General features: G+C 38.5%; 3 protein-coding genes across 4 annotated transcripts; 1 reads left to right on the top strand and 2 right to left on the bottom strand.

Annotated features, from left to right (window-relative positions):
- Positions 1–23677: 23677 nt before the first annotated feature.
- On the bottom strand, positions 23678–38627 carry LOC134663472 (uncharacterized). The gene is made up of 3 exons (XM_063519842.1): positions 38493–38627; positions 28554–29160; positions 23678–23691 (listed from the first exon to the last, which is right to left on the bottom strand). Exons 1-3 carry the CDS (start codon positions 38625–38627, stop codon positions 23678–23680), a joined length of 756 nt encoding a protein of 251 aa, XP_063375912.1.
- A 7013-nt stretch (positions 38628–45640) lies between these two features.
- LOC134663572 (uncharacterized) lies at positions 45641–50803 on the bottom strand. Its single transcript, XM_063519976.1, has 4 exons — positions 50675–50803; positions 48433–48597; positions 47646–47775; positions 45641–45774 (listed from the first exon to the last, which is right to left on the bottom strand). Exons 1-4 carry the CDS (start codon positions 50753–50755, stop codon positions 45641–45643), a joined length of 510 nt encoding a protein of 169 aa, XP_063376046.1. The 5' UTR covers positions 50756–50803.
- Positions 50804–53529: 2726 nt separating this feature from the next.
- Positions 53530–60684, top strand: LOC134663554 (prohibitin 1). 2 transcript variants are annotated; one of them, XM_063519948.1, is made up of 5 exons: positions 53530–53612; positions 57432–57521; positions 57881–58042; positions 58785–58966; positions 59744–60684. In XM_063519948.1, exons 2-5 carry the CDS (start codon positions 57434–57436, stop codon positions 60131–60133), a joined length of 822 nt encoding a protein of 273 aa, XP_063376018.1. In that variant the 5' UTR covers positions 53530–53612; positions 57432–57433; the 3' UTR covers positions 60134–60684. The 2 variants fall into 2 exon arrangements, with proteins under 2 accessions (XP_063376018.1, XP_063376017.1); XM_063519947.1 differs by having other exon boundaries at positions 53537–53693.
- Positions 60685–60948: the final 264 nt, after the last annotated feature.

Below are 60948 nucleotides of genomic sequence, written 5' to 3' on the forward strand. Positions count from 1 at the left end.
TATACTGACATGCCTACCATATGGGTAAGTTTATAATGCTATTTTTAAATGATGCGTAGAAATAATCACCATCATACGTCATCAGAGCATATCGAAATTCTCTTCAGTTTTCCTTTGACACCACACAGTATAATAATAAGCTTTTTATTTGTCCATGCAACATAAATAAATACATTATTACAATTATCATTACGCTGCATTCAATTTAACTTAATTTTAAATTTATAATTATTGAGTGTATACATTTAATAAGTAGTTAATATGACATATTAATTGGAATGAATTAGTTTCACAAAATAATTAGAATTAATTGGAATTTAAATTTAAATTTGAGCAATAACAAATATCAAAGTCTAACACCAAAAAGTTACTCACGGCAGTGATGAATACCGAATGATGGATGTCTCGTCGACAATACTTTATTTACGATACTTCATTATTTACCTGAGCGTAGTTACAGCTCTCATAATCGGTGCTATTATAGTTTATATCGGATATAAGATACAACTGGAATAGACAGACGTTCATTCTAATTGTTTACCAACTGGAAGAAGGTCGCCAGGCACCGCGACGACTGGAGGAAGATTGTGGAGGAGGCCAAGACCCACAAAGGGTTGTACCGCCAACGGAAGTAAAAGTAAGTATTCTAAGTCTGGTGTAAGTAATCAACGAATATACTACATACTTACTGCCCACTTGCTTTTTCACAAACATGTAAATAGTAATTACATAATTACGTTTATGAAGATTCAAGACGATAACAGACACAGCACCAGCACATATGCAGCTGCCTAGATCAGTTACAGTAGCGAAAGAATCGGTCTGTAATTCTGTACCGACCGATTCGGACTTTGAAATAAGTTATGTTGTCCGCTTTCGATCATAAAATAAGTTTATTTAAATCTTGAGTTTAAGATTAAGATTCCAAAGGCAAATATCATATCAAAAACTTATCATTGTAAAGAAGTCCTTTTTAACCGCCATATTCCCATTTCCCTTAATATGGCCTCTTCCAGCTAACTCCTATCAGGTAGCCGCGGCTCGCGTGTTATTAAGACGGTAATTTAAAATGGGCTCTTGTTTTAATTGAGTTATGGGTACTGTTATGGTTATTAGGGAAGGCAATAATTTTTGTGTTAAACTGTAGCAGTGTCGGAATAGCTATGCGTGAAGTTCTGGGAAGGGAATGACAAGTGCTTGCCTATTGTTTAGAAATTAGATTGATTTTCGTGTGATTTTTTGTTTTTAACGGTTATACATTTGTATAAATATGTAAATTAGGAAACATTAACTTAATTGAAACGGACCTACTTAAGCTTACATTTGTATACCTTAGACATTTAGGTGCTCGTCAATCTTTCGATTAAATTCCTATTATAATTATTGTAGGTAAGCTTTTGTATCCAATAATTTATTAAGACTTTTCAGTATCTTATATACCTTTAAACGAGCAATTCTTATATATATATTTATTTATATAAATATTTCGGGGATCTCGGAAACGGCTCTAACGATTTCGATAAAATTTACTACATGTAAAGCAAAGCTCGGTCTCCCAGATATATAAATATCTGGGACCCTTACTATAAAGTAAAACGTTCTGTTACGAACGGTAACAGAACGATTTTAAATCTTTGAACTCCGAGCCGGCAAACGCACATGATTTGTGTTGTTATAAAAACCCTCAATTACTATTCGCTTAAGACAGCTTAATAAACAGTCTTGGGACAGTTCGACGTCCACGCAAATAAATTATACTGTACAGTATTTCAACTTGATACTTATCGCCTTTATTTATTGGTACAAATACCTACGCAAGTATGTAGGTATTACTGCGCTAAAATATTTGAATTAATGCTATATTTGAAGCTATCTAAAACGCAAAATAAACTTTATTTTCTTTAAGAACTTTTAGAACATTTTAGACCAACGTTACTTAATCGTGCTTTTATTCATCATTAAATGAATGGGGAACGTCAATTTTGCTCTACACCCTAAAATTCGTCCTACTACGTAAATCTCTGCATTTAAAAAGCTCGTATAAGTAAAGACAATATACTGCCTCATAAAATGTATACTGTAACTTGACGTTTGTCTTTCAAATACACTCTGATTACATGACATGGTAAACTGCCCACGTGTATTTTGGCGGTGCGTAATAATGTATCATCATAGGTGCCGTGTCAATGGAAAGTGTTCCCACGGCACAACTGCGCGACATATTACTTAAATCAGTTTGTTAGTTGTCAAAATACTGGGCCGCAATTGAGATTTTTATTTGACATTTTCTAATATGGCAACTTCACGAGTCCCCTAAATAAAAAAAAACAACTCAGAAATTGTATCCGTTTTTCTTATAACCATTTTCCCTAGAAACGTTATCAGATTTCTATTGAAGAGAGAACTAATTGCGCCATGCCATCTACTGGCTTATGAGTTACCGAAAAAAGAAAACTGTTCCAAAGAAACATGTAGTGTAATGTAAACACAAATTTACCTGCACACACTCCTATTCTTTTAACAATAAACTCACGTTCAGTTCATTTTAAACACCTTGCTCGCTTAGCAACTTCTGTTGCTGATTGTCTACGGTTTCTACGATACTGATTCTTTTTAGGGTATTATCTCTGAGCCAATAGTTGCCTGAAAATAAAGATTTTCATTTTCATTAATTTTTTCTAAGTTTCCTTTTTGTTTTACCTTCGTATTTGACTCTGCACTATATCTAACCACGTCGCCTGAATCATTAATTTCCATTCAAAAACCCCTTTGTCACAAAACTTAATAAATCACAAGTTGAAATATTGGTCGATAGTGCGACCCCGCTTCCGAATGCCCTCGCGACAGAAACAAAAAGTCGCCGACGCCGGTGTACTTCCGATTGCGTCGACTGCGCTGAAAAATCGCAACGACAAATGAGTAAATTACGAAAATTGGACGATTTTTTTGTGCTTTTGCTGCCGTACAAGTACATATCGACAATTATCATATATATACGAAATTCCACATAGGTAAATACCTACGCCTGTATATTTTTTCAGTGTTGGGGGAGGGCTGTCATTATTTTTTAGGGTTCCGTACCCAAAGGGTAAAACGGGACCCTATTACTAAGACTTCGCTGTCCGTCCGTCCGTCCGTCCGTCCGTCTGTCACCAGGCTGTATCTCACGAACCGTGATAGCTAGACAGTTGAAATTTTCACAGATGATGTATTTCTGTTGCCGCTATAACAACAAATACTAAAAACAGAATAAAATAAAGATTTAAATGGTGCTCCCATACAACAAACGTGATTTTTGACCAAAGTTAAGCAACGTCGGGAGTGGTCAGTACTTGGATGGGTGACCGCTTTTTTTTGCTTTTTTTTGTTTTTTTTTTTTGCATTATGGTACGGAACCCTTCGTGCGCGAGTCCGACTCGCACTTGCCCGGTTTTTTTTACTGCGTATGTTTTCACAACCCGTTATCATACAATCGTTCACTGGCAAGTCAATTCCAACTTACATTCTGACATCAAAAACTATGGTATTTAGGATTACCTACAATTTTTTATATTACTTTTATTTTCATCGTTCTACTCATTCGTATATAATGCCCTAGTGCAGGAGGACTCTTTATCATTTGATATTTTCAAGAAAAAATAATGCGTAAATCACACATTTTTTCAAACCGCTGTCTGCACCAGCTAATTCTTAATACCACTTTATGTCAGTTCAAAAGCAATGCACATATTAAAATACGAGCATAAAAACCCGTAAACAAAGAAGAAACCAGATTGACTCAACACTATCCTTAATTTGCATCAACTCGTACGTCAATAACACAAACCGCATTTCTGTATTTTCTGTTTGACAAGGAAACTCATTACAAGGTAGTCCTGTCAAGCATAATGTCGTAATTTTTCAATGAGGGCAATAATTCCCCGTCAACCCAAAACTGCAGTTTAAAGCCTAATGAGCATACGCATCACTTTTTTGCTATAGTGGCACCTTATTTTTAGGGGTCCTTGAGAAAATTACAAGTCATGGTCGAACTATAAGTTAATATTGTCTATTATGGAAAAGAGTCCCCCTCTATTTGAGGGTGTAAAAAGCTATAAATTATTAATGGCAAGACAGTCGTACAGTAACTATTAAAGAATCGGTAATCATAATATGCCATAAAAATTCTTTTAATACATATTATACAAGTATTAACATCCACATTCAATAACAACATAAAAAAATTCTGTTAAGTTTTTAAAGACCCTTAATGTATACTCTCTCTCTTTGGTTGGTCCCTCATGTCTGAGGATCGTGGTCAGTATCAGGGTTCATCTGGAGTGGATGATCTGCCGCCACCGGTCTTAATCTATACACAATTTCAAATATCAGTTGGTGCTGCATTACAAACTCGCACTTGACCATCCTTTTTCACGGGTCTGCTCACCTTGCACGTCCTTCTACCTTCCGAGAACTCGTGACGCATGACGGATTTGTCAAAAAAGTCGACAATTACAACTTTGTTGCCGTAATGTCCAAACGTTGGCCAAATCTGGGACTTTCTTTTGTTTCTGCCGCGTCCCGGAGCGAGCCAAATCAACTTGGCGACGTTGTTTGTTGTTGTTAACTGACGTTTTGTTCCGTTTGACAAACTTTTTCTAGCTGTTTTTACAGCAGTCATAATTTAGTTTTTTTTGGGTTTTATGGTTATTTATGGTGCTGTGGTTAATTAAATTGGGCATTTAGGTAATTTCGAAGTATCGTAGCCATTCGTCCGTGTAGCTGGTCGTTTATTTTCCCGCGTTACAGTTTAGCAGCCGAAGCAAATGTTATTAACCAGCTAAGAAAATATAACGCGTCACGTATTTTACCCTTCACGATTTTCAAGTTTCAAACAGACTTTTTACACATTTTTCGCAAGTTATTGATCAGTATTTCAATTAGTTTTGAAAATAATATTTATAGATCGTTACTGAGCTCGTAAATAATATTCTTTGACCTCTATAAAACAGGGATTGAACCAACTTGCGCCTGCATCTTTATTAGACCGATCAATGAGGCACTTGATACTGATAATAATTTCGATTCAACGTCAACGATTTTATACGAATAAGATTAAGAGAAACATCACAAATAGAGAGCGTCACAAACGCTGTCTATAATCATTTTTTGCAATACATACTATAATATTCAACCGAACCGAATTTTGTTATGTTTAAGGCGTGACAATCGTCAATCACAATGATATGGCGTGGCGATGTTTGTATGAAAAATAGGGACTCTAAATACTTCATATTTTTTTAAAGTTGTTGAACAAAAGTGTAGTTTGAGGAGTATAATCTATGTTTTAATTATTTCCTCGTGTTACAGGCCACACCCGGTATTTTAAACCTCATAATCATCAAAAGTCACACTTCAATAACACAGGAAAAATAAAAATTAAATATGTTTATTGTAAGTCCAATATAAATCACTTGTATGTAAGATAGGATAATCTACCCACAGTTCTTAGGAAACGAGGATTGTCCAAATAGCTTAGCCATAAATCCTCAATGATCAGGGTATCCCCAGTAAATACATATTCGCAGTCACGGACAATGTAGCAGTAATGCCGGCGACTAATGCCAGCGCTAAAACCTTTAACTGTCCGCTATAACAGCGCTGGATATTTTTAATGCCTTCCAATTACAGACTTGAAGTTAACGATTTCGCTGAGCTTTAACTATTACCATTTTATGTTTGCGCTCGAACGACCTACCTGGAGTCAGCATTTCTTATTTTAATTATTGATGGTATGTTCTTAAAAACCTTTGTGACTATTTCATACATTTACAAATATGTTTGAGCCTCTGCTCCAAATGTGATATAACTTGAAGTCTAGACAATAACCTGCCTCTCGATATAAGTATCAACAGTAAAATGCTCATAGGTATATAGATTTTTAAGAAGATTGGCGGTGCTATAAATCTTAATTTTATAATATTACATATATCATTGTCATTAATTTAAAAGGTATTATAAAATTTGAAAGGATTAGAATCCAAGACCTACAATTTTGCTTAGGTTGATAGCTTTTTTTAAATGTTTAATTCAATCATTTTATTTTTGTTGCAGATATTTTTTCATATTATAAATTGTGTTTTACACCATTAAATCGAAATAGGTACGATTGTATATCAATATTTATCAACACAATAATTGGAGAATGCAAGACATATTTTGTACATCTCTGGACATTCTTCACTTCTAGAAAAAGTCTTCACTGGCTGTCCAGATCCAGAATAGGCATAATGCGACGCAAAGTAGCTACAAGTCATCAGAGCCAGGGATTAGTTCTGAATTCAAAATAGGCCCAAGCTCAGCCCAGATCGCACTTTTGTCTCCTTCTTGGTGACTTACGAATTTTAATATCTATTGCTTAAAATGATATATAGCCGCACTTAACTGGAGGATCATAAAATATTTTCTGTTTGTAAAATATTTCTGAAGCAATAAAGCAATAATTCAGTACGGGGAAGACGGCCAGCTTTATTTGCTGCCATAAACGGTGCGTTTATGGAGTACTTTTTGCAGTGCGTTCTCCGGGCGAGTTAGCCTGACCTAATGTAGTGACATGCAACTGCACTTAATACATATATCTAACTAATATTTATTATATATTGAGGAACTGTATGACTTGAATCAGAATCGTAATAATTAATGACTAGATATGTCCTCTTGGTCATAAAACTTATATGCATTTATGAGTTCGTATATTGCTAAACTTACTATCAGTATTGAAAATTGTATTAACATATAGAGGTTTTTTTTAAAGACTAATTTAGTTTTATTTTCCAAGTACAATATCACAGAAAATTCCAACTACAGTTCCAACTTTGATATTCTTTGCAAGCTTTATTTTTTCATTTTTTTTTTATAAACCTAGCACCTAAATCGCTGAGGCCAATACCAGTTTAGTTAATAAGTAATAACAGACAAAAATCAAGACCAATAAAAAATAACCAGTCAGCGCAACGCAACGAACATGCCATCGACGTTTTCAACAACGCAAGACCATTCGTCCTCGTCATTTCATCAAGAGGGCGTCGTTCACACGGAGGAGTGTGAAACTTTGGAAGTGTCGACGGGGGGCTCCATTAGTCAGCGTGATTAGTTCTCGACTTAATGTTTCAATGAGATGAATAATCGCCGGCAACAGTGACAAATGCGCGGAGCGGCGCGCGCGCACCTGTACCGCACAAACGCGCCGCGCCATCACTCAGACGAGGTGTTATGTACCAGATGAAGAGATTTATATTTATTAATGCTAGTGTGCATATCTCGCGAGGCCGCTCGGGATTTGATGGAATAATAAATAAGATTTTTACTGCGATCCATTTTGGAAACTGTCTCAATTTTGCTTTGAATGTCAGAAATTTCATTTTGGAGATTCAGAGTATCTGATAAGCATTTGAGTTTGTGCAGACACTAGTCTTAAAAGTGTCTCAAAAGGGTCGTGTTCGGGGCGATGGTCACCCTGGTTATTGATAAATGACTCAGCTTACGTATTCGGTGTCAAGGGTTAAACCCGACGATCTAGAGTCGGGATCTTTTTCAAATTATCGACTCACGATATTTTTCAAACTCATCAAAATGCGGAGAGCACATCGATACGCGTCACTTCGCTATGATTTAACATTGATTAGTTCCTTTGAGATCGCCGCGAGATTTACAGCTGAAGGTATCGCTACCGGCGGCATTGCGCTGATATTCGCAAGTGCGAGGGACAGGTCTTTTTCCAAGAAGTCTCAACGTTATAACACCTGCGGTGGATGTAGTCCGGGAGTCACTCCAGGAATCTAGGCAATTAATGTTCAACGTTTAACTATCTTGTGAGCATGCGCGTTGCTACGAATTTTATTTAAATAGTTTAGCAGAAATTAAACATTCGCTGTCTACTGTCAGCTTTGACCCGACAAAAGCACTGTTAAGAAACTAAGAACGAACGTAATTATATTGTACTGATCTTTTCAACATACAGTTGTGAAATTAGCACGGCATACTTTAAATTTGAATTTGAACAACCACAGGAAGAGAATAACTAAGTATAAGGTAAACGTACTAGTGCTCGACATGGTAATGCCCAATAGATAACACCTTGCTGTCACCTCTATTGACAATGACTTAAGTTTCAAGATGACAAGTACTGGGACTGCGTGGAGAACCAGTACTCAGTAAGATGAGGACTTTATAGTACTCGTCTTCGCTCAGGACACTGAGTGCTTCTATTTTAAATCATCATGCAGCATTTATTTATTTATCTCTCATTATTTTTCTTGTATCCTTCACGAGTAGGTACCGGCGACCACAAACAAACCTCATAAGTCGAGCTTACACTCAAGCTCGCCATAAAAAGTCGTAAAACGTATTTTAACATCCATCCGATAATCAATCTAACACGTCATAACTTTGACATCCAGTATGCCTGTACCTTACATGTGCTATAACCATCGAGCATTCAAAAACACATCTTTCGTCTAAGACTTTAAAGTTCAAATGGGTTTGACAGCTTGGGAATGCAAAAAGAAATGTCCGGAGAAGACCGCTGACCAAATGAGTCTCAATATAAACATGTTAATTCATAATAAAAATGTGGTTTTTCGATGCATCGAAAATATGATGTTTATGTACAAATTGGTGGGCAGCGTCTAACCGTATTAACAGTATGTTAAAGGAGATAAATTTGAAGGGAAACATTTTTTGTCCTGTGGTTTATAAGGGTCTTGAAGTCTCTTGTTTCATTTTCAGTTAATGTCTAACCACTTTAGCAGGGATATATGGTTGATATAATCGTTATGAATGTGTTTTTACAGATGTGCCGGTAAAATTACATACTAAATAGTGTACAACTAAGCCTTATAAAATGCTGTTTTACCAGCCACAACGTGGCGAGCTAAGGCAGACGAGACATCAAAATCAAGAGTGGGACCCGAGTCTTCTCTAAAATACATTCGGGAAAGCGCAAATATAAAAAGGTGGAAGTTTTTGATATTACATTAAATCCCAAATAGCTTATGAAGGTGTCTGTAATAGGTATGTAACTGTGCATGTAGTTTGCTGTTTTCAAACCAGGAAAAACATTAACCAGTTAATAAAATTGCTCTTCTCAGCACAAGAACCATAATGCAGGTTATATGGTTTGAAATCGAAAACAGAATAACAAATGACTATCAAGATTAAATGCAGCGTCATCCCGTGTGGCGGCCGCAGACCGCAGCCGCTCTGGATTACGAAACTAACGTTCGCTTAGAAAGTAATTAAATTTGAATGGTGCTACATTTTGGTGCGACTTCGTCCGAGTTGTGAAAATAACAGTTCTAGCGTATTAAACCAGTTTCGCCGTTTCAGTCCAAATTGAGATCCATTGGATGACAAAGATCTTCAGATTTAAAGCAATTGCTGATTGATCATAATTTTTTTCTAGCTTAGGGACAACTTTTATTCACGACATATTGAGTATGTACAGGGAGTGCAAAATTACATGGACACATTATGAATGAAAATCATCAATAAATTTGTGGCCATGCACTGGGGACAGTGGCCTATCCAGTGGGATGTACCTACGAGTACATTGAAATTGTCGAAATATTTTACCAGCAGCATTAAGCAATTTAATTATTATAAGGAATGGGAGTTCCATTAACTGGAACTATAATGTTCACTTGTTCAGAACTTGTCTAAAACTAGTTTCCCGTCGCTCCAATCATTGCATTTTCCTGGAAATTTCATAGGTGCAGCAGCATTTGCAAAGAGGACACCACTTTAATGAAGAAATACCGCAGGATTTTTATAAGACCTACCAAACGCTTCACATTTTTTTCACTTAGCTGTTAGAAATGTGCTGGTTGATTTTAGAGTGGAGACCCTAAATGTCCACAAAATCGTGAAAAAAATCTCATGGGCACCTTGAGGGCCCCTAAGTAGCTGAAATAGAGAAACCTTGTTCAGTATGACTATACATTACATTTCTGGCATTCAGGATCATGACCCCGAAATCACCCAGTATACTCGTAGATACCTCCGCTAGTTTAAGTACCCCGTAACCCGAGAAGTGGGTCACACTCTTCCACCATCATTTCATGTCACATGTCACGTGTCACTACCGGAACAATTATGAGAGGTCAACGCACGTGACGCTCGGCCAGCCGTGACGCATCAGGTGTAGCCCTTACCAGTCCTGGTGGAAACTTGATCGCTCTTGCTACTGAAACTGAACCAAAGTAAAATTTGCCATTACCTTATTACAACTATATCGTTCGTTTGAAAGTGAAATTGTAGGTAGGTTATTAATTTCTTTATTGCGAAATAGTAAAATCTGAAAAAAGGACAAAAACATTTTCTTGTCAGGGTTAAAAAGTCTGGGACATATTAAACAATGAGTATACTTTAAAACAATTTAGCATCCTTTATTTGTACGTTCACCGATAGGAAAGTTTATGAACAACATCGTCTAAAACTCAACTTCCAAATCCTCTTAGGCCCACTTGCACCATCTCACTAACACGGGGCTAAGCGGTTAAACCGTTAACTTAGTATAAAATTGTACTGGTAACCATGGCAACTCCAGGTTTAACCGGTTAAACCCGGGTTAGTGGAATGGTGCAAGTGGGCAGGCGCGGATCCAGCCCTCAAAAAAGGTTGTGGTCACAGCCACTCCAAAATCGGCCAAGTGCGAGTCGAGGGTACCTGATGATTCCCCAACCAATAAATTCGCAGAGGGATCGCAAGCGATTTATTTCAGTCTAACCCGTTAAACCGTTAACCCAGTGTCAAATTGTACTGGTAACCATGGTAACTCCAGGTTTAACCGGTTAACCCCGGGTTAGTGTGATGATGGCGCTTAGACAGATAACTACGCTAAAAAACTCCTTCGGCTGTAAATTACAAGCTGGCTATTGCCAATAGCCTGGCTATTGCCAGCTGGAAATAATTGCCCCTGTTAGTAAATAATCTATATTCTTGCAAATTATTAGGGCTCTGTATTCAGCTGGGGTGCCTACCCTAATGATTCTCCGACCAATTTTTAACAGATTGTCTATTCGCGTTGTAACGTTTCGCCAAAAATGGTTTCGTAGAGTCAATTATTCGTAGATGTAACTTTTAGTCGACTAACTTTGGGTAGACTCTTGATTCACATATCATTCAGTTCGCTTATGTGTAAATTAGCAAACCAATCATTAGAAGAATTTCATTTGGTAGAGTAATCTTTTCACCAAGCAACCTTCAGTCGAGTAATGTTTTAAAACTTTTTTAAAGTTTTTTCAAGTGGCAGTCGATCACACTACATATAAGTATAAGTACTGTGGACGGTTTTACCTGTGGACACTGCCGGTATTTAAATAACTAGTTACTAACGATCGTGAACTTTAAAAAAATGCATTTTGTTATATTAAGTACTTACAGTTATTAACCATATTTATAAAAGTACGAAGATTTTTTTGGCTCTGAAAAAAAATATGTTAATAACTTGTAATTGTAGGTATGTATATAATAAAAGTGGGTACCTAATGGTTCTCCGAGAAACTTTTAGCAGATTTTTTCGCAGAGTCATTTATTTGTCAATGTAACTTTTGGTCGACTAACGTTACGTAGACTCTTGGTTCACATACCGTTCAGTTCGCTTCTGTGTAAATTCCATTTAGCAGAGTAATCGTTTCGTTTAAGCAATGTTTAGTCGAATAACGTTACACATTTTATATATAAGTCGTTATTTTCGAAACAAAAACTTTATGCAGAAATAAACAAAACCTATATCCAAAAGGATGAAATAAAATATCATCCTTTTTTAGGGTTCCGTACCTCAAAAGGAAAAAACGGAACCCTTATAGGATCACTCGTGCGTCTGTCTGTCTGTCTGTCCGTCTGTCACAGCCGATTTTCTCAGGAACTACTGGACCAATTAAGTTGAAATTTGGTACACATATGTAAGTTTGTGACCCAAATACGGACATGTAACGTAAACAAATGAATTTTAAACATAGGGGCCACTTTTGGGGGAAAATTTTCAAACAATATCATGTTACATATCAAAAGAAAGAGCTTATTCTAAGGGTCTCAAATATATTTTTTTATAATTTTCGAATAAACAGTTTAGAAGTAATTCAAGAAAATAGGCAAAAAACGATCATTCCCCCCCCCCTTATCTCCGAAACTACTAGGTCTAAAATTAAAAAAAAAATACATAAAATACCTATAGATGACAGGAAAACCTATTAGAAATGTACAGTCAAGCGTGAGTCGGACTTAATTATGTACTTAGTTTTTGATCCGACCCCTACGGATTTTTTAAAGAGATTTCACTCACGTTTCACATAAAAAATACATTGTTAAAAAGGTTTACTAATGTGTTGCAGAATGATTTTTGACATATTTTTGTATTGCATAATGTTACTTGGCAGAAATGTCGTTTGGCAGAATTACCTTTCCCATGTATCATTTCGCAGAGTTGTAAAATCCAGAACCATATTTTGGCATACTGTTGATGATCATAATAGTCTTTTAAACGAGTTCGCAGATAAATGTATTGGATAATAGGTATTTAGGTAGCATAAAGTTATCAAAATGCTTTAAAGTTAATCAGATAACCTAACCTAACCCACTTTTCTGGTGGCCGTTCGTTTTGTATGAGGTCGCAGTTCTAACCTAACCTAACCCACTTTTCTGGGAGCCGTTCGTTTTATACAGGAGGCCGCAGTTACAACCTAACATAATCTTCTTATCTGGCACAAGTTCAATTTTGTTTGGGGGTCACAGTTCTTACTTAACGTAATCCACTTTTCTGCAAGTAGAAAAACATTATGCCATAATGAAAGTATGCTGCAGGATGATTATGGTACATAAAATAATGCTTAACCAAAGTCAGCAAAAGAAATCTTCTGCTAAATAATATGCTGCAAAATGTAGGTATCGTATGCTTAGTAATAATAATGCAGAAGGCGGTGATCTTGGACACGGCGCGGATAGTCCGCCGGTTCCTCTCTCTGCGGCCCTGACCACCGGCAGCTTGGGCCCTGCCCCGCTGCTGGCGGCACCCTAGGTTAGGTTTTTTATAATGTTTTTTGTTGTTTTTTATGTGTTTTTGTATTTTACTTTTATATTCATGTTATAAATGGTCATATAGCCTAAGAAGAAAAATAAATAAATGATAATGCAAAGTAATATTTATACCTAATTATCATTCTACTAAAAGTGTTTCTGCGATACATGTTATGCAAAGTGTATTTCTGACAAACAATATTATGCCAGAAGAGGGGAACCCTGTTAAAAATTGTGTAATATACGGAACCCTTGCAACGCGAGTCCAACTCGCACTTGGCCGGTTTTTAAGTAAATTATGGTTTATAAAATTATATGCGTATCAATGTTCTGCTTATTGACTACTCTTGCAAACGACTACTATGCGTAATGAGATTCGGCCAATCGTTACTCTGCCAAAGAACCCGTCGGCAAATCGTTGTGGGCGAAACAAAAATCGGCGTAATTTTTCTCGGAATATCAATAGGGCACCACCTAGGTACTGTGTTTCGGCCAATGGTTAATTTACTCGGGCAATTTTGACGTTCATCAAACGATAATTCTACGAAAAGTAAATCTGCGTATCGATCAACTCTGCGTACTTATACCTACTCGTAATGAAATTCTGCCAAAGCGTCTGCGATACAAAAATCGGCGTAATTCTACTCGGGGAATCATTAGGGTTGTGGGCATGCCCACCGTGCCCACAACGGTGGATCCGCGCCTGCAAGTGGGCCTTAAAGGCTATATGAAGTTATGAACCCAGCCCAGCCTTACCGCCACTCTTAAATGTCCTTGGTACTACTTCATCTTCAACAAAGCTACAAGGACGCAGCGGGCGTCACGCTCGGCTCGGCGGGCAAATTGCAGGTCCAGCAAGTGTGGCCAGCGAGTGTGTCAGATCGGAAGCGGAAGCTGCGCCCGCGCGGGTTCCGCCGCCCGCGCATGACGGGAACGCATTAATTGTGTGCGCGGTTTAAATATTGGGCAATGTTGGTATCAGTTTATGGGGGGCTCTGTTCCTGTGATGGATGTTCGACACTGCGAGCGTGTGATAATTTTTTGATTTTACTAAAATGGCATATGAACTCACTACTGTCATCCGATCCGTTGGATGATAACACAGATATAATAGATACACATTAAAATGGTCGACGTATATAATGGGCCAAACAGTTCTAAATATAGTCAGTATGTAATTTCATCGTTTGTTGAATTTTTCGGACAGTGTAAGTACAGAACAGAGCGCGTAGCCAACGTGCCAATGGTTAACGCTCCGTAGCGTATTTTAGTCATCTCTCTCTCTATCAGTCTTCCCCACTAGTGCGACAGTGACAGTTGCGTTTCGTTCGTTACGGAGCGTTAACGATTGCACGTTGGCTACGCACCCAGAGATAGCACTATCACTATGAGCACCGCCAGCACCGGTGACGAACAATCTTAAGAGCCAACAGGAGTGGTCATTTCTCCATACAAACGCACTCGACTGTTTCCTCCGTGGGTTTTGATGCTAGAGCAATGATTTTTTCAACACAGATTAATATTGTCAATATCTGTGTCGGACCGTTTTGCTTTTTTTAATATTTTTGTTTTTTAAGGCGCTAGAGCCCTTCAAAAATGGCCAAAATGGCCTCATTGACTATACCCAATGAGAGGCGTAGTATTCAAAACTGATATCAATTAGCCAAAAAACCAAAACAGTCCGGCACAGATAATTTCATAATCATTTCGATTTTCCAATTTGGTTACGATTGGTTAAGTTTTGGAGGAGGAAACAGTCGAGCACGAAACCTCGATTTTAGAGATTTTTATGCAGGACTTTTTGCCTTGTCCTTATCGCACTAGTTTTAGGAGCCGGTTCCGTTAGCGAGACGGCTATATTTACCTACCTAAAATATTTAAAACTTAGCTCCTGTTTCGTCTTAACTCCTGGCATCAGCCGATATTCTATGTGTCGGTGGAAAAATATAGACATCAAAACTATTTTTGTAGTTTATCCTAAAATTGCCTACCTAAAGTTTAGGTACTTACCTATCATTCGCTATGCCAAAATAATAAACCAATTTTACTGTGTGTAACTGATTCGAAAATGACCACCGTGTCACTTCCGGGTCCGCCCCAATTGACTTAACGGTACAACCTTAGTCATCGTTACTTAATTCAACCATTTAATCATTACTTGTATAAACTGATAGATCGGATTACTTCATTTTGTTGTGGTCTTTTATTTTATATGAGATATAAGAGGTTTTCACAATCAATTTATTCTCTGGTTTAGTTTTACATGTTCTTTAAAAACTGTTGTTTTTGGGTCAACAAATCAAGTCCCTTGTATTTATTTTTGCCGAATAGTAATTATTTCGTCATAGGCCATCCCACGCCTGCTTTCTGCGGCCCATATCCGACACAATCAAACGCCATTGTTTATGTAATTACCCGTGACGTGTGTCCGTCCGTCTACGCCAACACGCACATCCATCTCCGAAACGAAATCACACCAATTCATTTGAAACACTTTACTGCTAATTTGTAAGTGCATTACTTTGTATTTTAATACTCCATAATTTCTTTCCTCGTTATCTTCAAAGTCAAAACTTTATGCCTCTTGAAGCGAACTTCTCACGTAAACTTCGCAGATTTAAATGCCACGAATTATGGTAATAAGTTATGCATTAGCAATTGTAAGATGCTCACCTCGGATCAGTTAAGTCATGTAAAGTTACGGCTGCTTTCTTTTTTTGGGTAAAATTGCTCGCGTTTTCGGCGATGAGCGCCGGTCGGTCGGTCGGTCGTATTAGCGCCAAATGGTGCACGGTCGGCGCGATCGTGAAGGAAATCAAATTACAATAATGATGCACGCTAGCCGCTACCGATACTTAAATAACGGGTTATGTCTATTCTGTAACAGGTAAATTGGTGGATGCCCCGCGCGTGGTCGAATTAGAGATATGTCATTAGACTTCCCGGGCCATGCATTATGTTTGGTAAAGCTTGTACACTCCATGATTACGTGCTAGTCAGTTCCGGTTCAGCGGTATACGTTAATTTGGGGGTTCGTCGGTATTTTATTTTAGAATTTGATCCTCTTCATTATGATTGATCAATGGTTGTTTTAACAAGTGGAAAAACTTAGCCAAGTAGGCGCAAGTAATGGCTGTTGAGTAGTTATTATTTCATCTTAAAGCTTACTGAATTCATTGGATTATGATATTTATGATGATTTCGGATTCGGACAAATTATTCGTATAGGACCTATCTTTAGTAACCTGCTATTAATCTGATTATTAACTGTGGTCTTTAGTGATTTCTGAATCAAAGTCAAACGCTTTCAGGGAGTACAACAGTACCATCTCGTATCAAATCCGCATCTGAGTTTCATTGTTTAAGAATAAAATAAATGAAATGAACAGGCTTGCTAGAAAGATAGCCATTAATCATTAACAATTCTTGGCAGTCTACCTATCTCTAATACAAAATTAAACAGGAATAGATAAAGCTCCTTCAGGAGTGGACTCCGTCCGGGCCCAGACAATTATGTCTGTCGCTCTGCTCGCTTACCTCAATACTCAGAAAGACGTTGGTTTAGCACAAAATAACAACGGGAATAATATAACGACCTGCACGAGCACGCAGTGCAATACGTTGGTCTGACCAGATCCGCACCACTCGTGATTCCACAGTTCACATGGCTTTCCACACTGCCAAGGACCGAAACAGATGGAGAAAGATCGTGAGAGAGAAAGTGAATCAAAAGGTCACGACCCTCAATATTGAGGATTACGACGCAAGGAGGAGGAGGAATATAACGACAGTCGTCACTTTGTATGGAGATAGATCGATAGATTTGAGGGCCAGGAAAGGACCTAGGTTAGTTTTCATTAATATCGTCAGATCACGCCGATGATGCTGCGGGTAGAAGCCACTTTAGAATAAGTTAGATTAGTACGTTTTACCTTGTTATCGTGAAACAAAACTCCTAGACAGTGTGTCTACATGGCCTTAGTCCAGGTAGGCATGAATGACCGGCGCCCCGCTGGCCGTGAGTTATGCCGGCCCCCGCGGCGCGCGCGCTGCCTTCACACCTCCGCCCGCGTGTGGTCCCCGGTTTACGATGCTGCTGCGCGCGCTGGATCGCCGCATGCCACATCTCACCATGGTACAGAGACCTAATATATCATATATAATGTATAATACATCATACATATTTATTTTTGTCCACAAATTCCTAAATGATAAAACTATTACACATTAGTTACTATAATTTTCAGGTCACCAATGGCCGCCACAATTTTCAGTCGAAGAATTTGCGTTATCTATGCAATAGTATCGTCTTGTGTAGTAGACAAGCCTCGTTAAGCTACGTTGATTTGTGTAAGACTGTTCCATACTCGTAATAATTATTTATCAATTTTTACAGGGTGGAGCATTTCTTGGGACTGAGCTGAAAGGATAGTGTTATCTAAGTGATCTACAATCGAGTTATTATAATTGTCAAAAGTAAAATAAAATCGTTAAAATGAAATATTTTTATATCAGTGATAACTCTACAAAGGTATTTACATTTTAAATTGGCACATAAATCGAATTTAAAACAAGTGAGTCTAAAACGTAAAATTATTCAATTTCATGTCATTCAATAGGATCTACTTGCTAGGGTTGAAACATTACAGATTTTTGCACTAATGTTTAACAAACTGTATCTCAAAAACGGTTAGAAATATAAACGTGGTTCATCATCATCATCATCATCTCAGCCATAAGACGTCCACTGCTGAACATAGGCCTCCCCTTGGACCTCCATTCGTACCGGTTGGAAGCCACCCGCATCCAGCGTCTTCCGGCGGCTTTAACAAGGTCGTCCGTCCATCTTGTGGGTAAACGTGGTTAATAAGTGAAAAATAAAGTTCGTAGCCTAAACAATTCCCCGTTTGCATAAAAGTCCTTCGTTCTGTTCCACCCTATATTTATACACCTAACTAAGAACTAAGCTATCTTTCTTCTCCAAAAAAAATATGTAGGTATAATGATTATCTTGTCTGATTTCATAAAACCGGCTGATAAGTACCATTAAGATTTCCTTAACTACCTGTAACTATAATAGTGCTTGTGCGAAGAGCATACCTACGTTGAACATGGTTGACTTATCTATATGTACATCTTACTACAATATAAAATGCAAAATACATTAAATATCAAGAACGTACCAAACAAAATGACTGCGAAACAACGATGACGTTATTCCGTAGAACATACGTCACTAGTTGTTGAGAAATTTCCTGGTTACGTTCGGCATTGAAAAACCCGAACCGCACCTAAATCTTCCGGCGTTGCTAGTAGATATCCTGGACTCGAGATATTATAATATTAGTCACATTAGTGTGTGTATTTTACCCGAGAATTATTTTATTTGTTAAACTTACGACCTGCCGGCTTCCTGCGCACGCTTTATTGGACAGGAAGGAAATTCTAACATTTAAGTAATATATTCTAAGTAAAATGTTCGGCCGTTTAACTTGTGGGCTTCGGTTTCATTGGCTTTTTTATTGCTATTACGTAAGATATAGAGACGCAATTACTTTATATCATCGTGGTATAAATATTCGAAATTATTTTTGTTTATCATAATTGACATTAGGCATGTTTCTCGTTAGTTCTGTTGTTCTGATTTTATTTCCGTACATGGATTACGGTCTACATTGCAACAAATAGTCATTATTCATTAATTACTTTTACGCCCTTTTATTTTAATTATGATATATGTGCCTACTAGACTTTACGTTGGTACCTAAAGTATCTATGGTATCTATTGTACCGTTGCAGTACCAATATGGTTTTGCATTCAGTAATTTCAGGATACTAGCGTACCTAAGTGTGTTCTAGAATTTTGATCTTGATCCTATGCCATAAGGTATATATATCGCCAGTTAGTAGAATACAAAACTCCTCTAGATTATACCATTTATACCTAACTTCAGAAAACGTTTTAAAGTCTCAAACCAAGCCATGGACTCACGTGAATCCATTTGTTTTACGGTAAAGATGGATAAAATTCTACAGTAAAGTGAAATATAGCCAGCAGTTACTTTTATCAATTTTTGTCCCTTAGAGTTATTAATATTATTAAATATCAACTTTATTAAAACACATTTGGGTTTTATCCAAATTGTACAGGTACATAAATCCGTTACTAGGTTAAGAAAATGTGTGATAAATATAGTAAGTAAATACATAGTAAGAGTAAGTAAACATCTCCGAACTTACGGGCCCGATTCGGATTTTTAAATAGACATCTATTAGATATTTTTTAGTCATCACCAAGATACGATAACGATATGTTTAAGATCAAACCTGTCAAATTTGACATTTGCGCGATTCTAGAGATACTCTTAAACGTTTTCTACAGGATATGACTTAGAGATGCAGTTCACATCTTACGCTATCTAACGTAAAAGTGACATTGGTTGCCCGAATTGCACTGCAAAAGAGAACTAGTTGATATCTAAACTATAACGTATCTAGAATGGATCTAGTACGTGTCGTCTCTTGTGAATATCTTGAAGTTCGAATACGGCAGTACATTAAAATGACGGCCTCCGTGAATATTCGTCCCTATTAATCCAGGCTATTCCAATATACATAGTTATGTCATACGTCAGTACATTGGAACCCATGCACGTCAGAATTTACAGAATACCTGATAACTATGTCCGGGTGTCGACGGATACGTCTGGGAAGACATCATAACTTTTAGTGCGAAATTTTTTGTTGGAAGATGTGCTACTGTACACCGTTTTGTGAATTAAATCTACTCTGGTACATAAATATATGCAGTTACGAAGCCTTAGCACGCCGGTAGCCGGTTAAGCCTCGTTATTTATCGCCGGCCCACTGCCGGACGAGATTTATGTGCCTGCGACGCTTTTTATTGTACCCAGCAATAGTAAATGAGACCGAATTCACGGCGGAAAGTAACATTTTTGCCTGTCATAAGGTAACAGGTTCTTTGAAATAATGTTTGAGGGAAATTTTTTTTGGGTATAGCAGGAATATGTGCATCAATGGGTGTCAATAATGCACGATGGGACACACATTTTTTTGTCTACACCAAAAGAGCAATAAAAACGGGTTACTTTGTGTACCCAAATTGTAATAACTTTTTCTCTTAGGTATTTACTTTTGACTTATGAAATGAAATGAAAATCTTTATTTCAGGCAACTAGTGGCCCATACATAAATACCTTAAAACTAGCATACATATTATAAAAATATATTTTAAAACTAAACACTACAAATCACATTATGGCTGCGATGCACTATGACTTATGCATACTACCTAACAATATGGAAAAGACACGCGGTTGTGCTTTTCACAACGTATATAAACCTATCTTAACTTCTTTATAGTGTCTTTAATGGCGACAAAATTGTGCCTACCTATTCTATAAATATACATCTGTCTTTCATATATAACTCTTGATTTGAAAGAAACAAAAAGAAAAGTTACTCATGCCTATAACAAGAAATAAAAAGAAGTATTTTAAGTGAAAACTTTCGTCTCCAAGAAAAGCTCATAACACGACAGGAACTTCGCAAAAAAGATTCCACCCTTGTACCTTATAACTTCTATTACGTATAATTACATAATACATGTTACCCAAAATATCGCAATCCCTTATTAATACTTCTTAAGAAAATTGGGTCACCAAGGGGCCAACGGGGCACCAAAACAGATTCTTATGTAAGTAATTTTTCAATGGTCTAAAAATATTTGGCGGTGTTGTAATATTTTTAGTAACTTAATTTGGTTATGAATCTGTTACATCTGTTTTTATAACTTATGAAACTTTTCTCATTACGAGATTTCAGTTTTGGCGAATTTACTTTATTTGACTGTTTAAAAAGTTTAATTCTGTCCTGTAACTGTACATTGTCTATCGAAATTGAATTGTAAATGTGAGTAAAAATTGTATAATCCATTCAATATTTTTTGGATTCGTTTTATACATATATCTTGAACTGAAATAATTATAGAATCTAAAGGGTTTTCTAACAGTAACAGAAATAACAATTTCTAAATGATTTACTTCACCTACAACTATTTAATTATATTATAAATCATCGTAATCAATAAAAACAGCAAAATATTTTAATTTACGTAACTTTTGAGTATCTTATAATACCTAATATTATTTTTATCGTTACCGTTAGAGCTGATTCTAGAACTACCTACAGAAAAAGAGGTCTGAGGGACAATTCTGGCTTTAATAGACCTAAAAGTATCTCATCAATTACGGTTTGCTTAATTACATACATTAAGTATCTGTGTCATCTTGAAGAGGTTTTGAATCGCGGCAGTTGAGTAGTCTCCGAACTGAATCATCATGCTTACTAATTTCCATCGTTTGACTGACGTACCTACTTGAAATGATAATAGCGAGAAATGAAAAGATTACACACTTACATGAGGTTACTTAGCTTAATAGGCTACTTAAGGCTGGTTATATTTTATTGAAGTAAGTTTGCAGTATCAGATTCCTCTGGTATAAAGTAGGTACGTACAAGAAAATTATACTTATAACGCATTATGTTATGTATTATACTTAAAGTAGCATTGTCATACGATAATGATATCTAGTCCATCTAGTTGATTGGTAGTTTAAATTTAATTAGGTACAACAAACACTTTAGAAAGACATAACATCGCTTTAACGGGCAGAAGAATGTAATTTTTGAGTTGTGAGTCGCATAATTTCGGTCGCGTAATCAAAAGTACAGCGAAATTAGTAGGTAGTCGGCAGGTCGGCAGTCAACTCATTTTGCGACACCGTGTGAACAAAACAGGATAAATTACGCGACCGAGATTACGCGACTCACAACTCTTAAAGTTACGCTCGTCCGGCTTCACCCTTAAACGAATAACACAATTCTTGAATCTTACAGAAACTCAAACATGCTGTAATAGAGATAAAAATATGAATTGCTGCTAAAAACTCATAAGGAAAATCCATGCAAACACTGTATCATTTAGGATAAGACAACATAATTAAGTACACACAATGCGCCACTAAAGAAAACAAAAAGCACGCGAAAAACCACACTAACTCAAGCTCACCAAGATTAAACTTCCATTCGTAGTAGATTTCATTTGCAGATTCATTCTCTTAGATTAAGTTACTGCGACCACTGCCTCATTGTTGCGTTTCCACGAGAACTTTATTAAAGTCCTTCCACACATACAACCCTCGTATTTCAAGCCCACGCCGTGTGAGGATGCCTTCGCCACAAGTTTTCTGTCAAGCGAATAAACTGCGATTATTATGTCTTGGGTGCTATCTTATATTTTAAATACTTCGAGAAATGCTACACCCACCTGATTAAGTTGATTTGCGAAGGTGTTTCTTTCTTTGACACTCAAATACCTGTTCCCAAAGAGTAGTATAATATATACCTGTTCCTCGATATTTTGTAATGTTACCCTTCAACAAAAATCGCGATATGAAAGAGTACAAAATTGTTCTTAATTAGGTAGGTATGTAGTGCTTAATTTACTTACTTATATTTACTTTCTAGTATTGTTAATAAGGTAGAAGTCCGTGTTCTCGTCACTGTCCCAAGTCCCAATACATATTATATATACCTATTATATCATCTTTAAACTTAAGATTTGATAGCGGTGTTATCTATTGGGTATTAATTAGCATGTCGAGCACTAGTGCGTTTACGGTACATAGGTAGATATAGGTACTGAAATTTATTTAGATATTCTCGATTTTTTTATAACGGAGAACCTAATATAGTTATGGTTAGATCATTTTTGGTAGGTCACAAATAATAGTTACTCATTGATTTCAACTTCGCACTGTATCCACTCCTAGATCGCGAGGCAACTTTTTATACGCGACAGGCCTCCAAGCAAACGGGTTCTACGTAACCGCGGTAGGCACGGATAACGTATCATGTTTAAGACATTAAGCTACCGCGAGCGAAACAAAGTGTTTATATTGTGCGCAGACGACAAGATCGAATCGCGACGCGTACAAATCGCGGCGTAAACCGTACGCCGATTGAGTTATAGCGTCTTCCTGTTGGGCTACTTGTTTTTATGGCTCCCGTGTGTTTTTATTAATTATACACAATAAATAATAAATATTTTATGTGTAATGCGATACAGGTACTGATGCTTGCCCCGATACGACCCGCTCGGACGGTATAGTTATTAGTCAGACGACTTTTTATTGTTTCTCGGCGATATTTATGATCGTCGGACATTCGTTTTTAGTAGCTCGGTAAAAGGTTAATGGTACGTAATCCACTTTTTTGACGTATCTCATACTCTTCTTTGACTAATGATGAGAGATATTTAGCGGGAAATCTGATACACCATGCCGTGAATTACCAACGCCCAAATTTTTATAAAAGTAGATTTTCGGTTTTTATAAAAGTAGATGTTAGGAACTTTAAGGAAAATGTAGGGAGTAGAAATTTGATCACGTACTCATATCAGCTGGGTATCGATAGAACAAAAACTATTCAATCATTATAGTATCTCACATGTTTAATTTCGCCATCCTGGTGCGTCCGGCGAAGCGGCTCGCATGACGTGGCGGATTCCTCACCGCGCCTGCAGCAAGGTGCATTCGATTTATCAGTACATGGAGGCTGGAAACAAAAGACGGTCACTTTAGGAGTCATACAAACCCGCCGCCAAAATTACTGGTACACTCGACACCAGATATATCGGAGCGGTAAAGGTGCTCACAAATATCTGAACACGCCTCTATTGTTGTAGTTATAGTGCGTGTTCAGATATCGTGAACACCTTGGCCGATCCGATATATCTGATGGCGACTGTACATACATACTTACTAGTTTTCGTTGCTTAACATATATTGTAATCAAGTTAAAAGAGTAGGTACTACCTATGTAAAATTTCTACTTGCTTAAATGATTTTGTATTACAATTTCTATCAGACATACATAGGTACATATTCGTATTATGATAATAAGATGATAAAATTCATAAATAATATAAATTCGTATAGATTAGTGTAAAATAATTTCTATTGTAATTTCATATTATGAAATAAATAAATCTAAATCTAATTTAAATCATATGGTCCATCCTTTAATTCCGTAAAAGTCCGTTATTGTCTCATAACTCATAAGCATTGTCAGCATACATCCCAATATTTCAGGTCTCTGTCAATAAACCGATGGCCGTGACCGTGACCCCATTCACGAACGGAACGTATATTTAATAACGCTTATAATAAAAATAAATCAAACCATTGAATTCCAAGACTGAGCAGACAGTGTGGCGTGGGCCGACCAGTGTAACGTGAACTCTGCGTTCGATATTGATATTGGAAATAATAATTGTGATAGTACGTTATATCTTGAAGCGCTGGTGGCCTAGCGGTAAGAGCGTGCGACTTTCAATCTGGAGGGGTCGCGGGTTCAAACCCCGGCTCGTACCAATGAGTTTTTCGGAACTTATGTATGAAATATCATTTGATATTAGTTGCTTTTCGGTGAAGGAAAACGTCGTGAGGAAACCGGACTAATACCAATAAGGCCTAGTTTCCCCTCTGTGTTGGAAGGCCTGGCAGTCGCTTTCGTTAAAACTAGTGCCAACGTCAATTCTTGGGATTAGTTGTCAAGCGGACCCCAAGCTCCCATGAGCCGTAGCAAAATGCCGGGATAACGCCAGGAAGAAGAAAAAAAGAGAGTTATGTTATATCTTAACTTAGTTTTTTTTATACCTCGGCGGTGGCTAACAATACGGTCCGCCTGATGGTAAGCGGTCACCGTAGCATATGGATGCCTGCTACTCCAGACATGTTATATTCACTTTGCCGACCCTTTAATAAGAACCTGTAGGTTCATACACTCCTTTTTTGACGAACACATTGCGATGTTTTAAGGTTGCCTATTGTAACTTAAGAGCTCTTCCTACAATTCGGACATTTGAAAAAATCTAATAAAAGACGTAATTCTAGAATCTAATACAACCCATGGTCCATGTCTATACACATACTTCAGTTGATAATTTATTCCCGTAATAACAACAATCGCGACACCTTTACCCTTTCATAGAAGTAGGAAGACATGTAAATTATCACAGTGAAACTAGCCTTTCATTTATCTGAAACCAAAAGGACTACTCTAAATGAGCAATTCATACACATATGTTCTTCTAAACCGCAAGACAATGCTTGTTACGAGACGTGACGAGGCAATCCTAGGGCTCATTACATGTCAAGGAGGCGTATGCAGACGTTTGCAATATGATTACAATTTGATTTAAGATGTTAGTGGACACACTGGGCATATGGGACATTCTATTGCACTAACGAAGAATGGTAATGAAAAATAACTAGGCCCCCGGTATTATATACAGCCGGCCTGGCCAAGGTTCCAATCGCAATAGCTTCGACAGCAAAACGCTTTGTCTCTCTATCACTTTCCATATTAGTGCGACAGTAACAGATGGCCTACCGCGAACCACGTTCGACGTGTTGCCTCTCTGTCACACTTGTAAATTTGTACGTAAGTGTGACAGGGAGGCAACACGTCGAACGTGGTTCGCGGTAAGCCCTCAGTTGCGTTTCGATCGCTACGGAGCGTACGTGATTGGCATGTTGGCTATGCGGCCAGTAGTGCTGGATTCTGAAACTGTAAATATGATACATAATAAATATGAACGAAACGTTTCTGTCTTGTTCGAGAGCATTGTTTCGCTTCAGGCTTGCATTTTACTTCGCACTAATTGTGACACGAACAACTACATAATTGAAAGGCACGTCACGTCGTCCTAAATGACACGGAATGTGTCCTGCCGAGGATCACGATTCGGACACATCCCGTCATGTCCCGTAGCCGCCTCAAGCATCGCCCAGATTGCAGTAAACGTCGAGTTTTTAACAAATTAATCGTTATGGAGATCAGCTTTGGTAGCTAAAAAAAATCAAAATACGTATATTTATTTCAAGAAATTAGCATTCGCATTAACTGATTTGCAAGGCCGAAGTGATCCCATAAGTGTCCCGCGAACAAAGTTTTGTGCGGTACACTAAAAATACAATTTAGCGTTAGCGTGCGCTTAATCCTCTTACCCCTTAAATCTAGTATATAACTGGTAGAGATGCAACGGATAGTTGTTTGGCCGGATACCGGATATTCAGCCTGACTATCGGCCGAATATTCGGCCAGCGGAATTAAACCTAATACATTTCGGTTTTTCAAGTGCGCATTCTGCAGGTTTGACCTGTTTCCTAGTAAACGTTCGCGCGGAGCCGCGGACTCATTTCTAGGTTCGACATGAGTGCGCGTGCAAGTCAGTGGAATTATTAAATTGTTTATAAAATAATAAACAAGTACGATTAAGACCGTGTCTGTTTCTAAAATCCAATTTGTTTACTCCGAAATCAGGCAATATTACTATCCGATATCCGGCCGGATACGAGTAGTAGGATTAGTAGGTAGGTCACTATCCGGTATCCGGCCTGATAGTAAAATAATGGCCGGATAGGCCGGATACCGGTTAGTAACCGGATATCCGGTGCATCTCTAATAACTGGATCTGGCATGAAAGGTGAAGGGAATAATGTATCTTTTAGTAGGAGTAGCAGTGTAAGTCATGCTTGACAAATAAATTATCTTTATCTTTATTATGGTTTGTTCTTGTTACAGACTCACATTTTATTTGTTCCCCACCGTAAATTTAGTACCTATGGCTTATGGTGGGCAACAAATAAATTCGACCAATCATAGTGTCGCATTGCGTATGTTTCGTCCCTCACGGAGGCATGTGTATACCACTTCTATAGGACTACCTTCTATGTCCTACCCGGATACGAATTTCCAGATATCTCAATGTAATTGCGATTCCGTGTAGTAGGTAGCCACATTTAACAAAACTAGCACCTAATCAATCTCTCTAGGAACTATCTTAACATTAACATTGCATTCGCTTGCCTAGCCAGTTACGTTTCTCGGGACTTGGCTGTTCTGCAGTAAATGCCGCGCACATTAAGATCTTAGAGGAATGAGAATAAAAATCCACATTATTTTGGTTCCAAGTAGAATCCAAAAAATAACTATCATACTACCTAGATAAGTTTTGCAATAAATAGACAGATATGAAACCGAGGAGGCCTGTCACATATAGGTATACTTTTTAAATGTATATTTCCATAGACAATGATCGCCTGGATTTTTTTTTTTTAATCTACGAATAAAAAAATAGATTTAAACTCTGTATGAAATGAAAATATTGTATAAAATATTCGTAAGTCGGGTCTATCCCACGCTGACTTTTTTAAAGTTTAAGTCAATTTATTCATAAGCAAATTTAAAAAGAAAGCAAATACCTTCCCACCAAACATTGTCTATGGAAATATAGTTTTTAAAAGTACATAATCTTCGTCAAGCAGATCTTGTCAGTAAAAAAAGGCGGCAAATTTGAAAAATGTAGGCGTGAAGGGATATCGTCCCATAGAAAATTTGAATTTCGCGTCTTTTTCTACTGACAAGATTTGCTTGACGCAGTATATAACCAATGATTTTTGGCTCCGCTTATTTTTCTTAATTATTATTAGGTTTAATTACCTATTGGATAAATTCAAAAAATCTAGTACTAAATTGTTTATACTACAACGGTTTCACTCACTTGAATTTTTAGTCGCTATTGGCGACATGTTTCGGGCCCGTCGGGGGTCCTTCCTCAGGCTCGAGTGCTCGCGGCGGCTGCAACTCGTGCACTGATCGCGCCGCTCGCCTCGTCGCTCGTTGCGCGCGCGCTGACAGAGCGGGGGCGGGGGGCGCGGTGCACTCCGCAGCCGGAGTTGTCAGGTCAAGGTCTGGTAGGGCGGCTGCATCGACTGGCATCAAGCACACTGCACTCACTATGTCCACGCGATCGTCACAACGCACATCCCGCCTAATACCAGGAATTATAGGCTTCCATGCAGGTGGCAACATCCAGCCTCCGTCTCGATTGAAATTAGGTCGGCGTCCAATTTCAATCGCCTCGCGAATCTTACGCGGCACAAAACATTTCTCCCGTACTAGTAATCTCGCTCTATCGAATCGAATGAAATGGGACGCGCCTGTATCGTACGCGTGCTCTGCCACCGCTGAATTCCTGGTATCCATGTTCTTTACGCTGCGTATGTGTTCCGACAACCTCGTGGAGACATTCCTTCCAGTCTCACCCACATACGCCCTACCACAGTCACAAGGTATCTCGTATACCCCCGGGTTCCCCAGCGGGTCCTTGTCCTTTGGAGAGCGCAGCATCTGTCTGACCTTGGTATGGGGACGGAAGATTGTCCTAATGCTAAACCTCCGGCGTAATAGGCGTCCAATTCTATCCGTTACCCCCTTAATGAAAGGCAAGAAGACAGGTGCTCTGTCGACCGTTTGTGCTCGCCGTAATGTACCCATACTTGCCGCTCGCTGACTCTGTCTCCAATTGTACCCATTCCTTTCTAATACTTGCCTTACATGCTGCAGCTCACCTTGCACGTACTGCGGGTCACAGAGCCGTAAAGCCCTATTGATGAGCGCGCGTGGAACGGAAGACAAGTGTGCGGGGTGATGGTGTGAGTCAGCTTGCAGGTACCGATCAGTGTGTGTAGACTTACGATACACTTTATGAGTCAACCGGCCATGCTCGTCCCGCTGCACCAAGACATCCAGAAAAGGGAGTGCCCCATTGCACTCCTTCTCAATGGTGAACTTAATCTTGGCATGCCGCTCGTTCAGGTGGACGAGTAACGGGTCCAGATCGTTGTGTGATACAACAGCAAACACGTCGTCCACATATCGCCACCACAGTCTGGGTTTATGCGGGCAGCTCTCCAAAGCTCTCTGCTCAAACTCCTCCATAAAAATATTGGCCACCACTGGTGCTATAGGAGAACCCATTGCCACCCCTTCTATTTGCAGATAGTGTTCACCCCGCCACACAAAATATCCACTAGTGAGACAAAACTCGATTAATCCCATGTACTCGGTAAGTGGGCCGCCGCGGCTGGCCATCCGTCTTATAATCTCTATCGTTTCCATTACCGGCACATTCGTGAACAAGGAGGCTACATCGAAACTCACCATCAACTCATCCTCCTGCAACGTAACGTCATCAAGTAGCTGCACAAAATGTGTAGAGTCTCGTACGAAACTGGACGTGTTACCCGTTAGAGGTTGCAAGAGGCCCGATAAGAAGCGGGACGCCTTGTACGTGGGTGAATCTATCTGACTCACAATGGGTCTCAGGGGCCAGTCACTTTTATGAATTTTGGGTAGCCCATAAATCTTTGGGGTGGTGGGGTTTAATTGACGCAGCGTTCTAGACTGATCCTTGGCCGATATCGCTCCAAGTAACCTGTTGAGCCTCGATGTTAGGCGAGCACAAACGGTCGACAGAGCACCTGTCTTCTTGCCTTTCATTAAGGGGGTAACGGATAGAATTGGACGCCTATTACGCCGGAGGTTTAGCATTAGGACAATCTTCCGTCCCCATACCAAGGTCAGACAGATGCTGCGCTCTCCAAAGGACAAGGACCCGCTGGGGAACCCGGGGGTATACGAGATACCTTGTGACTGTGGTAGGGCGTATGTGGGTGAGACTGGAAGGAATGTCTCCACGAGGTTGTCGGAACACATACGCAGCGTAAAGAACATGGATACCAGGAATTCAGCGGTGGCAGAGCACGCGTACGATACAGGCGCGTCCCATTTCATTCGATTCGATAGAGCGAGATTACTAGTACGGGAGAAATGTTTTGTGCCGCGTAAGATTCGCGAGGCGATTGAAATTGGACGCCGACCTAATTTCAATCGAGACGGAGGCTGGATGTTGCCACCTGCATGGAAGCCTATAATTCCTGGTATTAGGCGGGATGTGCGTTGTGACGATCGCGTGGACATAGTGAGTGCAGTGTGCTTGATGCCAGTCGATGCAGCCGCCCTACCAGACCTTGACCTGACAACTCCGGCTGCGGAGTGCACCGCGCCCCCCGCCCCCGCTCTGTCAGCGCGCGCGCAACGAGCGACGAGGCGAGCGGCGCGATCAGTGCACGAGTTGCAGCCGCCGCGAGCACTCGAGCCTGAGGAAGGACCCCCGACGGGCCCGAAACATGTCGCCAATAGCGACTAAAAATTCAAGTGAGTGAAACCGTTGTAGTATAAACAATTTAAAATATGTCTCACGAAAGTTTAATATCGAATCTAGTACTAATTCGCAATAGCGATAAAATATTTAAAGTCTGGCCAAGTGCGTGTCGGGCCACGTATAGTTAAAGGTTCTGATCTTCATACGATATGAAAAAGCCATAAAAGCAAAAGGGCGTACGTTTGCTGCACTTACGTCCTTTTAATAAAGGTTTTTGTCTACCTACATTCTTTCGGATTAGCTCTCTATATAGAGTTTAATACTTGTTTATAATGTTATTTTGTTCCTATAAATACATATTTGGATTTTGCATAGAACTTGGCACTCATTTAGATCTCCATTCTTTTTGCGGCGAACCCCACACCCAAGCATAATTTTTGTATTGAACTTGGCTCTCCTTTTTTACATTTATGTTTTTGATGGGTTGGGGTTTTCTCGGGCTATATGCTTGACTACCACCAACGTGGTTTAATGCAAAGAACTCGCAAAATAAAGAAATTTTTCGGCCAAGAATTTAAGGCACAGAGACACCGGAGGCGTTCCGCCGCAAACATTCGAGTAATATGGCGATTATTTATTATCATTAAGTGTCATTACCGTCGCTAATAGCCCACGCCACCGCCACGAACGGGAATGACACGCGACAAAAATAATTTGGCGAAATGAATTTTAAGTGTCAGTTATTTCAAAAATTCGGACGCTCGGTATTTGTTACTGGCGTTAAGTAATACGTGTAGCGTTAAGAAGAAGTAGAATAGCCCTATGTAGATATTATGAATAATAAAATAAATGACCCATTAACCTACTTAAGATAAATCGAGTCGCTTTAACTTTTCATTTAAGTGCTCCAATGTCCACTGGTGTCATCACGTCAGCATACCTATAAGTAGGTACCTAACCTAAGCATGCCTAATGCCTCGGCTCGTAAAAATTTAACTAATCATGTGGCCAATTTTTATTAGCAAATTTAGATTGCGATGTTGTTAGCTGTCAAAAAACAATGTCGAATTGCACCCTTCTATTTACACTAGGGTATGCCTGCGCAGTTTTGCCAACTACACAGGTAAAATGTAGCGTATGTGGAATTTGACTATGCAGTTGTACTGTACAGGCAAAACTGAGGGCCTACCGCAAACGTTCGACGTGTTGCCTCCCTGTCACACTTACGTATTACGAATTTACAGGTGCGACAGAGAGGCACCATGTCGAACGTGGTTCGCGGTAGGCGCTCTGCGCAAGCGTAGCCTTATATGGCCAGCAAACTGGTTTTTTTTATAATAGCATATTCACAAATTTCTAATTAATCCCATATACCTAACCAATAATTATCATTAAAATCAATCTTCAGACAATAATTACCTCAAGGGTTTCTTCATTAAGCGTAAGGGACGTGGGATTTGGGCTGGAAAGGACCATGTTTCCGCGTACATCGATTCCAATCGGGCGATTAACGATTAAACCTACGTGGTTTCCATTAGGGCTTGCCACATGGGCCTTTGTAGACAGCTCCTTTGATGGGTCCTTCCTACTAGTGGGTTTACTACCCGGAATTATGTTATAGGTCTACCTATGAAAAGCCTGACCAAGTAATATATGATCATTATCAAGAGAGCGCTGTTATTCTCATTATACTCGTAGGGTGACAGTTCAGAATAGTATGAAAAAAATAGTTCCAGTGAAATTCCGCAACATGGCGCGTGATCATACATTACTGGTCATTCTTAAGGTTATAAGACACTAGCGATCCACCCCGGTTTCGCACGAGTTGCACAAAAACTTTCCTCAAGAATCCACTCTATTGATAGGTAACAACCGCATGAAAATTTGTTCACTATTAGTTTTTGAGTTTATCGCAAACATTCGCAACAGACAGATGCGGCGGAGGATTTTGTTTTATAAGGTGTAGTGATTTCAGCAGAGTTGGTCCATATCGATCCCATTCTAATGGCTCCTCTACACGATGGGCCAGCGCCGGCCACTCCAAGGGACGCATTTATGCGTTAGAGGGAGCAAGTGATATTGCTATCTCATTCTACCGCATGGCTGCGTCCCTTGGACTGGCCAGCGCTGGCCCGTCGTGTAGAGGAGACATAAAATTATTACGCCATCAGACGGCACACGTACTGATTAATATTGAAAATAGATACCTACGTATTGAAAATTTTCGGTAATTATTCACATTTTTATATGGTGATCATAATTTCCAAAAAGAAAGTGAGTTCCTCTGAAAATTTCCGAGAACTTTTCTAACTTTTTAGAAACTTTCCGCAACTTGCACGTCTAGATGTGCGTCGGCGCGCATTTTCCAAATGTCGCTAGATCGGAAATCAGTCATTTTTGTTATCTCTAAAATTTACTGACGCATTAAGTACAACCTAGGGCCTGCCAAAGTAATCATGCGTGTCCGCGAAGACGTCTCACCCAAAGCGCGAAGGAGCGCATTCGTCTCGCGTTCGCCTTTTGTCTCAGCCTGCCAAATCGCGTCGTCACCCTTTTTTGTCCGCCATATCACGCAGAGAAATAACGTAAAAACAAAATATTACTTTTCGTCACGCCTGTCGACAGCACATACCTATTTATTTTTGAGGAAGGTAATAAATTATCTCGCTAGTGGGAACTTCAAACGACGATTCCGTAACTAATGTGGAGCACAAAAACAATTTGATGCTAACACGCACCCTTGTTTCGATTTATTAATTGAAATCCTGGATCCAAGTAGATTGTTTTTGTGAAACAAGCGTCACCTGGGTCATTTTTTGAGCGTTACGAAAGGTTGATTACTGTTAGCATGGCGATAAATTTCTTGTCGATCCAACTGGCATTTTCTTGGCTAGAAATTTTTCAAAAAAATATAGTAGATACTTGAATATTTTTTCTCTTACCATAACCGTCACAAATCAGTACCGTCTTTACCATAAGGGCGCACGGGGCCCGTGCCCAGGGCCCCCATCCTCAGGGGGCCCCGAAGGACTGACAGTAACAGTATATTTGATTACCCATAATAAATAGAAGATCTTAGTAGAAAAATGTTAGTTTAATTCGCTTTCTTTACTTTCCAAAAGGGCGCCAAATTCTTATATGCCCAGGGGCCCCAGCATAAGTAGTTTAAGACGGCCCTGCCCTGCTTATTTCTATATAAATTAGACGTGCCAATTTGCCTCTTATTTGTCTGCAATGTTTTCGTGGCTAAGCCTATAAGCCGTTTTGGATGAAATAATACCTATCTCAGAAGAAAATTTTATGCAAGGCGCGTAAGCGAGATTTTTATTAAGTCCTTTACTAGTAAGTATCATGTCACATAATTGTACGTTACGTATGTACACTAAAAAGTGGTACCGATTCGTTGCTGATGTCACGCCTGCCGGGTCATCGATGTTTTTTACGTATGGCGCATGACACGGGAGGAAGGTCATCATATTCTATGGCGCATGGCACGGGTGCCGTGTCATGAAATTATTGTTCCGCGCCGCAGCCAAAAGTTTTCGAAAATGGAACACGCAACGAATCGGATATATAGGTAAGTTGCCATTTAAAATTACCGTATTGAATTGATCAGCTTACATTTGCCCAAATCTATTGTAAAAATAAGTGTGACTAAGTAAATGGACATATTGAATAACAGATGACCTACTAACTCATAAACATATATCTTTTGTGCCACGCAGAAATTTAATAATTTATGATAATTATCCATAATTTTGCTACTGATAAATGAATAGGTGTGTTTACTTCCTTAGCCATGATTAAGAAGTATGTAAAGAAACTATCCTTACAAACCGCAGCGACACATGTCGGGCCCTCTCGGCACAAAGGGAGTCTAATTAAGAGGGCGTCGAACGAAACACGCTTTAATTACGAAAGTTTGTTCCATTTTACATACTTATTTTTAAAATTAGATTGCTATTATTTTATTATTTACACTTAGGTAGGTACTTTATTTTATTTACAGTCAAGTATAAAATGAATTATTTTTCATTGTTGCGTATTTGGTACAATCATCATCATCATCATCATCTCAGCCATAAGACGTCCACTGCTGAACATAGGCCTCCCCCTTTTTTGGGGGGTGAATGCCATAATCGCCACGCTTGGCAGGCGGGTTGGCGATCGCAGTCGAGTACACCGAATTTGAGGGACGCTGCTGCCCGTCCACCGGTGGTCTTGGACGTGGTTTAAGGACAAACCCGGGTCCTGGACGCAGTTTAAGGACATACCCGGGTCCATTTCCGGGCCCATACGTATTTGGTACAATACGTATAATATATACATAGCCGTACCTACCTATCCGTTTTTGCCGCATTTCAGTACCTACGTCTAATACAAATTAAATAGGCAACCTCTAACTACATATTTATATCAGCATTTAATAATTCTTAAAACCAAAACGGGTCTGAATAGCTACTAAGCCATTAAAGTTGTAAATCAAATGTTTTGATTTATAGACATGTATTTATATGTGCAGGCTAAAAGCTACCTACATACTTGTTAATTAGGTTGATTAATGGTTGATTAATAAAAGCTGACGCGAGTTTTATGATTGTCAATGTTCTCTTACAATCCTCGCCAGCTTTCGCGAATCAACCTATTCTTAATCAACACACAAACTAATTGACCAATATAAACGTAAAGTACAGTCGCCATCAGATATATCGGAGCGGCCAAGGTGCTCACAAATATCTGAACACGCCTCTATTGTCAAGGCGCTAGAGTGCGTGTTCAGATATTGTGAACACCTTGACCGCTCCGATATATCTGATGGCGACTGTACTAGCAGTGCACAGTAGTAGAAATAACCGGAGGTATGATCACAGGGTGGGTAAGTATTGCGTGCAAGGGTGGCAACATATGGGCATGACCGCTGTCAGGTGCCCGACACCTGCCAATGTGGAACCTGGCGGTCGACATGCTTCTAGTTTTCTTACCTACAAGAATGAGGTGCTAATAGATCCGATTGGTTTTTTTTTGCTACTAAAATATCACGGAGAAAAGCACGTTATGGCCCATCAATACGAGTAATATCGGGGCGTTAGACAGTGGACATACAGTCTTAACTTCACAATATTGAAGTAAAGGGATGATGAAATTACTCGTTAGAAGTGTGACAGGAGTTTCAGTCATTTCGTCGACTCCCATCCGTAACCGTGGCTAGTAGGTATAAGCATAGTCTAGTTAGTAGTTAGGTAACTAATATTAGGTCGATTTAATGTAAGATTTTATCCCACTGTTTGCTATTACTAAACTTAGGTTTCGTTATATGGATTTGCCCAAACATTAGTTTTACATCTCTTTTCTTTACATGGTAAACAAAAAAAGACGCAACCACGCAACCCAAGCCCAAACCACGAAATGAATTATCGCTACAAGACACATGTCACGCTTGCAGCAATCCTAATAACCTGACACAAACTGTGATAAATAAAACATTTCCTCAACTAACACACGAAATCTCTTTACAATCTGGCATTGTGACGTCACAACATGGCAGCAGGTAGAAGCGGAGATAGGATCCGGTCATCCTGCCCATTTCCGGTCTTCATGCGGGCATGACGCGTCCGGCCGTGCGTCGGAGCCGCCGCCTTCCTTGATGTACGAGCGAATGGAAGGTATATGGGCGCAGAATGTTGGCTTCGCTAAGCGCAGTTTAGATGACGAATGGAATGAAATGAATGATAGAGTGAATGAAAACGTTTTCAGGCGTCAGGGCTTAAGATTGGTTTTCCTAGGATAACGGTGCTGTCATATAGCGGCCGTCTCCATACTAAATATTACGGCTAAATATGGATGTCATAGTATTTGTACGGAGAAGGCCGCTAACTATATGACGGCACCGCTTTCCTAGGAAACTAGAGCATTACCGTATCGTACTTACCGTACAATATTAAAATTAAAATATCACTTTCAACAAACGCTTCTGTTGCGTCGTGGAATAGAATGTGACACTTTAGTAGAAATGTATTTATAGTGCAGTAAAAACATGACTCACTCGTAATTGCCAGAGACCAAATAACTGGGTAAACATTAAGCGAAGTCAACTACATATTTGTTTTGCTAACGTTACCTACATTAACTGGAAAGCTACATTCTTTCTGTCAGTATAAATATAGTAGATACCTAATTGTTCACGATTTGTGAATTACTCGAAAAGTCAAGAAAATCGTAGACCAAGTGACATTAGGGTACACTAATGCTACAGCCGCGTAGCGTTACGAGAGGGCTACTCAAAAATCAATTATCTTACTACAATTTTACATTTTCCGTTGGCATTGGCATTCTTCCGGTAATTGCATTGGTATGCTTATATTAAAATCAACGAAGTTACCGCAGTATCGTATTTTATAAACGTAAAATTAAGTTGGTAATGGAAAATCTAATGGCCCGTAAGAGCAAAGTTTTGGTTTGATTTCTGTGGCCGCTTGTCACCCGCCGCCCGACGCCGCAAGATGAGTTTTGTGAAATGAATTCGTTCACACAATTGAATAACGCTACAGTCGCGGTTATCTTGGCCTGTCCACCGCAACTTTCGAAGTAGGGAGCGGATGTAAGCGGAGTGTGGGAGGTGTGAATTTAGATGCAGACAAAAATAATTATGAGAAAAAATCTGAAATCATAAGCTAACAATACAACATATATATTATAAAAACTAGTGGCCCTGTGAGCTGTAGACCTCGCGAACCCCCATTACACCGCCATTTTGAAAAAAATCCAAATAGAGTAGAAAAAAAAATACCTATGTAGGTAATAACAGAACTTGCTCACCAAATTTCACGAGGATCTGTTGAGAAATGCGACCTGGAGAAGAGAACATCCTGTATTCGGACATACGATTTTTTTCTCCCAAGCTGTAACGTGGACCTTCGCTTTCGTTTGGTCAATTAAATGCTATAAGTACCTACATATAAAACATTCAACGATCATGACAAATACTTATATTCATCACCCATACTTATATTCATCACCCAAATTATTCGTCTTATAGGTATTCGAATCCAAAACACGTAGGCAGGAGCAGGAGGTCTATGTCTATACTATACTTCGTTTATAGCATATATGGGGCATTATCTATGAAAAGGGACCTTATTCTCGATGGCGCTTACGCCGCACAGCGTCGCGCGGCATTGTATTTATATCGGACCATCGTTAATAATGGCGTAAGCGCCATCGACAATAAGGTCCCTTTTCATAGATAACGTCTCATATATAGAAGTAGGTAGGTACGAGTAAGCTGGTGATTCCAAATAGAGCACTTTTTGCGGTAAAATTTTGAAGTTAATTATTATAAGTATTGAGCATGCTAAATACATTAAATAAATTAGACAATTCCATCTTATTAACAATTTAAAGACCCTGATAAAACACGCTTACTCCTTTGGAGTTCTTCTAATGCTAAAGTAACGAAGTATTGTGTAGGACATCATATATTATTAGTCTTCATACATTATATTCTTCAGAATAAGGATTTGCGACAATATTTAATATGAGCACTACGCTAAGTGCTTAAAATCCCAACTAAAACCCCGCAGCGTCCTGATATCTCCGTTTTCAGGTTGCCGAAGCTTCATCCACCGGTTATCATTGCGAAAGTATATAATTGTTGGCAATTTCGCATTTCCATTCAGCGCTTGAATGGCAACCATTAGCCGGGCTCTTGGCGTACTCGGCGGCTAATAAGTGCATTTTACAGGACTCCTTAGTGCCATATTTAAGCCTGCTAGTTTTTAAAAAATGGCCGTCACGGCACGCGAGCTGCCAGTTCCATTGTTTGTTAAGTCGTTAAATTGTTAAGCTTAATTAATGAAGAGGTTAATTGAGTCATTGTAGTGCGGGTGTACACTAAACTTGGTAACTAAATTATAAACAATTAAATGTTGGTTGCAGAAAATAACTGGCTATCACCTCCATTAATTATAATGCGAAAAATGTTCTTAATGACATAATAATCAAAATTTCGGCCCTACCAAGTAGGTAGTAGGTACCTAGGTATCTACTTGTTAGAGAATAATTATTAATACAAGTAGTTTATTTATTATATTCGAAAAATATTTACATAATAATGCTTTTCCAATAGCTATATTATTAAAATAACGATTTATCTCCAAAAAATTATCTCCATTATTTTGTTAGATAATTACATACTCAACGAAACTGATTGATTTACGGAACACTTTTCGGATTACTTCGGCGTTTGTCCGTCTGTTTCATGTCATATATATAGTCACTCGAAAAAAACACAGCACCTTACAATTATCGCACGACTATAACGCCTTACGACATTAGCGAAAATTACCTTCCGAGCCTTGTCTTCGGAATCTATCTCGTTGGCCTTCGATCCTTTCAAAAGCAACAGTGCAAGGCTCCGCCTACAGTTTGTGGTTTTCAGCCTTCTCATCGCCAGCCAGCTGCTGTTGTAGCTATCCGCCATGTTTACCGTAAAACATAGTAAATTATTATAATGAGCCCCTTCGAAATATTTAAGTATTACTGGAGACAAGTATAGGTACTATGTTTTAATATAATTTCCTTTAATGGTGAAATTACCTATAATATTAAAGTTTTATGAGTTAGGCTGTATAGGTAATAGAGAGTAACTTTTACATAGAAATACGCGTGTAATTAAACATAGGTTTACTCCATTATACCTATATGTATATATATATACATTAATTATACCTGATCCCAAGAATTTCAACTTCTAGCTGAAACTGAAACTTATGACTCCTGACATTTTGTAGTTATGAAAAATGTGAATTTATTATATTCAGGACATTTGAAGAATCTGAATTCAAATAACCCTATTGGTATACCCACTTACATATTTTTTAAGGTACCTACAGATATCCCTACTTAACTGGAGCTTGCATAATACAACAGTTTCACCTAAGTAGCTTGCATGGAGCTCCGGTATTTTAATTTATGTTCATTACTCATTGTTACCATAAAAAATATTATTATCCCTGACAATAGTGAGCAGAGAGTAAGTCACGACGCGCTGTCCCGCGGGCGTGCACCTGTGCTTCCCACGAATTAAAAAAAAACTTACATTTTTAAAATTTGCCATTACGCGGCAGGATCGTGAGCTGCCGAAAAAGCGGCAGCTTTGAAAGCCTTATGGTTTACGTAATATTGATATTAAAATGCATTGTAACTAATTATTCCAATTTCACTAATAAATGCGAGTTAAACAAGACTTTAGTACGGTGATGTACGTTATCAAGTTATTATAAATGTCAGGAAGGAATTTGTGGCTTTTCAAGGCGAAGGGGGAGATTTTTAACTCTTTTGCATGACCATCTTTTGACTTATGACTGTAGCGCTGCCTTAGTAGTCTATAGGCAAATTAAACACAAGTCCTCTCCTTCACGATTTTCGTCGACATCTCTTCTAAATACCTAAAACTGGTATGGATGTGTTCCTCGTGGTCTCTAGAATACGAATTGACCGGTTTTAGTTTATGGAGGGGGGGACGTAACGAAAAAAAGGGCGGGAAAGTGGGCGGCCGACCAGCATTGATATTTGTTCACATCTTGAGTCCTATGGAACCTATCGGTTCGTGTGAGGTGTCTTTTGAAAGAGTATTGAACGTGCTATTATTGTTTCATAATAACTGTAGTCATAACCGTAGTCGTTTACAAAAAAAAATTAAATATACGATTTTTCACCTTGCATGGATGGCATTAGTACTGACAAAACATGCGTCTAACTCAATAAATTATAATTTTACCACAATTCATGTTATTACAAAATATACGAGAAATTTCATTAGCTTTCCAAAAATATAAGTTTTATTAGTGTATGATCTTATATAACCAAGTAATTACGAATTTTGTTCAGCACGGGTCACTACGCAGCGTCACGTAAATGGCGGGCGACCGACGTCAAGTTTTCATTATTTCTCGGGTTCTAATTTATTGATCAATTAGTGATAGGTACTATTTGAAAGGTTATGAAACGTACTATAATTGGTTTCTAATAACTGTAGTCATAACTTTAGTAATGTACAAAATATTTTAAAATATGTTTTATTTACCGTGCATGGATGGCATAAGTACTGATAAAAAATATGCGTCTAACTCAATAAATTATAACTTTACACCAATAATATTCCTACAAAATGTACGTGAAATTTAATTAGCTTTCCAAAAATATAAGTTTTATTGGTGTATGATATTATATAACCAAGTAATTACGAATTTTGTTCAGCATGGGTCATTAAACGCTGTCACGTAAATGGCGGGCGACCGACCTCAACTGTTCATTATTTCTCGGGTTATATTTTACTGATCAATTGGTGATGGATACCTTTAGAAAGAATATTAAACGTACTATAATTGATTCTAATAACCGTAGTCATAACTGTAGTCATTTACAAAATAATTGAAAATATATGATTTTTACCGTGCATGGACCAAGTACTGGTAAAACATGCTTCTAACTCAATAGATTATAACATCACCGCAATAAATGTTTTCAAAATATACGGGAAATTTTATTAGCTATCCAAAAATATAAGTTTTATTGCTGTATAATGTTGTATAACTATACTGGGTCAAGCAAATCTTGTCAGTAGCAAACGGCGGCAAATTTGAAAAATCGCGGGTTAGCAACACTGTGTTCGAATAATTCGAAAATCGCGTGTCATCTGTGTTTTATCTGTGGAATGTGGACCGCGAATGACAGCCTTCATCTTTGTTTACATTCTAAATCGATTCTATTTCAAGAGATATTTCTGCTGTTAAATACCAATATATTAAATAAGATTATGGTTAATCAAAGCTAAGGTGCCTACAATGCCTACAGTGCCAACTGAGAAATCTAATAAAATATTGAAATCCAGTAGGACATCTACCTGCTGAAACAATGTTTTTATTCATATATTCTTGTTTAACGGCATAATCCACTTTTAATTTTATTTTGAAATCTTCAAATTAGTTAATATTTTTATCAACATCACACACCGCTTTTAAATTGTCCATCTATACCTATTAATAACAATTTCAAACATTTTCAATAGAGAAATCCGCGAGTGACAATTTGAATTGACGTACGTAATAGGGCGCGCTTAGCGGAAAAAAAAGTTTTGGTTCGATGTAAATTGTACATTGCTGCTTTTCTTAGCGCAATACTACTCTTTGAGTGTTGCCCTACTTTAGTTTGCTTTACATTGCTACTGACAAGATTTGCTTGACGCACTATATGTAATCATTAATTGTTCAGCAAAGATACTGTGCACCGTCACGTAAATGCCGCCCGGCCATCGTTGAGTTTTCATTATATTTCCGGTTCTATTTTTCTAATACTTGGTGGATACATGTGCATTATATTAAATTTTCTGTGAATACTTGATTGTTTGAAATCTCAGGCCCAAAATTAACCATTTAAAAAAATATTAAATATGATGTTTAATTTTTAGAGTCTGGCTACTGAAATTTTACCCAAATGTTTGGCGGGAAATTCAAAAAATCTTCGGCTGGCCACACTTTGTGTAGTAGGAATTATAGTTTTGATACTAGAAAATATTTTTGATTTTCTGTGCACACGTAAGGTACCTAAGGATACAACTTAAAGTAAGTTAAATATACGTTGACGTGCACACAAAGTCAGCTCACATAATTTCTACCACTATGTAAAGTACAGTCAACGATAAACACATATGTTAACACTTTCTCACCATATACCATTGTAACAAGGCAAAAAATGAAATGTAGTATAAATAAGACCTAGCTCGATAATACCGTAATATTAATCTATTACCAAAAAAAATACATAAGTACTATGCCAAATATGCTAAATGCTAAGTATCAAAATAATTATAGAGCACCAACCTTCTAATTTGTTTACATTTGTATTGGAGTTGTAAACATTGCAGTTTTTCGTTATACAACGCTACACGTCGACATCACACATTGTCGTAATTATTTACGAGCTTAAATAATAGTTTGCGAACCTCACTCAGTATAGACATTATTAATATTATTTAAAATAAACCCCTTATAAACCGCAAACAATTTGAATGGGTGACATAAATTGACAACTGACTTTTAGCTTTTTTTTAAATCATAGACAATTGGTGATACAACAATGAAATATCCGTCAACAATATTTGGCTAGCCAGACTCTACCTAAGAGGTTTGCTTAGTGGCTGAAATAATTTGAGAAAGAGATAATGTAGTAAATATAGCGAGAAATTTTTGGGACAAAATCAACAAACTATTGATTAACTTTCCAAAAATATTGTTTAGTTACCGTACAACTATAAACATATATGTATGTCAGGACCAATTTCGCCAAGCAAGCAAGCAAACACACGGCGCGGCGAGCGCCTGGTAGAAGGCGCTCGCCGCGCCGTGTGTTTGCTTGTTGGTCTACCAGCAGCATTCTATTATTGTTAAACAGTACATTTTATAATTTAGGTATCCAAAATGTGAGGTTATGTTATAAAATATCGATATAAAATGATGGTTTGTTTGTTTTGTATTTTATCACAGGAAACTTAAGTATGTTTTGACAAAAGCCCAGTTCTAGGTTTATAACATCGTTAAGTTGTAAGTAACTGCATATAAAGTACTTAATATCTGTGTTGTTATTTGACTCACGTCTACACGTAAAACGTTTTCAAACCCACTCCGTAGTTAATAATTTAAAATTGCCTTGAGATCTGAGGCTTGTGGCGTTTTAAATGGATATTTGCGCCGCACGCTCCAGGATGCAAAATAAGTGACTACTATTTGAGTAGCAGCGTAGGTCCACATAGGTGATAGTTTCAGCTTTAGAAGTTAAAAAAACATTTATGGTCAACATTTGTAATAGGCGATTAGGCACTCAAGAAGGTAATTGCACATTATTTTCCTTTGCCACTATCTACTTTCGTTGCATTTTTGTAAGCTCACAATGTGATCACTTGAAGTAAAATCTTATGGAGAGTAAATAAAAACAAGTCATTATTGAATAAAATATCTTTATTTATTTACTATTTTATTTTACGGTCTATTTTATAGTTTTCGCTTATCTATTGATTCATTGAATGGCGTTTGGCATTATAGTTTTAGCTTATATGTATGACTCTATTGACAGTTATGAGATTAGAGTGCTACGGTATTTAAATAACGCTCGTCTGTAACTACATGATCTTAGATCTATAATAGCGACTCATAACTTCTCTATTCGACTGTAAGTCATACAAGAGAGTTAAGTAGCGATTGCGATATAAAAAGCTATAAGTAGAAGACTTTATCACACGTTTAGAACCTTAAGTGCAAATTGCAGATTATTACTCATATAGCTGTTAAGCTTGTTCTATTCACTTTGAGCTACAAGCTATAACACTAGCAGCTTAACATGCATTATAGCGCCCAAAACAGCTACTGTAGATCTTAAATCTTTAGATGAACCTTTTAAACACTTTTATGTCACCAGAGCCTGTAAACTGTAAACTAAGACTAAATATGTAGCTATTCTAGATATCTAGCCAGGCTATGTATTTAGGTAAGAAAATAGGTGCTAAGTGTCGCCTAATTGTCTGTTGGGATTTATGGTATTACAGTGCGCAGTGACCCATGCTGGACAAAATTCTTTATTACTTGGTTATATAATATCATATACCAATAAAACTTATGTTTTTGGAAAGCTTATGAAATGTCTCGTATATTTTGTAATAACATTAATTGCGGTAAAGTTATAATTTATTGAGTTAGAAGCATGTTTTATTAGTACTCATATGCATGCACGGTAAAAAATTATATGTTTTCAATTATTTTAAAAATGACTAAAGTTATGACTACAGTTATTGAAAACCAATTATAGTACGTTTAATATTCTTTCAAATGGTATCTATCACCAATTGATCAATAAATTAGAACCCGAGAAATAATGAAAAGTTGACGTCGGTCGCCCGCCATTTACGTGACGCTGTGTAGTGACCCATGCTGAACAAAATGCGTTATTACTTGGTTATATAATATCATACACCAATAAAACTTATGTTTTTGGTAAGCTAATGAAATGTCTCGTATATTTTGTAATAAAATAATTGCGGTATAGTTGTAATTTATTAAGTTAGACGCATATTTAAGCAGTACTTATGCCATCCATGCACGGTAAAAAATCAAATATTATAAAATATTTTGTAAACGACTACAGTTATAACTACGGTCATTATGAAACAATAATAGCACGTTTAATACTCTTTCAAAAGACACCTCACACGAACCGATCGGTCCCATAGGACTCAAGATGTGAACAAATATCAATGATGGTCGGCCGCCATCTTTGCCCCCCTTTTTTTCGTTACGTCCCCCCCTCCATAAACTAAAACCGGTCAATTCGTATTCTAGAGATCACGAGGAACACATCCATACCAGTTTTAGGTATTTAGAAGAGATGTCGACGACTTTTTTCAAAACAGGCCGGATTCCTACAGACTATAGTGGGTGTGGGATATGTCCTAATATTGCTTATTTAAAAGTTCCATGAAAAGTTCATATTTTCACTATGTCATGGGTCAATTGGCGCCGGTTGTAGGTATCACCACCAACTTCGCACATAGACGATAAGATTCTGAAGTTTCGAACTACTGCCGTATTCGAACTTCAAGATATTCATAAGAGACGACACGTACTAGATCCATTCTAGATACGTTATAGTTTAGATATCAACTAATTCTCTTTTGCAGCGCAATTCGGGCAACCAATGTCACTTTTACGTTAGATAGCGTAAGATAGGTATCTATTAGATGTGAATTGGATCTCTAAGTCATATCCTGAGGAAATCGTTCAAGAGTATCTCCAGAATCGCGCAAATGTCAAATTTGACAGGTTAGATCTTAAACATATCGTTAACGTTTCTTGGTGATGTCTAAAAGATATCTAATAGATGTCTATTTCAAAATCCGAATCGGGCCCCTAGTCAATTGTTAGTTGTCAAAGATTAGTCTTTAGTAGTACAGATGTTGTGCATTTAATTGTTTTAAATAGTATTTTCTCGGAAACGTTCGTATTTTCCATGCTATAGCAGTCTAGGTACCTCAATAGTTTTTGTTCCTATAGTTCGTTTTTTTAGCATTAGAAATAAGGTAAACAATCTTGATGTGTCTTTTAATTGAAAAACACATTTTAAAAATAAGTTACGGCAAATATGTAACAATTATGAATCTAATACTTACGATCATTTCTATTCTTCTGCTTTCATAAGTAATCGTTTTTGAATTTTAAAAAGCGTTTTTCAATTAAAAGACATGTTAAGATCGCTTACCTTCTTGCAAGTTCTTTCTAATGCTAAAAAAACGAACTATAGACTGACTGAATTAGCAAGACACGTTCGTACGTGATAATACTTTTTTGTTTACATATAAGTGGTATCGCTCGCAGACGTACATATCTGCTTGATAAAAATTTGTTCAAATCATCATATTTTAATTGTAAATACACACATAGATATAAGTTATATTAAAGTCTCAGTGTCAGGAACATCGATGACTTGGTCGGTGCGTGCTGTCGTCTGTGCGCGGTTGATGAGCTTCATCTCTAGCCGTATCACCTCGCTTCTTACCAGCACTATGACGTAGCATTGCATAGCTGTAACCAAAACAAAATAACCGTTTTGATTAGTCATACGTCATACTAGTATCTATTAAGTTACTAGATTCTAATATAAATAAGAGTTCATCTAAACTAACTCTGCGCAGATTAAACAGTGACAAAGTGTACAGTGCCTGTTCGAGCCGATATGGAGTTATTTAGTGTGTCCAAATTTCATAAAAGATGTCGCTGTTATAAACGCCAACTAGCGTTACCAAGTTTGATATGTTCGATTCGATATGGAGTTATTTAGTGTTGTCCAAATTTCTTAAAAGTTGGAGCTGTTACAAACGCAAACTAGGTAACGCTAGTTCATAGAATGTATTTAAATAGAACTTTCAAATATGTTAATTTGTTAATAAATTATATTGGTTTAGACGTTACCAATATAATTTATTAACAAATTAGTAGCAACTTCTGTAAACAGTGCCATACATAACAAAACACCATATGTGACATCCCACTAGTAAAGGTACCATATGGTTGTTGACGCTTACGCTATTGTCCTTATTATTAACGAAGCTCCAATGGAGCTTCGTTAATATATTGGAGCGACGTAAGCGCCAGCCACCATAATTAAGGTACCTTTTCCGAGGCACGTCACATATTTTCATAGGAATTTGACGCTGCCCCACACCCGTACTGTTCCTTGCCAAGTTGGTGTAAAGTTAACTTGTTCTGACTCTACCAGTGCATCCGGCTCTTTCACATTTCGCTATATGGTAGAGAGGGGCGAAATGTCAGTGTGCATAGTGGACGGACGCCTGAAGGCCCAGGAAGGCCAGGAGTCCCCCACTATAAAATATGCGACATATTATACCTATTTCTATGCATAATCTGTTGCATTCAGATGCACCTCTCGATGCTTATCTGTTGTCGGGGTTGTCATATGACTAAAAATAATTAAAACTTGAGATATTTATGTTGTCACTCCAGGAAAACTTTGTATGAAGTAGGTAGGATTTATAAGATAAAAAACAATTTCGATTTAAAACAAAACATAGAAATTACAGACTTACAAAGTGGCTCTGGAATGAAACAATATTAGATTAAATGGTAAAAATATATTTCTTAGGCTCAGGAGTGATATTGTCTAAATAATTCAGACAGAATTTTCGTGGGATTTGTGTCTTCAAGGGACTGCCACCCTACCTTTTGTTAATAGGGCTCTCAGGGACTCCATATTGGAGATCATTCGAGAATGATAGACACATTTGATTTGGGAACCCCTCTGGGGACACTCGCTCGCAAGAGCCCAATTTGTGGGAAGACCACACTTTCGGCATGGTGGTCTGAAAGATGGAAACGGCTTGAGTCCTTCGGAAGCTCCACTGAGTGAGTAGAAATTAAATTTCGTGGTGATCAACTCCACAATGGCGCGAGACGTTGTGGGTTTGTTCTTAACCAGATTTTGGTTCTTTGCAGAGAGACTCCTGCTCGAGGGAAGGGAGCGCTCCGCCAGAAGGCTTAGCAGCTACCAGTGCGGTGAGCCAAATTTCCAATGGTTTCATCTCTTTTCTAGCGGCCATAAAGGGCGTAGGCTAATATAACCTTTTCTCGGTTTTCAGGACCTTTATACCTATTGGTTTTCGATCCAAAACTAGATATCGTCTATACTATACTCTGTATCTTTAGGTATATAAATAAAAGTAAACAAAATCTACCTCAAATGGCTCCTTAAGCCTGTTGAGGGTAGGAAGAAAACATTACACGATCAAATAATGTAGGTTAAAGTCGTTCAATGACTGATCCAGGCGGTTTTGTAATAGGTCGGTTAACCAATAAATGTTATTTCCCGTGTAATGTACAAGTGGTTGACTGTCGGCGCTAGCCAGTGCAAAGCGGGATTTAAAAAGTTTCAGACGTACCTATAGCGCCGAAGGCTGCCCACCACTCAACGTACTGCATCTTAAAAAGCAGCACCAGCGCTGGCATCAGCATGGCGAATGTGGTGGCCAGCGCGAAGTAGTTGTATAGGCGAAGCATCGGAATGTCTTTCTGTAATTAGTGATGACAATAGAACATTCAAGTTATGATGATACGTTTCATTTTTCTCTGTAGGTATCTTTGCGGATACTGAGCAAAACTCAAGAACGTTTTCATTGCTCTCATGTGCATTTGAATTTACCTATCATTGTTAGGTTGGTATTGGTAGATTTGGTAGAGACAAAAAGATGAGACACACTCAGACAAGCTTTGCTGAACAAATATAAATGAGATTCTTATGTCGGCTGTACACACTCGTGGAGAGCCTCTCGCCGAGAATCTCGGCACAGAGCGGCTACCGCGAAAACCGAAATTCGCAAATTGCGGGGATCTTTCTCTTTTACTCCAATGAAAGCGTAATTAGAGTGACAGAGAAAAATCCCCGCAATTGGCGATTTTCGGTATTGGCGGTAGCCCTACTGCTCCGGTCCAATCGGAGAAGCACGAGACGAACCTAGGAAGAGCGAGACGAGAATGGGAGCAGCATGTACACACTTGTTCTCGGTCAGTCTCGCGGGGTGTCTCGACGAGTGTATACAGCCCGCATTAGAGATGCCAACTATGTCATATTATTTGAAAGACTTATGACACTTATCAATCCTATCATAAAGCTAACGGTATCATAAAACCAAAAGTGTTAAACGTACTTTGTATATTTTTAATAATTACCTGATAACCAGCCACAAGCAGCATAACATTTAAAAGCACGCTCATGCCCAGAATGCAGAACAGGACCGTGGAAGTGACCGCCTCTATGGACGCGTCGTTGGTCACCGTTGTCTTCTTCAGCTCCACAGTGACCACGAGGCATGATAGCGCGAGCAAGGAAAACGCCTGTGGGGCAAAAAATCATGATGACAAAACTGAAAACTAGGATTCCATTTTATAAAGTAACAATACGATTTCAACCCTTGGAGTTTGGCCCTTTCCACCACTCCGCCACAACCACTGCCTGCCACCCAAAAGGGGTTATTCCATATGTCTTATCGCCGATTTTTTTCTGCTTTCTTGCTGCTAAGACGGGCATATTGATAGGGAAGCGACCTTTAATTCTCTGCCGTCTCCCTTAGCAAGTGTGTCCAGAAAACTAGAGTTGGAGGAACGGCACTGAATTTATTTAAGTCCTACTTAAATGGTAGAAGACAAAGGGTCGATGTGAGTGGACAATGATCACCGGGGTCATTGGTCTCTATGGGTGTACCACAGGGGTCAGTATAGGGGCCTTTCCTGTTCCTTATCTACATAAATGACTTGCCATGCCTTGTAAAGATCCACCATGATATAGTATTGTTTGCAGACACCTCACCTATTTTCAAAGTCAAACGACAGCAACAAGCTTACAATGATGTAAACGATGCTATTTCAAAGGTAGTCAATTGGTTCAATGTTAATAATTTATTGTTAAATCATAAAAAGACTAAATGTATTAAGTTTGTCACTAGTAATAACGTATGGCTTGTGCAAACAAGTGTCATTCTCAAGGATGAGGAATTGGAATTAGTTGATAGTACAATTTTTCTTGGTATAACTTCCCCATATTGCTGTTCTTTCGAATAGACTAAGTACAGCTTTTGTAGTGAGCAACATCCGTCAGTTAACTGATGTGAAAACAGCTCGATTAGTATATTTTAGTTACTTTCATAGCATTATGTCATATGGTATTTTACTGTGGGGTCACCACCCCACCCTTTCAGAGATAAATACCATTTTTGTTCTGCAGAAGTGGGCTATTCGAGCAATATATAAATTGAGCCATAGAAATTGAGCCACTCACTTAGAGATAAATTCAAGTAAATTGACATACGTGACAGTGCACTACTGACAATATATTAATGAGAATATTCTATGACATTCATAATATTAGAAACTATTTCAATGTACTTACCTATTTTACCTATGTTCTTCTTTATGATTTTTTTTTTGACATTTTGCTTTTATTCTAATAGAAACATTCTAGACTGGTATTTTTTATGCAATTTTTTGTTTGACGATCTTTTTGTGAAGTTCTTAATATTAAATTTGATCTGTATAATAATCTAATATTACAATAGAATTATATTAACATCAATAAATTGCTCTGATAATTAGCTTAAGATAATTTATGTTTATAATTTACCATTCATAAATGCTTGTTGCTAGGCCTACATGAATACCTAAAGTATATTTGACTTTGACTTTGATAGATGTAATAGCTGTACGTAGTAAACTAGTGACCTCTAAAACGATTTTAATAACAAAACTTCCATGAGAAACAGACATATTAAATATATTAAGAACGTACATACGTAAACATATTAAATAGGTATAGTAACGCTACGTCTTACGTAGGCGAACAACGCGCGAAAGCGGCGCGGCGCGGCGCGGCGAAAGCGGCCGCCGCCGCGCCGCGCCGCGCCGCGCCGCCTGACATTCGCGTGCAAATCGCGCCGCACCGCGTTCGCAACGAGATCGCTTACGTAGGACACTTCTATGGGCATCAAAGGATTGATTTCGCCGCGCCGCGCCGCGCCGCGTTCGCGCGTTGTTCGCCTACGTAAGACGTAGCGTAAGAGGTACGGAGTGCACCATGTCGAGCGTTTTTCGACTTAAAAGAGGTACGTGAGTGATTCTTATTATACATATTAAAACGAAAATTTAAAGGAATTTTGGATTTTTTTCAGCCCGTGTTTAGACGGTTTATGATTTGAGGGCCTACCGCGAACCACTTCGTTCGTCTATTTAATAGAATATAATCTATTATATGTATTTGGTTCGCCGTGTGCCGTGTCTCTATCGCTCGAATATGCAAAATAGATAGAGAGGCAGATAACGAAATTATGATTTTCGAGGTAACCACTGTTCCTCTAAGTCAAGACTCTCTAATTGAACATAACAAATAAAATAACTTGATTTTATGTAGGTAAGTACTTACCATATTGACGTACCCGCACAATATTATGCCGGGTCGTAGAGGGATGCAAAAGCAACATTTCCTCATCTCGGGCAGACGCATCTTGAGTGTTAATAATGCCACTGGTTATCCACGAATAAAATAATTGTGTTTGTTAAGTGTAAGGTGTTGTTGTGGTAATAAAAAGTCCAGTATCTAAAAGTTCCGCACATGCAGACGAGCGGTTGAAACGATGCATCTTATTTATTTAAATGGCACAGTGTGAACCCAGAGCGTATGATTAAATTCGGCAACAGTACCTAATATTATAGGTGTACCTATTACTGATGCCGAAAACACCTGTGCAAGCTGCACAAATACATGCCCACGTAAAGTGGATATGTACTTTTCTGCCGTGCTAACAACATATGCAGTAATCGCAGTTGAAAAGTCATGCAATTGTTTATCTTATTCTCTTTGAATAAGTTCTTTATTTAAACGATGATTTTCATGCAAGTACTGCACATACAATAAGGAGGGCAGTTTTGCAGATGTGTTAAGACAACCTTATACCTCTTAAGGCTCCCTTTACCGATTTTGTATGGTCGGAAGCCGGAACCGAGAAATTCCGATCTTTCGCAGATACTTAAAAGGTCTGTATTTTTTATTGTCACTTTGGGATTAATGCTCAAAATTGCCAAATATAATTTTCTGACGTCTGACAACTACATCGGTGACCGAAAACTATTCCTTTACAACTTGATTTCGTTTTGACTTCGCCCAACCTTCGCCAACCGCACAATTTATTTCTCGTCTATGTCGACCGTAGAGTTGCAGGTGTCCATAGGCTACGGTGACCGCTTACCATTAAGCGGGCGTATGCTTGTTTGCCGACGTGATATAAATAAAACGTATGAAATGATATAGCACAATTAAAATATGCCACATAAAAACGCTCGCCTGCTTAGCCTCGTAATTATTTTTCTGTTATCAGCGGGGTTACATAAATAGGAGCATGCGCCCGCGTCACTCAGAGGACATTCGGCGAACAATATCGGCAGGTTCATTCACCACGTCGTCGCGTATCTAACTTTACGATAATTTTCATGTGAAGGTAACTTGATCAATGCTCTTTAATCATTGCCCAAGTGTGTGTGGTGCGTAAGAGTCTCTGGTCGGTCCCTCATGTCTGAGGATGGTGCTCAGAGGGGCTACCGCGAAAACCGAAATTCGCAAATTGCGGGGATTTTTCTCTGTCACTCTAATTACGCCGTCATTGGAATAAAAGAGAAAGATCCCCGCAATTTGCGAACTTCGATTTTCGCGGTTATAGTTATAGCCCAGATCGTTGCGTCTGGAGCGGATGATCTGCCTCCACCGGTTTCCGTCCAACGCGTCTTTGACGACCGTGTAAAAAGCAGAGGAAAGAGACGTCGAATATCTACAGCAGTCTCCTCTGCCTTACTAATCTTAGCCCAGCTGTAGAAGTAGGTACATTCTTAACAGAAACAAGGGCATAGGGTTTGCACGACGGATCCGAAATGTATGGGAAGATCCGCGGATCCGGATCCAGATCCGGATAATTTCATACATATCGGATCCGGATTGCAAACCCTACAAGGGCATAATAACAATATACACATAATAATCATAATCATAAAGGGGCCCACTAATTAACAGTTTGCCGGACGGTATCAGCCTGTCGGTTAGAACAAAATTTTGACAGTTCCAAACAACTGACAGGCCGATACCGTCCGGCGGAGTGTTAATCAGTGGGCCCCTTAAATGAGCCCACTGATTAACAGTATATGGTACGGCCGGCCGGGGTAGGTGCGCTAGTTTGCAACTAGGTAATAAATACACTTGAGTAACTCACTAAAGTTACTTTACTTACTTTTAAGGATTTTTGTCACGATTCATTTCTATATTAGGTATCTCACAAGACATCTGTTTACAACGCTGACACACTTATTCCCAGTACCTACTCGATCCAAGCAACAGTTTGCTCTAATGGGAGTTATTGCATAATTGCGCCACCCAGGCCGACCCCCAGCACACCGGTTATCCCTCATTGCTAGCTTGTTTGTTTGTTTTACGTTCAATTACCATCTCGCAACCGTTGGTTGGATTACTAATTTAATGGAGAAATATTTCAAACAGAATATCTAAACAGTGGGGTTAGGTGTTGATCTTAAAAAAATCTACCCTTGATTAGTTCAATCATTTATTTCGCCTTATTTGCCCAAAATTTAGTTCCGACCATAGTTTAGTTTAGTTTAGTTAGTGTTTTATTTTGTTCCTTCCTTAGATCATTGAAAGATAGGTATGTACGTGACATTGCTAGGTGCATTGCTATGAAAAAACAGCAGGGTGATAGGTTTTATTGCTCCCTACGGGAGCCAGCTTTTAGGCAACATCTGATAAGCCCGATGACAAACCGCGAAGTTCGTTCGTACAGTATTAATTAATTCATAAAATAATACAAATTAATTCGCAAGTTGTATTGTATGTAATTAAACCCACATTTTATTTATAATTATGATTATTTTCTTTTGAATTAAAGTAACATTTGGGATTCTGATTATATTTAGCCGTAGCAGTAAAATGGCAGTAAATAAGTAAGAAGAAAAAAACTATACTTATTCCTTATTGGATGCTAGAAGTAGCGTAATATAAAGACAGTATGATTCTCTCTATCTATGTTTGAAATTAGACAGTCCCTGGCCAAACTATACTCTGACGCAGCGACCTTGTCAGTAGAAAAAGGCAGAAAATTAAAAAAATGTGGCGCGAAAAGTTGACTTCCCATAGAAAATTTGAATTTCGCGCCTTTTTCTACTGACAAGTTTCAGTATAATATTGCCCAATTCACAAGATTCCAATCTGTAGCATAAGCATGAAAAAAGTTTATGTCAGTGTTCTCTAGTCTGTGGTTCGGTCGTCGGCCTGTCTTACGAAAAAGTTGTGCAAGACATTTGAGGTTTTTACCATTATTTTCGTAGTATAACTATAATTAAACTGATATAATAACAAAATTTATAAGTTTACGTAATAAAACAAAGTGAGTTAGAGTGTTAAGTTATATTGTAATCGTTTTTGTAGTCTATTACGGAATTTTGAGGTTATGTGCGATGGTCGAAAACTCGAGATAATTTTAATATTTTTACGCTTATTTTAGTAAAAATACTTAAATGGAACAGTAAACAAGCTACATGTACTCTTACAAATGAAGATTTCACAAATCTTGGCTGGTGCAATAAGTAATAAAGATGCCATAATAATAACCGAGCGTCCAAATGAATTTGCATATAATTTATCGCATCTCACGCAGGCGCGGATCCAGCCCTCAAAAAAGGTTGTGGTCACAGCCACTCCAAAATCGGCCAAGTGCGAGTCGAGGGTACCTGATGATTCCCCGACCAATAAATTCGCAGAGGGATCGCAAGCGATTTATTTCAGTCTATACACACTTAGTGCCACTTGCACCATCCCACTAACCCGGAGTTAACCCGCTAAACCGTTAACCCAGTGTCAAATTGTACTGGTAACCATGGTAACTCCAGGTTTAACCGGTTAACCCCGGGTTAGTGTGATGATGCAAGTGACGGCGCTTAGATAGATAACTACGCTAAAAAACTCCTTCGGCTGTAAATTAAAAGCTGGCAATGAGCTGGAAAAAATTGCCCCTGTTAGTAAAGAATCTATATTCTTGCAAATAATTAGGGCTCTGTATGCAGCTGGGGTACCTACCCTAATGATTCTCCGACCAATTTTTAGCAGATTGTCTATTTGCGTTGTAACGTTTCGCCAAAAACGGTTTCGTAGAGTCAATTATTCGTAGATGTAACTTTTGGTAGACTCTTGATTCACATATAATTCAGTTCGCTTCTGTGTAAATTAGCAGACCAATCATTAGAAGAATTTCATTTGGTAGAGTAATCTTTTCATCAAGCAACCTTCAGTCGAGTAATGGATGGACACCCTGAATAACGAAAAATCAAGCTTTATTCGTCTTTAAAGCTTTGCGTACTAAACGATGATTCCGAGGTCTTTGTAGACCCTGGACACATTATCAAGTCCAAAATATTTGCTGAAAAGTTGTACCAAGACTACCATGAATATTGTCAATAGGTACGAACCCTGCCTAATATCATACAAAAATATCAAGTTTAACATATATTTTATATCTCTGGTTCCTATTTAGCTAACGTGATAAAACTAGTCTGCAATAATAGACTATTTAATAATAAAAATTTTCAAAAGAAATAAATAAGTTTTTGACATTGTCAATAGTTTATGATTTATGAACAAAATAAGGCCAAAATCTGGAAAATGTCCACATGTAGAGCACTTGCCAATACACTTAATTAGTCGGAATTTTACCAAAAATGGCATGCGATTTTTTTGTAAGGTCTTGGAGCCCTTTCCATACCCATATAGACCTGCGCTCTAAAACTCCTATGACAGTCAATTAGAAGCTGGAATTATTTTAAGAAATTGTACAAAAAATTCTGAATGTTTAAATTTAAGACTCCATAAGTTAACAATTTAAAAAATTATCAAACTGCACAACGGGACTTAATCGCCTATTTAAGTTTTAAGATTTACCTCCGACGTTTCGAGGACGGCGTTGTCCCCGTGGTCTCGGAGAAGACTGGCTCAAGTTGACATCAACATCTTCTAGCCGCGCGAGTTTTTCGAACTACCCGCACTTGGTCTTGTTTATCAGTTTGAACGTTTTGCGCACTAGGGATGTCACTCTGTCGACACACAACACTAACGATATTCGATTTATCGACTGTCGATATTAGTGCGCAAAACGTTCAAACTGATAAACAAGACCAAGTGCGGGTAGTTCGAAAAACTCGCGCGGCTAGAAGATGTTGATGTCAACTTGAGCCAGTCTTCTCCGAGACCACGGGGACAACGCCGTCCTCGAAACGTCGGAGGTAAATCTTAAAACTTAAATACGCGATTAAGTCCCGTTGTGCAGTTTGATAATGTTTAATAATCGTGAAAGTTTAAATCAGTAATTTAAAAAATTGCTGTTTATTCTTCTTCTTCTTCCTCGCGTTATCCCGGCATTTCGCCACGGCTCATGAGAGCCTGGGGTCCGCTTGTCAACTAATCCCATGATTTGACGTAGGCAACTAGTTTTTACGAAAGCGACTGCCATCTGACCTTCCAACCCAGAGGGTAAACTAGGCCTTATTGGGACTAGTCCGGTTTCCTCACGATGTTTTCCTTCACCGAAAAGCGACTGGTAAATATCAAATGATATTTCGTACATAAGTTCCGAAAAACTCATTGGTACGAGCCGGGATTTGAACCCGCGACCTCCAGATTGCAAGTCGCACGCTCTCACCGCTAGGCCACCAGCGCTTCATTGCTGTTTATTCTGTATCACTAATAATTTGAGTTGTCAGCTGATATAAATACAGCAAGGAGTTCTATTTCTCTAAGTACTTACCTAGGTACTGTGTTTCGGCCAATGGTTAATTTACTCGGGCAATTTTGAAGTTCATCAAACGATAATTCTACGAAAAGTAAATCTGCGTATCGATCAACTGACTAATCTGCGTACTTATACCTAATGAAATTCTGCCAAAGCATCTGCGATACAAAAATCGGCGTAATTCTACTCGGGGAATCAATAGGGCACCCTATTAGGGTTGTGGGCATGCCCACCGTGCCCACAACGGTGGATCCGCGCCTGGCCGTGTCTCTATCGCTCGAATATGCAAAATAGATAGAGAGGCAGATAACGAAATTATGATTTTCGAGGTAACCACTGTTCCTCTAAGTCAAGACTCTCTAATTGAACATAACAAATAAAATAACTTGATTTTATGTAGGTAAGTACTTACCATATTGACGTACCCGCACAATATTATGCCGGGTCGTAGAGGGATGCAAAAGCAACATTTCCTCATCTCGGGCAGACGCATCTTGAGTGTTAATAATGCCACTGGTTATCCACGAATAAAATAATTGTGTTTGTTAAGTGTAAGGTGTTGTTGTGGTAATAAAAAGTCCAGTATCTAAAAGTTCCGCACATGCAGACGAGCGGTTGAAACGATGCATCTTATTTATTTAAATGGCACAGTGTGAACCCAGAGCGTATGATTAAATTCGGCAACAGTACCTAATATTATAGGTGTACCTATTACTGATGCCGAAAACACCTGTGCAAGCTGCACAAATACATGCCCACGTAAAGTGGATATGTACTTTTCTGCCGTGCTAACAACATATGCAGTAATCGCAGTTGAAAAGTCATGCAATTGTTTATCTTATTCTCTTTGAATAAGTTCTTTATTTAAACGATGATTTTCATGCAAGTACTGCACATACAATAAGGAGGGCAGTTTTGCAGATGTGTTAAGACAACCTTATACCTCTTAAGGCTCCCTTTACCGATTTTGTATGGTCGGAAGCCGGAACCGAGAAATTCCGATCTTTCGCAGATACTTAAAAGGTCTGTATTTTTTATTGTCACTTTGGGATTAATGCTCAAAATTGCCAAATATAATTTTCTGACGTCTGACAACTACATCGGTGACCGAAAACTATTCCTTTACAACTTGATTTCGTTTTGACTTCGCCCAACCTTCGCCAACCGCACAATTTATTTCTCGTCTATGTCGACCGTAGAGTTGCAGGTGTCCATAGGCTACGGTGACCGCTTACCATTAAGCGGGCGTATGCTTGTTTGCCGACGTGATATAAATAAAACGTATGAAATGATATAGCACAATTATAGCGCGCCTGATCTCACGACTGCATCCGATCTTTCCAGATATGGCTGCTCAACTATTCAACCGCATCGGCCAGGTAGGCCTGGGCATGGCTCTCGTTGGTGGAGTAGTCAACTCTGCACTGTACAATGGTATGTATTATACTGTTATCTTTGGACTTATGCTTGTCAAGCATATAATATAGTATTATGGAAACAATACCAAAGTGATAAACATTTAAAATGTTGACCACTTCTTATTATTATTGAAACAACTGTGCACTTGAAAAAGTCAGATTGAATCCTGGGCCTATACTTAGTCTGTCTAAGGTATACCCTTATGACCACAACATGGCAGCACTACCATGAACATCCAGTATTCATAGGAATGGTACCATGAAAATTAAAAAGTTGGAAAAAAATCATTTTTCAAGCTTGTGAAATTTCAGAAATCGATTTGTGAAACTTCAGTGTTATTTATGAAATTCACACTACCCAATATCTTATTTCAGTTGATGGAGGACACAGAGCTGTAATCTTCGACAGATTTGCCGGAGTCAAAAATCTAGTGGTGGGCGAGGGCACACACTTTTTCATTCCATGGGTGCAGCGGCCCATCATCTTTGACATCAGATCCAGACCTAGAAATGTGCCCACAGTCACTGGCAGCAAAGGTGAGTTTATCAAAATTACCTTGCAAAGTAGCTCATGTTGTGTAAACATGCCTTGATCAAAGCATTGCAATCACATTTGCCTCGGCCAAGACATAGATTGAGCTGCTTCACATAGCCATTTCTTTGTGAGATGGGTTGTTCTGTGTGGACCAACATAATAACCAAATCTTTATATGGTTATCAATCTGCAGCAGCAACTGTCTGCCAATATGCCCAATTTACTATAACTAGCCCTTAAATTTTTTTATTTTTCTGGCTTACTCCCTGCAATTTTGCATAGGCTGAATTTGCCAATGTCGGTATTGACTTTCACACGTGAGGAGAATGTTCAGTATAATAATTTAACTTGCCTGTCTGGAAATTTGTTTTTTGACAAACATACTTATATAGCGTCATATACATATAGTGTAAACTCTTTATTACAAAGTTTAAGAGACCTTCATCATGTAACAGAAAGTTTTTGTTATATTAAGTGTAGAAAACAAGGTATTTTATACCATGAAAGGCATAGTCAATCAACTTGTAAGCTATGAAGAGTTATTTGCTATATTGAGTTTTGTTATAAGGAGTTTACACTCACACACAGAAAACATACATAACTCAGAAACAAATATTTGTGACAAACACACAAAATATTTGCCCTTACTGGGATTTGAATACGGAACCTCCAGTATCCTAGGCAACTGGGGTATAGAAGTTATGCATTACATTTTCATTAACATTTCTTCCTGTACATTTCCAGATCTCCAGAATGTAAACATCACCCTCCGTATCCTGTTCAGGCCGTTGCCCGACCAGCTGCCCAAGATCTACACCATCCTGGGTGTGGACTATGATGAGAGGGTGCTGCCCTCCATCACTGGAGAGGTCCTGAAGGCAGTTGTTGCACAGTTTGATGCTGGAGAACTTATCACACAGAGAGAGGTGAGGATTTTTTAGGGTTCCGTACCCAAAGGGTAAAACGGGACCCTATTACTAAGACTTCGCTGTCCGTCCGTCCGTCCGTCTGTCACCAGGCTGTATCTGATTCAAATGGGGCTCCCATACAACAAACGTGATTTTTGTTGACCAAAGTTAAGCAACGTCGGGAGTGGTCAGTACTTGGATGGGTGACTGTTTTTTTTTGCTTTCTTTTTCGTTTTTTTTTGCATTATGGTACGGAACTCTTCGTGCGCGAGTCCGACTCGCACTTGCCCGGTTTTATTATCTATTTTAAGGGGGTTTTGTCACGCAGTGACGATATCACCCCCGTAATGAGATCTAATAGTAATAATGGTGTAGTAGTGATATATTGAGATTCTGATTAACCCCTTGAGTCCACCACTTTGAAATGTCGAAAGCCTCTTAAGGTGATGTATAAGCTGAGAGGTATCTTTCCTGCTGACTGGACATCGCCTGTGCGGGACTCGATGGGGTTGGAAGCATTTATAAATCATACTGGCTTAAAAGATCGCCCGTCTATAAACATCCAATCTACTTTTTGTAGTTGAAATTCTTTTGGCGCGTAAATCGTACTATGCCTGGAAATGGTTAATAAGTTTAATTTGGGTTCTCAAGTCAAAGTTCTTGGGGCCATACTAGTCATTTATCAGCAAATATTAAACAATATACCATTCCATATTGGTACAAAAATTGTTGTCTGTCTGTCCGTATTACATTATGTGAAACAGAATATTCAATTATTTATTTTTCAATTTCCAGGTTGTCTCACAAAAAGTGAGTGAAAGTCTAACCGAGCGAGCGGGTCAGTTCGGTCTCATCCTCGACGACATCTCCATCACCCACCTCACGTTCGGAAAAGAGTTCACACAGGCCGTTGAGCTGAAACAAGTCGCCCAGCAAGACGCCGAGAAAGCGCGCTTCCTCGTCGAGAAGGCTGAGCAGCAGAAGAAGGCAGCTGTCATAGCCGCAGAAGGTGACGCCCAGGCAGCCATCCTACTCGCCAAGTCTTTCGGCACTGCTGGTGAAGGTCTAGTGGAACTCCGTCGTATCGAGGCCGCGGAAGACATCGCCTACCAGCTATCCAAATCGCGCAACGTAACCTACCTACCTGCGGGACAGAACGTCCTCCTCAACCTGCCGACGCAGTAGAATTGTTAGTGCCATGCGTTCTGTTCCAAATTCGATCGGTACGCGTCGTACTTCTTCCAAAAATCTATGATAAATTCGTGTTTTTTTTATAATTATTTTTTTATGTGACTGATATTGAAGTTTTTTTGCAAACAAATGTCACAAATAATGGTAACACTTATCCAAATATTACCAATACATCAACATCACAAAATGACTTATCATTAAATATGCCAAAATTGTAATTCCTAGTTTTTTTAACACAATAACTAAATCTGGCATTAAGATTGAAGTTGTCTTGTGGGGTTGATATTATGAATTATGATATTAGGTTGCAATAAATCGCACCGAATCAATCGAATTTGGAATGAAACTCAATAAAATAATACGCAACTGTTGATAAAAATGTACAGGATTTATGGAACTCTGTTCTGGTGCAATTGCATTTGTATTTACAAAAATAATTGTAAGGATATGCATTTGGAAGACTTGAATGCTTCATTTCCGCCAATAGATGTAGTCACGTTTTAGTTTTATGAAAACTTAATTACGCATTAAACTATAATTGTTGACCTAAATTGTTTTTATTTAACACTCTCCTTTTTGAACAGTAGCTATGTTGATAGAGACAATAATAATATAGTTCCTTGAGGGGCCATTTCATTATAAAATACAAGCTCATCTATTAGTGATTTTACAGTAAAATTAAAAGCTTGTATTTTACTATGCAATGGGCCCCAGTCATCTTAAAATCGCACAGCAAAAATTTGCGACCTTTACTCACTCTAGATGTCGCTAATCTTTATCAGGCGTGGCTCACTCCGCGATTTCGTCGC

This window comes from Cydia fagiglandana, chromosome 4, assembly GCF_963556715.1.
Source record: "Cydia fagiglandana chromosome 4, ilCydFagi1.1, whole genome shotgun sequence".
Classification (NCBI taxonomy): domain Eukaryota; kingdom Metazoa; phylum Arthropoda; class Insecta; order Lepidoptera; family Tortricidae; genus Cydia; species Cydia fagiglandana.

Coding starts and splice junctions, on each gene's coding strand:
- LOC134663472 (XM_063519842.1), bottom strand. CDS start 38,627: ATGGCGGATAGCTACAACAGCAGCTGGCTGGCGATGAGAAGGCTGAAA. Junction 29,161..38,492: donor CCGAAGACAAGGCTCGGAAG/GTAATTTTCGCT, acceptor GTTACGTTGCAG/GAGGATGAGTTGATGGTGAG.
- LOC134663572 (XM_063519976.1), bottom strand. CDS start 50,755: ATGCGTCTGCCCGAGATGAGGAAATGTTGCTTTTGCATCCCTCTACGA. Junction 48,598..50,674: donor TGTGCGGGTACGTCAATATG/GTAAGTACTTAC, acceptor TTTGCCCCACAG/GCGTTTTCCTTGCTCGCGCT. Junction 45,775..47,645: donor GGCAGCCTTCGGCGCTATAG/GTACGTCTGAAA, acceptor TTTTGGTTACAG/CTATGCAATGCTACGTCATA.
- LOC134663554 (XM_063519948.1), top strand. CDS start 57,434: ATGGCTGCTCAACTATTCAACCGCATCGGCCAGGTAGGCCTGGGCATG. Junction 58,043..58,784: donor CACAGTCACTGGCAGCAAAG/GTGAGTTTATCA, acceptor GTACATTTCCAG/ATCTCCAGAATGTAAACATC. Junction 58,967..59,743: donor AACTTATCACACAGAGAGAG/GTGAGGATTTTT, acceptor TTCAATTTCCAG/GTTGTCTCACAAAAAGTGAG.